The sequence below is a fragment of the Cherax quadricarinatus genome, chromosome 10 (genome assembly GCF_038502225.1).
Source record: "Cherax quadricarinatus isolate ZL_2023a chromosome 10, ASM3850222v1, whole genome shotgun sequence".
Classification (NCBI taxonomy): Eukaryota; Metazoa; Arthropoda; class Malacostraca; order Decapoda; family Parastacidae; genus Cherax; species Cherax quadricarinatus.
In genome coordinates this window covers 42,907,778-42,968,843 of record NC_091301.1, presented here as the reverse complement: position 1 = coordinate 42,968,843, position 61,066 = coordinate 42,907,778, and the positions used below count along the sequence as shown (strand labels likewise).

The following is a 61,066-nucleotide window of genomic DNA, read 5'->3' as shown; positions in this document are numbered from 1 at the left end:
CCTTGAAACAAGGCACCATGCACAGAGGCACCTTACATTCCTCACACATAAACCGAGTGTCTTTGCGTCTTTGTTGCCGTCGTTTTGTTTGTGCACAGACGATGCATCTCTTCTAAGCAAATTTCTTCTGAGTTGAAGGAAGTTGTATTATGAAATGATCACCTTCCCTCCTCAAACGCTTGGGTATATCCTGAGGAATTCGAGGACCGTGTCATATAGCAGGTGTTCTTACCTGGTACAGGAAGGCCCCATTTATACGGCTGGTTAGGTTCCAGGCTACCGCCGTAAAGCGGAAACCGCCGTAAAGTGGAACACCCTTTTTTTCCACTTACAAATGCATACAAACACTAGATAACAAGTTTACACTAACATATATTAAGTTAGCAATAGAACCAGGCATCAAAAAACAATAAAAAGTACAATACACACATAGTGCACTCATTACTTACCTTAAAATATTTATAGTCTTAATCTAGGGTGAGACAAGTAGTATTTATTGTAAGAAATCAAGTGTGGTATGTATGGTAGTCAGCCAGGCTACCATACCAGGCCACCCCACCCACACATACAATTCTATGATATTTAAGCATCCGAGAGCGATAAAACGTATATACAGTTCACTCATTACTTACCTTAAAATATAGGGGGAGATGAGTAGTATTTATTGTAAAAAATCAAGTGTGGTATGTATGGTAGTCAGCCAGGCTACCATACCAGGCCAACCCACCCACACATATATTCCATGATATTTAAGCATCCCAGAGCGATAAAATGTATATACAGTTCACTCATTACTTACCTTAAAATATTTGTAGTCTTAATGTAGGGTCAGGAGTAAGTAAATGAGATAAAACGAATAAATGAGAGAGAGAAAGAATGAGTGCATGAGAGAGGACAGGCGCAGAGTTATGTAAACAAACCAGGCGAAGGTAAGTTTTGTAAACGAAGTGTACACGTCTGGTTTGTGTACAAGTTACATTGTGTACAGGTTGTCTCTACATTGATACGGTAGAATAAATAAAGAAGAACACTCCCATTCTCATGTAACATCATTTTAAGAAGAAATGATGCTCTGAGTGAAGGCAATGGAAATAAGTCACTCTGACTTTTTTGGGTTATCCTAGGTTCTCTACACATATGTTGTTATGTATGATAATCTATGTAACTGTATTTTTGTATACCTGAATAAACTTACTTACATACATACGAAAGGAATAATTTTCTACAGTTACCCCCAGTAACACATTTTCTCTTATGTTAGATTAGAGAAAATGTTATTCTTGGCATCACTTGTACAAGTTATCTGGCTACGACATCTCATATTTATGTTTATTTATTCTATTGTAGGGTGTATTTATCATCTTTTTATGTTATGTATCGTGTTTATTATATAATTTTGAAAAAATATCATGGATGGATTAATGAAAATGTGTATATTAACGTAATATACAACATTAATAAGACTCGGTGATTATTATTATTATTATCATTTCTAATATGGCGTCACTTGTGCAAGTCGTCTGCTACCACATCTCATATTTATGTTTATTTATTCTATTGTGGGGTGTATTTATCATCTTTTTATGTTATGTATCGTGTTTATTATATAATTTTGAAAAAATATCATAGATGGATTAATGAAAATGTGTATTTAACGTAATATACGACATTTAAATGAGACGATGATTATTATTATCATTACTAATATGACGTCTGGAGACATAAGACACTCTTACTGATTTTAATGTGTACCTGCATGCCAGCACAGTACGTAAGTTTATTTAAGTACAGGTATACATAAGTATAATTATCAGAGCATATATAAAATATGAAATAACTTTTAAAAACATTTGAAATTTTGGAGTTTCCAGACAAAATGGAGAGACTTAGTGCTTACTGAGCTCACGAAGAATGTAAACAAACAAGGTGGGGCGCGGTGACCGTATTAGAAAGTCAGGTGGGGGGAGCCGTAAAGCGAGTTTTGGTCATAATTTGAAATGACCGTATTAGCGGAATGCCGTAAAGTGAAACGCCGTAAAGCGGGGCCTTCCTGTACTTCATTATGAGTTGTCTGACAACAGACAAACAAAATTCACCATACGGTGGTCTGTTGCCAGTCTTTATTTGGTACATATTATATGCATTGAGCATTGAAATGTCCATGAGATGGAAGAAAAGTTTCATGTACCACTTGTAACTCTTATGAACACAGTCAACAAAACCAATCTGCATGTCACATTTGTCAACCAAGCGCATGTTTTGTGTATAATCAATCACTGTCACTGGTTTTCGAATACGTTCATTAGTCACTCGATCAACTTTGCCAGTCTTGCATTTCATTACGGTGAATGGTTGTCAACAATGTGACATCTCGTTTGTCATGCCACCATAATGCCATGATGTCATTGGCAGTAAACACCTGCACGTCATCACCACGAGCACCTGCATTGAGCCTGGGCATATGTTTACGATTAGAATGCACTGTGCCACACACATCTGTCTTGTTCACTCGCATGAAATCACTGAGTAATGGGCTTGTGTACCAGTTATCGGTATATAATGAATGCCCCTTACCAAGATAAGGTGCCATCATGTTTCTCACTACGTCACCTGAGATACCCAATAACATCTTGGTATCTTTCAATGTTTTACTACCCGTGTATACAACAATATCCAACACCAGGCCACTGTCACAATCACAGAGTACAAACAGTTTTATACCAAAGCGTTTCCTCTTGCTCGGTATATACTGCTTGAATGACAGTCTACCTTTGAACAAAATCAAAGACTCGTCAATTACAAGATTCTTGAATGGATAAAAGTATATGCTGAACTTTTGTTTGAGATACATGAAAACATTTCTAATCTTGTATAACCTGTCACTTCTGTCAGGCCTGGTTTTGTCAGAGAAGTGCAACATACGTAAGAGTAAGATAAACCTGTTCACTGGTATGATTTCACTGAAGACCGGGGTAGAAATTAGCCGATCTGTGGACCAGTATGCTTTTATATTATGCTTATAGACGTGAGGCATAAGCATTATTGTTGCAAAAAGCAAATACATTTCTGCAACAGTCGTCTCTTTCCACCTGTGTAGTCTTGACTGTGGTGATAAGATCGTATTTGCCATGGTGTACTCAAAATACTGTACTTATTACTTTCTCCGACAATAATTTCCATCAATGGCTGGTCAAAGAATAATTCAAAGAATTCCAGTTCATTGGCCGTGGTTCCAAGGGGACAAGTAGGTAGAATTCCACTTTGAGAGTCATCAAAGTGGTGAGGCTTGGGAACAAAATTGGGATTTTGCTGCCAATCCCACATACGGTTTGCTGGTGGATACTGGACATCATAGGCTGGTTGTGCGGGTGGTTGTGGTTGTGGTAGGCTGGTGGCTGGCGCTCCGCTTTGTCCTTGAACTGACGAGTCAGCAGCATGGGTCCCAGCGTGGCCTGGTGAGTCACGCATGGCGGTACCACTACCATCACCACTAACACCATCCACTGATGCCTGTGGTCTATCCATGCCAAGGGTAGCCACATCATCCTCACTATCACTACCTAAAACTGGTGTAGGGCCACGGGATGTACTCTGGGATGTACTCCGTCCCCTGGGCACAGCATAGGGTACACTACCTGAGCACATGCGGCGGTGAACATACCGACGCTTCACTGGTGAATATGATTCCTCACTATCACTACTCGAATGATCGTCGAGCGCAATAAAATCACAATCCACGTCACTATCATCATCATTACTGAAGTCAGAGGCCTGGCCACGCGAAAATATTAGTTTTCTCTTGCATTGAGGAACAACCGACCGTGAGTCACGAGTGCCCACACCAGAGGTAGAAGGTTGAGGATCGTCAGGGTTTTCTGCACTATTATCGATGTCCTGGTCATTCTTTTCAGTCACTAACTGATCAAAGCCGTAGAATTCGTCTTCATTTCCACTTCCATCAGTGTCAGAACTATCAGATAGGAAGAGGTGAGTCCCAGTTTTCCTGGGAGTGAGAGCTGACTTGCGACGAGGCATGGTGAACAAGGGTAACTGAGCCGGCGTTCCCACAATGCTATGCGGGCGCCTAGATTTTTTGTTTATGGCGCACACCCACCACGCAGACCCGTTCTCTCACATGTAGGCCTATGAGCGTTTTCGTGCTAAATTTGATGGCGCTAGAATTTTGGCATAGATCTACGGTTTGGACACTCAACGTGAAGCCGTAGATCTACGGGACGGACCCTGAAAGGGTTAAGGGGAAAATTAATTCGACCAACGGCTAATTCGATTAAAGCTGTTGGTTGAGGATCCACCGTACGTATGTATAGTGAAAATGTGTGATCAGTTAATTGCTGACCTTGAACAACGTGCATTTATCAGTGAGCAAGAGATTATGACAATTTACTCAGTTAAAGAGAGATTATTCAGACAGAAACCTATGTTTTAATAAGACAGATGACACTTGAAGAAGTCTTTAAAAATGCCGTCTGTCAATTGTCTTGAAAATCATCTTGAGAATCATGTTCCTGGTCTATAATTATCCCATTATTTCATTTATCAACATATTACTCTATAAATAAACAGTAGTAGTATTTGTAGTCTTTATCCCACTTAGTGTGAGCATTCATATGTTTTTGCTGCAGTGTTAATGTTTGATTATGGGGTGCTTCCCTAGACCCCACCTTCATTCTGAAATTCGAAATGCTACTGGCCCCAAGAGTTTTGGATAAAGGGATGTGGACCTGTATAATGGTAGTGGGTTTGTGTCAACCATCTTTGATATTGTTTTAATGTCACCTTTGCACCATTTATAACATTTTTAGTATATTTTTAAATGTTTATACAGTAGTGTACTGTATATTGTAATAAACAATAGAGGAAATCAGCTCTAATATACATTACGTAGGTATGCAATCTGGCCAGATAGCCCATCGTAAGTCCCTGTAGTCAGTAAACTAGTACGTCGCTAAGTGAGAAGAGGCTGCATTGCTTTTATTAGAATGCAAAATCCATTACAAAAGTTAATTGCAAAATTTATTCCAGTGAGTGATTTTCTTTTCATTTCCAGATATGGAAGAAATTAGTATAACTGGAAAGAAAAGCTAATGAGCCGAATAGATTGTTTGGTCCAGTAATCGTGGCTGCTCCAGGCCTCAGGAAGAAAAAAAACAGGAAGAGCGTAAAGAGTGTGAGTATTTTTCTAATGTAATAATTGTATGCAGTACTGTACTATAAAATGTAATAGGAAAAACTCTCCATTAAAACTCAAAGGTAAATACTACTACTACATATAGCCTAGAAATGAAATTAGATTGGTTAAATTAAGTTTACTTTCAGTAAATACTAAATAACCTCAGTAAAAACATGTTTCGGTTCACTAAATGTTTTCTATTACAGCTGAAATAAGGTAAAAGGACTCACATCCAACATTTTGAAGACCTTATTTTTAGGCCAACTTTTCCATGCCAGGAGCTTTATTAAGCCTCAGGCTTGACAAAGCTCCTGGCAAGTAAAACAGCCCAAAAATAAACATTCAATCTGTTGCACTGTATATGTGTCTATTTGCCTAATTGATTTGCTGGTATTTTTATACCCTCATGAGCTATGATAATATAATAAATGATCATAACAATCCACAGTTTTACTGAAGATTTTGACTTGGGTCTGTAAAATGATAGTCTGCCATCCTAATCCCTGTACCAGCACCAGTGGTTAGGACAGTGGACTGTCATTTCGCACACCCTAGTTCAAATCTCCGAGAAGTCTGTGGATTGTTGCAAGCCTTTATTACATTTTCATAGGTTACAGATGATAAAAAAGGGACAAGAGCTTGATTCTGTCCTGGGTTGCACCACTATAGGATGCTGTGTAAAAATAGCAGTTTGGCAACAAAAGAGATCCTCTGCAGCTCACCAGTGCTATTGTATATGGTGGGGGGGTGGATAGTATTCTATTGAATCGGTGCTGGCCCAGTGGTTAGGAGAGTGGATTGGTATTTCATAGGCCTCAGTTCAGATCTCAAAAAAAAAAAAAAATGGATTCATACCCTTACTTAAAGAACTAAAATGGTCAAACATAGTGCTCATACTCTTTTCCAAATGATCAGTGATTTCGAAATAAGTTCATCAGTTATCCTAAACTTGTCTTATATTAATTCATTACCTGTAAATATAAAAGAAACACTACCTGTTTATAAATTCAAGTCTCTTCTCAAAGATCACTTACTCACCCAAAACCAAATAAATACTGAATAACTGAACCTTATAAATTGTATATCTTAAATGTTTCTCATAATTATATCACATAAATGTTAAACCTCAGACCCAATCTAACTTTGTTATTTTTTAAATACACTACCTAACAGAATACTACTCCATTCTACTGAATGTACAGCAATGCATGCAACATATGACCTGTCTTTGTAATACTCATTTGTGCTTTATTGTTATCTGTTTACAATAATGTTTTATCACTGATTACATCATTGCTTAGTTAATCTTAAGTTAATTTTAAGCCTGCCCGTAATGCTATGCATACAAGTGGCTTTGGCATGCTGCTCTTACCTGTATTTTTTTGTACCTCTGTATGTTCAAATTATTAAATAAATAAATAAATAAATAAACTCTTTCATCTATGGGCAGCTACTCTGCAAGTCTTCACAGATCATATTTCTAACTGCATTTGATAATCCTACTTGTGACTGATTTCAAGAGTTATACTTTTGCTCAACCTGAGATCAAATTTACTTGGTGACTGCCTAGTTATCCAGGCTTCTTCTGCTAGCCTCCATATCTTTCACTGCCTGGTTGATAAGACACTTGAAAGCAGATAGCTGTTCAGTTTCATATATCATATACAGTGGAACCTCAAAAATCGAACTTAATCCGTTCCAGGAGCTAGTTCTAAAGTCGAAAAGTCTGAAATTCGAAGCAATATTTCCCATAAGAAATAATGGAAATACAATTAACCCTTTCAGGGTCCGTCCCGTAGATCTACGGCTTTACGTTCAGGGTCCAAACCGTAGATCTACGCCATGAGCTCAGCTCACTCTGATAAACTTTGAGTGGTACATTTGGGCTTAGATATGAGAGAATACATCTATGTGGTATGTGTGCACCACATAAAACAGATCCTGCAGCACACTGTGTATAATGAGAGAAAAAAAATTAAATCATGATTTTTCGATTAAAACAGCAACTTTGCAGTGTTTTTTCGTATGTTTTTTATAGTTGTATTTGCGATTTCTTGGTCTCATTTGATAGAATGGAAGACATATTACAGAAATAGAGATGATTTTGATTGGTTTTAGCACTGGAAATGGCTTGAAACTGAGCTCAAAGTAGCAGAAATGTTAAATTTTTGCCGATATTCAAGAGTAAACAAACGACCTCACACGTCTAATACACGTCGGCTGGTGGGTCTAATATACATTCACAAATATGGTGATGATATTTATACAATTATTACAGTATTGCATAACAGTAAATCTTCTATTTTTTGGTGTGAATAAAAATTCATTATGTGAATAAAAAATCAAAATGGAATTTATTTGTAAAGCCTCAAAACATAACTAATGAACAGAGGAAATGTTAGTTTAGTGCCAGGAATGCCTACATTGTTCATTTTGGACCCTATTTTGAAATTGGAATATTTTGAACTTTGTGTTAAATTGGCCAAATTAACAATTTCCGATCACTTTATTTTGTAGTTGAAACAGTTGTCTTGGCGATTTCTTGTGCTCAATCGATAGAATAGAAGTAATACTAGTGAAATAGCTAAGAATTTGGTTGATTGGAATAATGTAATTGGCCTAAAATGGGAGTCAAAGTCGGCAAAATCGCCGATTCGTAAATATCGCTGACACATCAAAATTCGCGAGAGCATAATTTCGTCAATTTTCCACCAAATTTCGTACTTTTTGTTTTATTACCTTCACAAAAAGATTCTCTACGATTTCATAAGAAAAAATAAAAATTTTTTTTTTTGAAAATTCTTGGACACTGGTGCGTGACTCCAGATTTGGGCCTTGGACCCTGAAAGGGTTAATCCATTCCAGGAACCCAAAAATATTCACACAAAAAATACATTTTATAGAGATTAATTACAGTTTTACATACAAAAAAATACTATAGTTTTTAATTATGTATAGTAATACATATAAAATAACATTTTTACTTACCTTTATTGAAGATTGGTGATGGCATCTGGAAGATAGGGAGGAGGAGAGAGGGAGTTGGGGTTAGTGTTTGGAAGGAGAATCCCCCTCCATGAGGACTTCAGGTAAAGCCCTCTCTGGGGTTACTTCCCTTCTCTGTCTTTTAATGTCACTAGAACCAGCTTGAGAGTCACTGGACCCCTGTCTCACAAAATAACTGTCCACAGTCCTCTGTTTCTGGCGCCTCTTTAACATTTCCCTAAAATGGGACATGGTTCTGTCACTGAACTTGTTGCAAAGATGGCTTGTTTCAGCTTGCTCAGGGTGGTACTTCTGCACAAACATTTGGACATCATTCCACTTGGCACAAATCTCCTTAATCTTTGAAGAAGGCACCTCATCCACTCCCTATATTAACACCTTTCGCAACATCAGGTTCCTTGATTTGTTCTTTCTTTGACAGGATAGAACCGATGGTCGACTTGTTTTTCCCATACATCCTGGCAAGCTCAACAAGTCTCGCACCACTCTCATACTTCTGTATTATTTCCTTCTTCACATCTATGGTGTTTCTCACTTTCTTTATCACAGGGGTACCACTAGCAAGTTTCTTTGGGCCCATGACAGCTTATTTCACAGTCCCACAAGCACTAAACACAACGAAATAATCGTAAAATGCGTGAATGAGAGCACAGGTTAGTGTTCACTCAAGCATAAACAAAGCTAGACTGCTCACGGCGCCTGCGCGGGACGCGGACAGAGCGGGCGGCAGACAGGTCCCGTACCCGGCGGTCCGGAAATAGGGGCGCATTCGATAATGGGGACACAGTTTGTCCGAAAAAATGGTCCTATTTTCAAAACGTTCGATATGTGATACGTTCGATTTTTGAGGTTCCACTGTATCTCCATCAGACAGGAGACAGCATTTATTATACAAAACTACACGGCTCTTTCAATCTTTATTTCTAATCCAATAAAAATTTATTTATGTAGGGGGTTGCTGCATATAAAAGAAGGAGCTGGAGGATCTTATACTTGCTGAGGAGATAAAGGAAGGACATTCCTGGTGGTGAACAATACAATTTCAGATCATATAATGGATAAATGGCACCAGTACCACAAACAGAAGGAGCAAGAAAAGAGAAAGTAAGTAATACAGGGCTCCTGAGGGCCTCTAAGTTACACACATTTTCCTTTACAAACAGAGTTCTGAGGAACAATTTGAAGCTTCACATAAATGGTACATTATAATGCTGATTATTTGCCACAATTGGTACAATTATACTCTCATATATTTCCCTCTTTGCTTCCACAGACAAAGTTCTTTGTCTCCACAGACTCCTAAGTGCACCACTCACCCTTTTCCCCTCATCAATTCTATGATTCACCTCATCCTTCATAGACCCATCTGCTGACACGTCCACTCCTAAATATCTGAATACATTCACCTCCTCCATACTCTCTCCCTCCAATCTAATATCCAATCTTTTGTCACCTAATCTTTTTGTTATCCTCATAACCTTACTCTTTCCTATATTCACTTTTAATTCTTGTTTTACATACCCTACCAAATTCATCCACCAACCTTTGCAACTTCTCTTCAGAATCTTCCAAAAGCACAGTGTCATCAGCAAAGAGCAACTGTGACAACTCCCACTTTGTATTTGATTCTTTATCTTTTAACTCCACACCTCTTGCCAAGACCCTTGCATTCACTTCTCTTACAACCCCATCTATAAATATATTGAAGAACCACGGTGACATTACACATCCTTGTCTAAGGCCTACTTTTACTGGGAAATAATCTCCCTCTCGCCTACATACTCTAACCTGAGCCTCACTATCCTCGTAAAAACTCTTCACTGCTTTCAGTAACCTACCTCCTATACCATACACCTGCAACATCTGCCACATTGCCCCCCTATCCACCCTGTCATATGCCTTTTCCAAATCCATAAATGCCACAAAAACCTCTTTACCTTTATCTAAATACTGTTCACCTCTATGTTTCACTGTAAACACTTGGTCTACACACCCCCTACCTTTCCTAAAGCCTCCTTGTTCATCTGCTATCCTACTCCATCTTACTCTTAATTCTTTCAGTAATAACTCTACCATACACTTTACCAGGTATATTCAACAGACTTATTCCCCTATAATTTTTGCACTCTCTTTTATCCCTTTGCCTTTGTACAAAGGAGCTATGCATGCTCTCTGCCAGACCCTAGGTACCTTACCCTCTTCCATACATTTATTAAATAATAGCACCAACCACTCCAAAACTATATCCCCTCCTGCTTTTAACATTTCTATCTTTATCCCATCTATCCCAGGTGCCTTACCCCCTTTCATTTTACCCACTGCCTCAGGGACTTCCCCCACACTCAAAACTGGCTCTTCCTCACTCCTACAAGATGTTATTCCTCCTTGCCCTATACACAAAATCACAGCTTCCCTATCTTCATCAACATTTAACAGTTCCTCAAAATATTCCCTCCATCTTCCCGATACCTCTAACTCTCCATTTAATAACTCTCCTCTCCTATTTTTAACTGTCAAATCCATTTGTTCCCTAGGCTTCCTCACTTATTAATCTCACTCCAAAACTTGAAGAAACAGTACATAATGGGATCTTGAACATCTTTATGTTGGTGTTAATGTTTGTGGTGCTGATCTTTGCTATGCCACTCAGAGGTTGGCAAAGCAATGAACAGAGAATTTCAAGTAGGTGAGCATATAAACTTAGAATTTTAAGCAATTGATGGTTGCCTTTGGCACTTTTGTAATTGTCATAGCTTGAGTTATGTAGAGACTTACGGTGAGGCTAGTAGTGCACCCATGGACAGAGTTGAGCTGTTCAGATTAATGTTAAATGATCTAATAGACATTGAGAAGCTCCTGTTTCAAGTGTATAATGCTGATGAGACTGGTCTCTTTTGGCATTCACTGCCTTCTAACATACTAGCCTTTCAGTATGAAGAAAGAACACTAGGCCAAAAGCTCAGCAAAGACCACTTCTCAGTTTTATTTTATGCTAATGCTGATGGTTCACACTGCTCAAAATTGATGGTCACAGGCAAATCAGAAAAAGGTGCCAAAGACTACAACAGTGGCAGAGAACATTCTCATTGCAGAGATGTACTATCTGTTCTTTGTAACAATAATACTGATGCCAAATATCCACAAGAATAATATATCTAAGTATTGGAGTACAGTTAAACTTGTAGCAACACCAGCTTTTAGTGATCATACCCACTGATTGCTTTCTCTTGTTACTGTGTATGTTGCACTTCTGTGATACAAGTAATCCCCAGAGAGATTATTTGCTCTACAAGTATGGGAAGTGATTATACCTGGAGAGAGTTTCGGGGGTCAACGCCCCCGCGGCCCGGTCTGTGACCAGGCCTCCTGGTGGATCAGCGCCTGATCAACCAGGCTGTTGCTGCTGGCTGCACGCAAACCAACGTACGAGCCACAGCCCGGCTGATCAGGAACTGACTTTAGGTGCTTGTCCAGTGCCAGCTTGAAGACTGCCAGGGGTCTGTTGGTAATCCCCCTTATGTGTGCTGGGAGGCAGTTGAACAGTCTCGGGCCCCTGACACTTATTGTATGGTCTCTTAACGTGCTAGTGACACCCCTGCTTTTCATTGGGGGGGATGGTGCATCGTCTGCCAAGTCTTTTGCTTTCGTAGTGAGTGATTTTCGTGTGCAAGTTCGGTACTAGTCCCTCTAGGATTTTCCAGGTGTATATAATCATGCATCTCTCCCTCCTGCGTTCCAGGGAATACAGGTTTAGAAACCTCAAGCGCTCCCAGTAATTGAGGTGTTTTATCTCCGTTATGCGCGCCGTGAAAGTTCTCTGTACATTTTCTAGGTCGGCAATTTCACCTGCCTTGAAAGGTGCTGTTAGAGTGCAGCAATATTCCAGCCTAGATAGAACAAGTGACCTGAAGAGTGTCATCATGGGCTTGGCCTCCCTAGTTTTGAAGGTTCTCATTATCCATCCTGTCATTTTTCTAGCAGATGCGATTGATACAATGTTATGGTCCTTGAAGGTGAGATCCTCCGACATAATCACTCCCAGGTCTTTGACGTTGGTGTTTCGCTCTATTTTGTGGCCAGAATTTGTTTTGTACTCTGATGAAGATTTAATTTCCTCATGTTTACCATATCTGAGTAATTGAAATTTCTCATCGTTGAACTTCATATTGTTTTCTGCAGCCCACTGAAAGATTTGGTTGATGTCCGCCTGGAGCCTTGCAGTGTCTGCAATGGAAGACACTGTCATGCAGATTCGGGTGTCATCTGCAAAGGAAGACACGGTGCTGTGGCTGACATCCTTGTCTATGTCGGATATGAGGATGAGGAACAAGATGGGAGCTAGTACTGTGCCTTGTGGAACAGAGCTTTTCACCGTAGCTGCCTCGGACTTTACTCTGTTGACGACTACTCTCTGTGTTCTGTAAGTGAGGAAATTATAGATCCATCGACCGACTTTTCCTGTTATTCCTTTAGCGCGCATTTTGTGCGCTATTACGCCATGGTCACACTTGTCGAAGGCTTTTGCAAAGTCTGTATATATTACATCTGCATTCTTTTTGTCTTCTAGTGCATTTAGGACCTTGTCGTAGTGATCCAGTAGTTGAGACAGACAGGAGCGACCTGTTCTAAACCCATGTTGCCCTGGGTTGTGTAACTGATGGGTTTCTAGATGGGTGGTGATCTTGCTTCTTAGGACCCTTTCAAAGATTTTTATGATATGGGATGTTAGTGCTATTGGTCTGTAGTTCTTTGCTGTTGCTTTACTGCCCCCTTTGTGGAGTGGGGCTATGTCTGTTGTTTTTAGTAACTGAGGGACGACCCCCGTGTCCATGCTCCCTCTCCATAGGATGGAAAAGGCTCGTGATAGGGGCTTCTTGCAGTTCTTGATGAACACAGAGTTCCATGAGTCTGGCCCTGGGGCAGAGTGCATGGGCATGTCATTTATCACCTGTTCGAAGTCATTTGGCGTCAGGATAACATCGGATAGGCTTGTGTTAATCAAATTTTGTGGCTCTCTCATAAAAAATTCATTTTGATCTTCGACTCTCAGTCTGGTTAGCGGCTTGCTAAAAACTGAGTCATATTGGGACTTGAGTAGCTCACTCATTTCCTTGCTGTCATCTGTGTAGGACCCATCTTGTTTAAGTAGGGGCCCAATACTGGACGTTGTTCTCGTTTTTGATTTGGCATAGGAGAAGAAATACTTTGGGTTTCTTTCGATTTCATTTATGGCTTTTAGTTCTTCCCACGATTCCTGACTCCTAAAGGATTCTTTTAGCTTAAGTTCGATGCTTGCTATTTCTCTGACCAGTGTCTCCCTGCGCATTTCAGATATATTGACCTCTTTTAGCCGCTCTGTTATTCTTTTCAATCGCCTGTAAAGGGAGTGCCTGTCTCTTTCTATTTTACATCTACTCCTCCTTTTTCTTAGAGGAATAAGCCTTGTGCATACATCGAGTGCCACCGAGTTAATCTGTTCTAGGCATAAGTTTGGGTCTGTGTTGCTTAGTATATCTTCCCAGCTTATATCGGTTAGGACTTGGTTTACTTGGTCCCACTTTATGTTTTTGTTATTGAAGTTGAATTTGGTGAATGCTCCCTCGTGACTAGTCTCATTTTGTCGGTCTGGGGCTCCACGCATACATGTCTGAACCTCAATTATGTTGTGATCTGAGTATATTGTTTTTGATATGGTGACATTTCTTATCAGATCATCATTGTTAGTGAAGATGAGGTCTAGTGTATTCTCCAGTCTAGTAGGCTCTATTATTTGCTGGTTTAAATTGAATTTTGTGCAGAGATTTAAAAGCTCGTGTGAGTGAGAGTTTTCATCAGAGCTGCCTCCTGGTGTTATTACTGCAACAATATTATTTGCTATATTCCTCCATTTTAGGTGCCTTAAGTTGAAATCCCCCAGGAGCAAGATGTTGGGTGCAGGAGCTGGAAGATTTTCCAGACAGTGGTCAATTTTTAACAGCTGTTCCTGGAATTGCTGGGATGTTGCATCCGGAGGGTTGTAGACTACCACAATGACTAGGTTTTGGTTCTCGACCTTTACTGCTAAAACTTCCACTACATCATTTGAGGCATTAAGCAGTTCTGTGCAAACAAGTGACTCTGCAATGTACAGGCCAACCCCCCCCCTTTTGCCTGTTCACTCTGTCACATCTGTATAGGTTGTAACCTGGGATCCATATTTCGTTGTCCAAGTGATCCTTTATGTGGGTCTCAGTGAAAGCCGCGAACATTGCCTTTGCCTCTGCAAGCAGTCCACGGATGAAAGGTATTTTGTTGTTTGTTGCTGGCTTTAGACCCTGTATATTTGCAAAGAAGAATGTTATCGGACTGGTGGTATTGTTGGTACTGGGGGGGGGATTTTTTTTCCAGCATTATTATCTGTATCTGTTGGTTTGGAGTGGAGGCCATCGACTGTGGTTCCACTCCAGGAATGACTGGATTTGGTGTACGATTTCTGCCATTTCGTGCCAGTTTTTTTTCCTTCCTGGCACTAAAAAACCTCTCCCTCTTGAGTGGCTGTGGCTACCCAGGTTTTCCCATGGCCTGGATGTTTTGTATCTTTTTGTCCCCTTTAGATGGTATGCCTGGCAATTTAAGTTATAGCACAGTCTTTCCTGTACTGAAGAGGTACACATTTCAGGGTGAAAAAGCTTACAGGAAGGGAGTTTGCATTTTCCTGTTGTCATATGGGCATGGCATTTTCTAGGGTGGTCATAGTTGCATGTCCCATCTGTTTTTCCAGATTTCCCATGCCAGCAGATACCAAGTGCATAGTATGTGCACAGGCTTGGTTTCCGCTTGCCTTGGGTTTCTGTGACTGTATTCCCTGTTGGTGCATGTTTCCCTGTCTTACTTCTATCCTCCCTAGCACCAACAATGGAGCTCCCACCAGTTGTTTTTGGTAATTTATCCTCACTATTGCTATTGGAGTCCTCTTGTTTGCTATTTCCTGCGGTATTTCTAGTTTGCAATATTGGTTTTATCTTATCTTTGACTACACTTGTTTCCCTACTATGGCTCCTGTCCCCTATGAGGTCATTTATATGTATTCCTTCCTGCGTATAATTCCCGACTACCTGGACAAAAACTCCAGCTTCACCATTACTGTCTCCCAGGACAGTATCTCCAGCTTCACCATTTCTGTCTCCCAGGACAGCACCTCCAGCTTCACCATTACTGTCTCCCAGGACAGCACTATCAGCCCCACATTTACTGACTACCAGGACATCACCTCCAGCCTTACAGTTTGTGACTACATGGCCAGTATCAAGGGCAGTACCATTCAGCCCAGACTTTTTATGTTCCCATCTGTTGTAGAAAGCTTCCAGGTTTTCTATGAAAGCAGCTTTGATGTTGTCCTCTTTTAATACCCTTGTGATTTTAGTCCACAGATTTTCCTCATTTGGGCATACCCAAAAACACTTCTCTGTTTTAATACTGCTTGTAGCTAGTTCTGGGATATCTGCACAAGGAGCGTGACACCAATTTCCACAAAAATGACAATTTATCCATGTGGAAGCCCGTTTGTTTGACTGACCACAGACTACACACAGCTTCATAATGATTTGAATGGTTGATTTACTGCAATTCTACTAGCAACCTCTTGAATATTATATTAATAACCTTAAATGAAGCTCTAGCTATTTGTATTTCTGTTTCTAACTCTTTTTGTATATTGGACAGCTTACCGTCACGTTCCTGATTTTTAATGTTTGTGTTTATAAGGGCGCCTACAACCCCATCCGTTTACAGTCTGCTTTATTGTCCAACAAAACTGTTTGAAACCAGTCCCGGGTTCGGACCAGTCAAGGGTTCGGACCAGTCGATCTGCTCTGATCAGTGGGTCACTTATTTAAAACATACTGGTCGGTGATTTGAGCTAACACATGAAGGATCTACTGGAAATTATCTACCCGAGTAATATGTGATTTGACTGATACAAAAGTATAACTTGCGTGTTGAAGAGCCGGTGATATCTGGCAGCTCCTACAATGACGAACAGTTGACCTCAACCCTTGTTTATCAATCGCTGTATCTGGCTTTTCTATTTTTTTTTTTTCCGTCTCCACCACAATAAATGCTATATTATCACTATAGTTGACTGGTGCAAATTTTGGAGGAAGGACGCTTTTTCTGTAGTAATAATTGCTTCTCGTTATGTATATTGCGACCGCTGGTAACTACAGGTTATATGAAATTCACAGTAACGTCTCGTATTTCAAGAAAAAGAAACTAATGAAAGTCACTCCACTCCACTAAGTAACATTATAATACTGGTTAGTTGCTACTACAACACTGTATTCTGCTATTCACTGGTATCACTAGATTATATGCGAGTACACTAGCAAGCCAGGAAGATTATTAAAAACAGCTGACCTGTGGTAAGTTTCTGGCGACTTCTGGCACCTGCCTCTATAGGCTTATCACTTCATTTACAAATTCACCTGTTTTCAAATGACACTTTAGCCTTTATCATCAATATACTAGGGAGCCACTGTAGTATACACTATACACTATGTATACTCGATGTTATCAGGGAGACTTTCTTTCCTCTGACACGAAAAGTTCAATTATTATTTTTTTCCACACGGGACACAGGCCTATGATTCCCCTCTGGCAGTAAACTCTGCTAGGTAGTGCACACTAATTCTCCTTTTTTGACTCAGTATATAATGTTTTCCGCCCAAGATTGGTTCCAGGCGCTAGAGGGATGTATCGTATAGGATTGATGACACAAATTAAAGTTCTAGCACGTAAGAGCGACCGTGAAAACACGAGATAACCCGGAGCACAATGAGGCACGCTGATACAAGTGATACAAAGGAAGAATACATGTGACATGTTAGGATTCTGGTGCAGTTGTGAAGAATATAATGGAGCCATATCTTAGTAAGTGGCATACCCTATTAACCCTTTCAGGGTCGGTAGGCCCTCTCCTAAACTTGTTCTTAGGGTCGGAAATTTTTCGAAAAAAAAAATTATTTTTTCTTATGAAATGATAGAGAATCTTTTTCTGATCATAATGACACCAAAAGAAAGAAATTTGATGGAAAACTTATGGAATTATGCTCTCGTGAAGTTAGCGGTCTTGACGATGTTTATGCATCGGTGATTTTGCCCACTTTGAGCCCTATTTTCGACCAATTCCAATGTACCAGTCGACAAACATCATAACTCTTTCACTAGAACTCCATTTTTTCTATTGAATGAGTACAAGAAACCACTCATTTACCGATTTCAACTATACAATAAAGTGGTCAGAAATTGGCAATTTTTCCAATTTCACACAAATTTCAAAAGATGCCAATTTCCAAATAGGGTCCAGAATAAACAAGACAGACATTCCTGGCACTAAAATAACATTTCCTCTGTTAATTAGTCATGTCCCCAGGCCTCTGTTACATTTCTTTTGCTTTCCACTTTGAATTTTTATTCTCACAAAAAATAGAAGATTTACTGTTATGCTGTCTACTGCATTAGTGTAGAAATGGTGTAGAAATGGTATAAATATTATCAGCGCACTTGTGAAAGAATATTAGACTCACCAGTTGTTGTGTATTGGACACATGGAATTATTTGTTTACTTTTGAACTTTGGCAAAAATCGAACATTTCTGCTACTTTGCGCTCAATTTCAAGGTTCTTTTCTTCATGAAACCAATCAAAATCATCTCAGTTTCTGTAATATGTCTTCCATTCTATAAAATGAGACCAGGAAAACTAGAATACAACCATAAATAGCATACGAAAATACACTGCAAAATCGCTGTTTTAAACCAAAACACGGTCGGAGTTTTTTTTCTCTCATTATGCACTGTGCTGCAGGATTTTTTTTATACTGCGCACACTGACCACATAGACCCATTCTTTCATATGTAGGCCTACCAGCTTTCTCTCACTAGATTTGAAGGCACTAGAATTTATGCGTACTAGTACAGCACCAACCCTGGCGTGCAAGCTGTACTAGTACGGCACCAACCCTAAAAGGGTTAATAATAATAATAATAATAATAATAATAATATCATCTTCATTTACTACAAGTACATGTACGAGGTATACAGACCTAGTTGACATCAATGACATACTTCTTTATAGAAAGCCGCTTGTTATGCAGAGCATTTCGGGCAAATTAGGTCAGTTTTGTCTCAGGGTGCGACCCACACTAATCGACTAACACCCAGGTACCCATTTTAAACTGATGGGTGAACAGGGACAGGGACAGCAGGTGTGTCTTATGGAAACACGTCCCTAATGTTTTCCTCGTACCAGAGGAGATTCGAACTCCGGACCTCAGTGTGTGAACTGAGTGCACTAGTGATACAGCTACGGGATACCTATTCAAAGGTAATTGATACACAAGCCTCTCTGTTTGTGATTCCTCAAGGTAAATAATACAGATGTGTGGGACAGTGAGAGGAAATAAAAAACATATGCCATCATTCACAAGAGCCCTGTATAGCATTAAGTCCAGGTATTTTATAACAGTAACAAGATGGCATTTCAAAAGCATGCCAGAATAAATTTAACAATGTTGATGACTGTACACAAGTATCATATAAAAGAAACTAAAATGTTTGACTGGCAAACAGATGAACATATTGTGAAACCACTTGCAGTCATTGATGACATTACCAACATGCATTTGATAGACAAATCAGACATGCAAATTGGCTTTGTGGAATATGTCAAAATTTGCTGCAAATGGTATATGAAATTGTTTTTCCATCTGTTGGATATTGCAGTGCTAAATGCATATGTTGCACATGAAAACAGGATGCAAGCCCAAATTGGCTGATTTCCATCTGTCTGCAACAAGACAAATAATAGACAAGTTCTAGGTAGTAGGTTGGTAGACAGCAACCGCCCAGGGAGGTACTACCGTCCTGCCAAGTGAGTGTAAAACGAAAGCCTGTAATTGTTTTACATGATGGTAGGATTGCTGGTGTCTTTTTTTCTGTCTCATAAACATGCAAGATTTCAGGTACGTCTTGCTACTTCTACTTACACTTAGGTCACACTACACATACATGTACAAGCATATATATGTATATATACACATCCCTCTGGGTTTTCTTCTATTTTCTTTCTAGTTCTTGTTCTTGTTTATTTCCTCTTATCTCCATGGGGAAGTGGAACAGAATTCTTCCTCCGTAAGCCATGCGTGTTGTAGGAGGCGACTAAAATGCCGGGAGCAAGGGGCTAGTAACCCCTTCTCCCGTATAAATTACTAAATTTAAAAAGAGAAACTTTCGTTTTTCTTTTTGGGCCACCCTGCCTTGGTGGGATACGGCTGGTTTGTTTCGGCAAGCATGTGTAAACATGTTAGATAGGAGCTAGTGGAGACAAATGATTTTTATGACAACGTGCTGTTGGAGTTTGAGCAAAGTAACAGTTATGAAGGGATTCAGGGAAACCGACAAGCTGGACTTGAGTCCTGGAGGTGGGAAGTATAGTGCCTGTGCTCTGAAAAAAGAGGTGTTGATATGTTGCAGTGTTTTAATTGTAGTGTAGGCACACCTCTGGCAGTACAGTGATGGAGTGAATAATGATGAAAGTCTCTTCTTTTTTGGGTCTCCCTGCCTTAGTGGGAAATGCCCATTGTGTTAATAAAAAAAGAAAATTATTATTATTATTATTATTACAGTAGATCGTCATTTAGCATGAGTTTATTTGGCACAATTTGGGTATAGCACGATTGAAGAATTGCAGCACAATTTTATGTAACACGTCGTAAAATTAATTTAACACGGTTCAGTTTGCTGGAAGGAAAAAACTTCCCTTTTCTTCAAGCAGCTGCCTTGTTGAGGATCAGCGGAGAAGACCTCCCTCTGTCCCCAGCCACCCTTCGACACCACCCCACCATCCCTGCATTCGTATTTCATACGTGTCCAGTCCAACTTCTCTGCTACAAGCTTGTAATTGTAATTTGTGTTTTGATCTTTTAATTACCGTATCTTGTATCTGCCAAGCAATCATGACACCCAGTAGGCATACCAGTGTTGCTCAAAGTGGTCGGTGGTCACATGTGGTCATACCTGTCCTAAACTCTCTGGGAGTTAGCGTGGGGTGTTACCAAGCACCATGTCTTGTTGTAGTGTTTTAGAATCTCAGGTTCAGGCATTGTAGAAGGAGGTTCTACTTCTTCAGGAGGAAAATAGGAGGCTGAAGCTTCACCTAGATGAGTCTGGGAGTGAGTGTGAGATGGATTTAGCTGGTAAGGAGGAAATGGTCACCGGCAACGAGAGTGGCAGCCACTTTAATTGGCGGTCGGATTTTTTTTTTCTCATTATGCACTGCATGCTGCAGGATTCTTTTTATATGGTGCACAATGACCACACAGACCCAGTCTCTCACATGTGGGCCTACCAGCTTTCTCCTGCTTGATTTGAAGCCGCTAGAATTTATGAGTATATATACGTCAAACACAGTGGCTCGTAAGACATATATATACGACCGAAACAGTTAAAGGGTTAACAGAGAAGACGTGAAGGGAGGAAATTGATTCTCTGTTCTCCAGGATGAGTGTACTTCAGTGGTTAGTGAGGTTGAAGGTACCACCGATTCCCCTGCTAATCTCAGGCAAGATATATGGACCGTGCTTTTTGTAACAGAGATAGAAAGGTCAGACAGAGGGTGTACCTTTCAGGAGCTGGTGTTGGTGACATAGTCAGCAGGTTGGATAATATTATGGCAGGTAATGGGAACAAGCCCATTATCTGTCTTAGTGCTGGGGGTAATGACATTGGGAAGGGCAGGAGACAGGAGCTGCTGGATAAGTACAGGTCAGCCATAGAAGTAGTCAGGTCTAAGGGAGGGATCCCAGTCATATGTAGCATCTTGCCTAGAAAGGGAGTGAGCAATGAATGGATGTCTAGGGCAGTTGGTATGAATTGCTGGGTAGACAGGTACTGCAAGGAACTTGCAATCCCATTCATTGATAACTGTGACATATTTTATGGCAAACATGATATGTATGCAAGGGATGGGGTTCATCTCTCTGAGGCTGGAATGGTTGCATTAGCCAATTCAATTGAGGGGGTAATTGATGACTTGTCTAGGAATTTAAACTGATAGATTATAGAGATACGGGTGTTTGTGGGAAACAATCAGGCTGCAGTATTAGGGTTGAAAACAGCAGATATTACCGGGATACCTCAGGGATATGTTTAAAAGACAATATTCATAATAAAGTTGTTAGTAAAGACAAATCAATTGATCAAACAGAGAGAGATAGTAGAGGGAAACGAGTGACTAGCTCCCTTATGGTTTACTATACAAACAGTAGGAGTCTAAGAAATAAAATAGATGAGCTAAGATTACTTGCACGTGCAGGTAATGTATGTAGATATTATTGGTATAACAGAGACCTGGTTCAACCTGAAAGATAGAGAAATGCCTTCTGAATGCAACATACAGGGTTATAAACGATTCCACACTGATAGGGTCAACAGGAAGGGTGGTGGAGTGGCAATGTATGACAGAGATAATTTAAATTGTTGTCTTAGACATGATATAAGATTAGAAACATCAGACACAGGATCTGTTTGGCTACAGTTTCTCGAGGGTCATGACAGATTAATTTTGGGTGTGATTTATAGGCCCCCAAACCTTGATAGGGAGTGCAGTAAGCTGTTATGGGATGAAATTCATAAGGCATCTAGATGTGAAAATGTTGTCTTAATGGGAGATTTTAACTTCAGACAAAATTGATTGGAACAATATGATAGGAAATCTTGAGTCTAGCGACTTTCTTGATGCGGTTCAGGATTGCTTTTGAGAACAGTTTGTGACAGAACCAATTAGAGGAAACAGTCTGCTTGACTTGGTTCTTGCCAACAAAGAATCACTAATTAATAATCTTGACGTTAATGATGAGCTTGGGGAAAGTGATCACAAATCACTTAGTGTCAATTTATCATGGAGTTACCCGGATAACTGCAATCAAATCTCTGTCCCAGATTTCTGCTTGGCCGACTTCATGGGTATGAGAAATTACCTAGGTGGGCTAAATTGGGATGACCTGACTATGTGTCAGGTAGGTAGGGTTGGTTGCCAATATAATGATGCCAAATATTGATGTAAATGTGCCTAAACACCAGCTCAGTGTGTAAATTTATTTAGGTATAGGTACACATAAGTACAATTATCAGTACTTTCTCAGCCATAGATATACCTTGCTCACTGAGTTTAATAATTTCTGACTTTGCACTTAAAGTAAGAGCCTTACAACTCCTCTTTTTATTACAGTTACCCTTAGATACCATTGTAACACAATGGTATCTAAGGTTAAGTTGGAAAGTTTCCAGACAGAAATGAGAGAAACACGGAGCTCACAAAGGATGTAAACAAACAGAGAGAAAGAAAATGACGCACTGACGCCCAGCTAGGAGCTCAGGCCATGATAGCGAATCCGGAGTCGTATAAACAAATTTTTGGGTATAATTTGAAATGGTTGTATTAGCGAAGTACCAAGAAGCAACATGCCATAAACCAGGGCCCTACTGTACATAAAAAATAGAATAATGAATATTTGGAATAAAATCCAAAAGCAGGTAATGTGTGCTACTCCACTAAAAGCTTAAATTTATAATGATATTTATAATAAATGGGACACCTCAGATCCTGTAACTACAAGTAGCTAATGATCTAAACTGCTGAGCTACTATCTAAAACAGTAAAATTATATATTAATATGGGAATAATAAGGCATACAGAAGAATACCATAAATTGGAATGATGAGGATGTGAGGTGGTTTGTAAATAATAGAACTCCCATTGAGAGCTACAAAAACTTCTGTGGGGAAGGGATGGGGTAATTGTGGTACATCACTTACCATTAACCAGTTGTCCTCCTCCAAATACAGTACATACAGTTATACAGTATATACTGTATATCATTTGGGGTACTGTAGTGGCAGGTGTGGGAAGTGTACCATTGCAGCACAATACAAGAATTGTTGCTGATTATATCCTGGTTATCAGTGTCTATTATGTGTATTTTTTTCTGGCGTGGCAGTATCTATTCTTTAAGCAACACTGTGGCTTGACAATCTATATTCATTATTGTGTGCCATACCAAGCACCAGTATGTAGACTAGGTAGAATACTACAGTTAGGAGATGAAATATTAGTTACCATATGTGGCATGCAAGAGAATGTTACAATTTATTTAGCGTATGTCACACTCCCATATAGTCTGCCTCCCAACCAGTGAACTGGGTGCTAAGGGTTTAATGATCAGTAGGGTACCCATCGTTAAATCAGTACCTTGGTTCATTGGCCAATCACAGGCAAGGCTGCCAAAGCTGAAGCAACGTGATTCACTTCTGGTAAGCATTGGGAGACTTGCCTAGCTGCTAGTTGGGTATGGTGCACTCTCTCTGGCTTCTGCTTTGCCATCTGTCACCATGGTGTACATTTAATGTTTTATTTGTACATATTGCACATACTTCGCTTAGGTTAGATAAGGTTTGTCAGGAAACAGGACAAATGTTTCCTGACACGGGTCTTAGTCAGATGATGACCCGCCTTTGGAGCTTTGATCATCTGACCGAGGCCTACCATTGGCTTACCGGTCCACCCCTTTAAAAATTATGGTCATTTATAACCATGTACGTTGTAGCATTTTGTACATAGTGTACATACATGTGTATACCATCTGGTAAAGGCAAATATACTTAATAGTCTACTGCTGAGTTTTGTTTACTCCACATTCCCATTATGGTCTCGCAGGCCATAAATACTAGAATTTCTTCAGAAATATGAAAGATTTTGACATAAAATCAGTGAAGCTTATTCAGTTTATCACATCACTCTTATGTGCCTTATAAGCACCAGTATGAAAAAGCTAGTGGAATATTCAGATTTAGGTTGGTAGACAGCAACCCCCCAGGGAGGTACTACCGTCCTGTCAAGTGAGTGTAAAAGGGAAACCTGTAATTGTTTTACATGATGGTAGGATTTCTGGTGTTTTTTTTTCTGTCTCATAAACCTGCAAGATTTCAGGTACGTCTTGCTACTTCTACTTACACTTAGGTCACACTACACACACATGTACATACATATATATACACACCCCTCTGGGTTTTCTTCTATTTTCTTTCTAGTTCGTGTTCTTGTTTATTTCCTCTTATCTCCATGGGGAAGTGGGACAGAATTCTTCCTTCGTAAGCCATGCGCGTTGTAAGAGGCGACTAAAATGCTGGGAGCAAGGGCCTAGTAACCCCTTTTCCTGTATACATTACTATAGTTAAAAAGAGGAACTTTTGTTTTTCTTTTTGGGCCACCCTGCTTCAGTGGGATACGGCCGGTTTGTTGAAAGAAAGAATGAGCATTATGCTGTACGCATTCTTTGCAAAATATGCAAGATCAATACTACATTGTCTACCAGCAAGCTGGTAGTATTCCTGTAATAACTGACTTACTGTATACTCCATAGTGATATGACAGTGATGTGACTCCATAGTGATAAGACAATTGTAATCTCCCATAGTTAAACTTTATTTGGCTCTTTCAAGCCCTGTGATTATTACCATTGTGTATATGAAGTGCTTATTTTGCAGTGGCTATTTATTGTCTCCTTGAGACACCAAAACATATTTTAATTTTTATCTAAGGTTCCTCAGCTTGGCTTAGTTTCTCCAAGTATTTCTCATCTCCATGGTTGGTCTCTGTTCCCATGTAAAGGAACTTCTAAAAATTTTTTTTATTTCTTCACAGTCCCATATTCTCCAGTGACCACTTGATTTATTATTTTTTTTTATCCTCTCTCCATATGGATATAAATAAACACTTAAAAATTAATTTTTTGTCTCCTTCCTTCTTTTTGTATACTCTTCTGTAGCTCTCTTGCTCAAATTCTCCTGTTAGTCTGTTTAAATGCTTTTCATCATTAATTGAACCACTGGCTCTCCTTGTCCTTTATATTTTTTGCTTTTCTATTCTCAATGTAATTCTTACATGAGGAATTATTCTGGCATTTCCCTATAAATTTAGATTATAATGATATCTCCCTCATCCATCCTCCTAAGCAAACTTCAGTTTTTTGCTGTGACTTTGAACAGTTTGTAAATAAATTCTTGGTAGTTCCCATTTGCTGTTTGTGCATCAAATTATAGTCTCGCCTTTATGTACTTATTGGTTAAATTTGACACTAATTTGAATAATGTGTGTGTGTGATTTAATTATATTTAAGTATATAACTTTGAAAACATTGGTATTTAGAGGGCAGGTTTGCTGTATCTTACTTATTATTGTCACCTAGGGTATTTTTAAATCTGATGTTTTACTCATATGTGTTGTATATTCTTATCAACCTCTTTAGACTCCCTCAAGAGGAACTAGGTCATTGCTATGGGATCATGACCAGAAAACTCTGAAGAATGTGCCAGAGCATTTGTTCTGTAAATACAATGGAACAAATCTCTCTGGTGAAGTTTCAACTTACTCTCATTTCTCTGTAAGTAGAAGTGAACGTTTGAAATGTCAGTGTTGTGCGATTTGTAACCTCTCATCTTAAAATCTCACACTGCTCTGCATTGCATCACCAAATTGGTTGTTATATTTTCTTCAATTTAAATTGAGTGAAAGACACCAAACTTTCATAAATTAATTAACCCTTTCAGGGTCCAGAGGCCAAATTTCAAAGTGTGCACCCGGGTCCAAGAATTTTAAAAAAATAATTTTGTTATTTTTTCTCATGAAATGGTAGAGAATCTTTTTCCGAGGTAATAAAACAAAAAGTATGAAATTTGATGGAAAATTGACAAAATTATGCTCTCGTGAATTTTGATGTGTAGGCGATATTTACGCATCAGCGATTTTGCCAACTTTGACTCCCATTTTAGGCCAATTACAGTATTCCAGTCAACCAAATTCTTAGCTATTTTACTAGTATTACTTCTATTCTATCGAAATCGCCCTATTTCAAAATAGGGCCCAGAATAAACAATACAGGCATTCTTGGCACTAAACTAACATATCCTCTGTTCATTAGTTACATTTTCAGGCTTTACAAATGAATTCCCTTTTGATTTTTTATTCGTATAATGAACTTTTATTCAAACAAAAAAATAGAAGATTTACTGTTATGCAATACTGTAATAATTGTATAAATAATATCACCACATTTGTGAATGTATATTAGACCCACCAGCTGTCACGCATTAGACTTGTGAGGTCATTTGTTTACTCTTGAACATCGGCAAAAATTTAACATTTCTGCTACTTTGAGCTCAGTTTCAAGCCATTTCCAGTATTAAAACCAATCAAAATCATCTCTATTTCTGTAGTATATCTTCTATTCTATCAAATGAGACCAAGAAATTGCAAATACAACTGTAAAAACCATATGAAAAAACACTGCAAAGTCGCTGTTTTAATCGAAAATTATGGTCTCAGTTTTTTTTCTCTCATTATGCACTGTGTGCTGCAGGATTTGTTTTATGTGGTGCACACATACCACATAGATGAATTCTCTCATATCTAGGCCAAAATTTACTGCTCACAACTTATCAGAGTGAGCTGAGCTCATGGCGTAGATCTATGGCACGGACCCTGAAAGGGTTAAAGTAAGTACAGTGGACCCCCGCATAACGATCACCTCCGAATGCGACCAATTATGTAAGTGTATTTATGTAAGTGTGTTTGTACGTGTATGTTTGAGGGTCTGAAATGGACTAATCTACTTCACAATATTCCTTATGGGAACAAATTCGGTCAGTACTGGCACCTGAACATACTTCTGGAGTGAAAAAATATCGTTAACCGGGGGTCCACTGTACTAATGATTCAATAGAGTAGTAAAAATAAGATTTTCTGTACAGTAATGTATTCTTAATTGAGTCACAAGACTTGGTTGTTGAGTGTCTCACTTTTACTAGGCTCAAGCAAATAGGCTAATAAGAAATGTGGCTTTACTGATCTGTTATAATACACAATTTAATTGATGTTTTAGGCTTAGCTCGTCTACAGTACTATACAGTACACCAGCTACTCTGTATCCCATTAGTGATCTTTTGTGAGAAACCATTATGTTACAGCAGTTCCTTTTCCAGCTTCTTTTCATATCTACTTTACTTAAATATATCTAACCATTTTGTTTAGTAGATCTGTTAAATTTTAAGTATAGTAGACAACTACTTTTCATGCCAGTTAGGTTCCAGGAAAACGAAGCTGTACGTGAAAATGCAGTGGATGAAGTAAACAACTGAAAAGAAAAATTGGATTGCATGGCATGACACCTCAAAAAATGCCATACAAATTTTTTCATCACTTAAATCATCAATATTAATAATGTTTTTGACAATTTACATTGTAGATGTTGCTTCTTGTTGATCTGGAAATGTGTGGAGAGGAGTTCATGTTGCCATACTAGGCCTAGTTGGATGTGGTGAGGTTTAGACCTTTAAACATGTGTACAGTGCTTGACTTAAATTGGTTATCCAAGATTAAATTTGCATAATGTACTTTTTATGTACCCATAACATGTGCATGCCATCAAGGCTATTGTAAAAGAAATTGTACAATATATACTCAGGACTTAAATAAAAAAACTTAAGTAAGGCTCTTGAGGGAAGTGTGTGTCTGACACAGTTACTGTGTATTTCATAGAAAATGAGCAGGTGCTCCTTGCAAAGAAAATGGACATACCAAATACAATGCCTGGCACTATTATTTCTTAACACTTTTTTTTTTTGTAATGCTGAGACTTTTTCTCTTAGCACATCCAGTATTACTGGTATTCCTTGTTTTAAGCCATGGTTAATATCCAGGGACAAGATAGGGCAGAAAAATTAGTCAACACTAAAGTAGGTGGGTGCAGAGTGAGGTGGCAGTGTGGGGCTGAGTTAGTGAGTCATCCAGCTGCACTAGCAACCCCAATTCAGACTCACTCACCTCAGTCTCTCTCCAGACGGCAAGCAGTGAACTATATGTACAGTACAGTAGGGCCCCACTTATACAGCAGGTTAGGTTCCAGGCTACCTCCATAAAGCAGAAATTGCCGTAAACTGGAACACCCTTTCTTTCCACACATATAAATGCATATAAATGTTAGATAACAGGTTTAAACTAATATATATATATTAAGTTAGCAATAGAATTAAGCATTAAAAAACAATAAAAAGTAAAATACACACACACAGTACACTTGTTACTTACCTTAAAATATTAATATGAATGTGTGAAAGATGAGTGGCAGTGTAAAAGTTTTTCCATGTCAGCAGTAAGTCACTTTGTCTGACTTTTTTGAGTTATCCTAGGTTCTCTACACATATGCTGCTATATGTAACTGTATTTGATGGCTATCTCAGGAATCTATATACCTTGTAAGTATGTTTATTCAGGTATACACAAATAGAGTTACATAGATTATCATACATAGCAGCATGTGTGTAGAGAACCTAGGATAACCCAAAAAAGTCAGTTCAATAAGTTCAATCATTTCTAACTTGGCACTTAAAGTAAGAGGCTTATGACTCTTCACAACTATCACAACTAAGCTTAGACGCCATTGTCAACGAGAGCCAACTAGTTAACGAAAAAGTAAATGAGAGAGAACGAGATACACGGAGTTCAGATAATGTAAAAACACAAACTGAACAGGTGGCCAGCAATCACTCAGTCAGGCGAAATAAACGTGTATTAATACGTGTCCAATTTTAGTTCATTCATTAGTTCATTACGTTGGTTTGCGTGCAGCCAGCAGCAACAGCCTGGTTGATCAGGCTCTGATCCACCAGGAGGCCTGGTCACAGACCGGGCCGCGGGGGCGTTGACCCCCGGAACTCTCTCCAGGTAAACTCCAGGTAATACGGTGGTCCCCCGTTTTTCATAGTTCCCGGCAATCGTAAAATTCGCCAATCATAGGAGTATTTTCATATAAACATGGACTCGCTTTTCATAGGTTGACTCGCGAGTCGTAGTTCGTCCGGGACGCGTACGCACGGCGTGAGCCAGGGTGGCAGCCAGTCTGGCATTGTTTACCAGTGAGTGAAGGTCCCCTCGCGTGCTCCAGCGAAATATTTCATAATATTCCATTTATTTTAGTGCTTGCAAGTACTAAATAAGCTACCATGGCTCCAAAGAAAGCTCCTAGTGCCAAGCCTGTGGTAAAGAAGGTGAGAAATACGATTGAATTTAAGAAAACCATCATTGAACAATATGAAAGTGGTACAAGTGTGGCCGAACTGTCCAGGATGTATAAGAAACCATACACAACCTTATGTTCCATATTGGCCAAGAAAAATGAAATAAACGATGCTGTTGTTGCAAAAGGAGTAACTATGCTGACAAAAATGAGATCACCAGTACTGGAAGAGGTTGAGAAGTTATTATTGGTGTGGATAAATGAGAAACAATTAGCAGGAGATACTCTTATGACTTCGTTTATTTGTGAAAAGGCTAGGCAGTTGCATGAAGATTTGGTAAAGAAATTGCCTGCAAATAGTGGTGAAGTGAGTGAATTTAAGGCCAGCAAAGGTTGGTTTGAGAGATTTAAGAACCGTACTGGCATACACAGTGTGGTAAGGCATGGTGAGGCTGCCAGTTCGGACCACAAGGCGGCTGAAAAATATGTGCATGAATTCCAGGAGTACATAAACAGTGAAGGACTGAAACCTGAACAAGTGTTCAATTGTGACGAAACAGGCCTCTTTTGGAAGAAAATGCCAAAGAGGACCTTCATTACACAAGAGGAAAAGGCAATGCCAGGACATAAGCCTATGAAAGACAGGCTGACGCTAATGTTCTGCGCTAATGCTAGTGGGGATTTCAAAGTGAAGCCATTACTAGTGTACCATTCTGAAAATCCCAGAGTGTTCAGGAAAAACAATGTTATGAAGAGTAAATTGTGTGTGTTTTGGAAATCTAATAGTAAGGCATGGGTCATGAGGGAAATTTTCGTCGAGTGGTTCAATGAAGTGTTTGGCCCTAGTGTGAAGGAGTATCTCCTGGAAAAGAAATTGGATCTCAAGTGCGTGCTAGTAATGGACAATGCACCTGCTCATCCTCCAAACTTGGATGACCTAATTTTCGAGGAGTTTGGGTTCATCACAGTAAAGTTCTTGCCCCCGAATACCACTCCTCTCCTCCAACCCATGGACCAGCAGGTTATTGCAAACTTTAAAAAACTCTACACAAAAGCAATGTTTCACAGGTGCTTGACTGTGACCACAGACACTCACTTGACCCTAAGGGAATTTTGGAGAGAACACTTCAGCATCCTCCACTGCATAACCCTTATAGGTATGGCTTGGGAGGGAGTGACTACCAGGACTTTGAACTCTGCCTGGAGAAAATTGTGGCCAGAATGTGTCGACAAGAGGGATTTTGAAGGATTTGGGACTGACCCTAATGAGCTTATGTCTGTTGTAAAATCAATTGTGGCACTGGGGAGTTCCATGGGGTTGGATGTGAGTTTGGAGGATGTGGAAGAATTGGTGGAAGACCACAATGAAGAGCTCACCACTGAGGAGCTGCAAGAGCTTCAGCAGGAAGAGCAACACATCGCAGCTCAGAATCTTGCTGCAGAGGAGGAGGAAGAGAGATGGAAGAAGGTGCCTTCTTCAGAAATTAAAGAGATTTTTACTATGTGGGGTAAGATGGAAAGCTTTATGGAGAAACATCACCCTAACAAGGTTGTTGCAAGCCAGGTTGGCAACATGTACAGTGACAAAGTCTTGGGCCATTTTAGGGAAGTGTTAAAGAGATGCCAGAAACAGAGCTCTCTCCACAGTTATTTTGTGAGACAGGACTCCAGTGACTCTCAAGGTGGTCCTAGTGGCATTAAGAAACAGAGAAGAGAAGCAACCCCAGAAAAGCAAATGGTACCTGAGGTGTTGATGGAAGGGGATTCCCCTTCCAAACTATAAACAATCCACTCTCCTCCTCCAGTCTCCCATACACTAAGAAGAATCTCCAATAAAGGTAAATGTTATGCTGTTAATGTTTCATTCATCATTTCCCATTGTATTGTTTATGTACTACATGTATATTTCATGTTAAAAATTTTTTTGTTTTAATACTTCTGGGTGTCAGGAACAGATTAATTGTATTTACATTATTTCTTATGGGGAAAATTGATTCGTAAATCGTAAATTTTGTTTATAGTAACAGCTCCAGGAACGGATTAATTATGAACAACAAGGGACCACTGTAATTGCCTCACAGTACAAATACTCATACATTGTGTACAAGTTATACAAGTAGTACAGATGAATAAATAAACAGTAGCACTCCCATTCTCATGCAACACACCATTTTTAGAGTGAATGATGATATTATTATTATGATAATTATAATTAAAAAGATTAGGTAGTAGGTTGGTAGACAGCAACCACCCAGGGAGGTACTACCGTCCTGCCAAGTGAGTGTGAAATGAAAGCCTGTAATTGTTTTACATGATGGTAGGATTGCTGGTGTCTTTTGTCTGTCTCATAAATATGCAAGATTACAGGTACGTCTTGCTACTTCTACTTACATTTAGGTCACACTACACACACGTGTACAAGCATATATATACACACCCCTCTGGGTTTTCTGCTATTTTCTTTCTAGTTCTTGTTCTTGTTTATTTCCTCTTATCTCCATGGGGAAGTGGAACAGAATTCTTCCTCCGTAAGCCATGCTTGTTGTAAGAGGCAACTAAGATGCTGGGGGCAAGGGGCTAGTAACCCCTTCTCCTGTATATATTACTAAATGTAAAAGGAGAAACTTTCGTTTTTCCTTTTGGGCCACCCCGCCTCGGTGGGATACGGCCGGTGTGTTGAAAGAAAAGAAAGAAGTTAAAAAGAAGCGCTAAACCCACAAGGGTCATGAATAGCCGTAGATAGAGTGAAGGCATATGAAAGAAATATTTTTCTACAGTTATCCCCCAGTAACTGGTGTTGGACTAGAGAAAACATAATTCTACCGACACTCCAAGTCACTTGGTAAACATGTCTCATATTTGTCAGTTTTTATACTGTGGGTGTATGTATCATGTTTATGTGTTACATAATGTGCTTCTTATATAATTTTGAAAAAAATATCATAGGTGGATTAATGGAAATGTCTATATTAACGTAATATATGACATTTAATCCGCCCAAGAGATTGTTATTATTATTATTATTATTATTATTATTATTATTATTTATTATTTTTTATTATCACACTGGCCGATTCCCACCAAGGCAGGGTGGCCCGAAAAAGAAAAACTTTCACCATCATTCACTCCATCACTGTCTTGCCAGAAGGGTGCTTTACACTAGTTTTTAAACTGCAACATTAACACCCCTCCTTCAGAGTGCAGGCACTGTACTTCCCATCTCCAGGACTCAAGTCCGGCCTGCCGGTTTCCCTGAATCCCTTCATAAATGTTACTTTGCTCACACTCCAACAGCACGTCAAGTATTAAAAACCATTTGTCTCCATTCACTCCTATCAAACACGCTCACGCATGCCTGCTGGAAGTCCAAGCCCCTCGCACACAAAACCTCCTTTACCCCCTCCCTCCAACCTTTCCTAGGCCGACCCCTACCCCGCCTTCCTTCCACTACAGACTGATACACTCTTGAAGTCATTCTGTTTCGCTCCATTCTCTCTACATGTCCGAACCACCTCAACAACCCTTCCTCAGCCCTGTGGACAACAGTTTTGGTAATCCCGCACCTCCTCCTAACTTCCAAACTACGAATTCTCTGCATTATATTCACACCACACATTGCCCTCAGACATGACATCTCCACTGCCTCCAGCCTTCTCCTCGCTGCAACATTCATCACCCATGCTTCACACCCATATAAGAGCGTTGGTAAAACCATACTCTCATACATTCCCCTCTTTGCCTCCAAGGACAAAGTTCTTTGTCTCCACAGACTCCTAAGTGCACCACTCACTCTTTTTCCCTCATCAATTCTATGATTCACCTCATCTTTCATAGACCCATCTGCTGACACGTCCACTCCCAAATATCTGAATACGTTCACCTCCTCCATACTCTCTCCCTCCAATCTGATATTCAATCTTTCATCACCTAATCTTTTTGTTATCCTCATAACCTTACTCTTTCCTGTATTCACCTTTAATTTTCTTCTTTTGCACACCCTACCAAATTCATCCACCAATCTCTGCAACTTCTCTTCAGAATCTCCCAAGAGCACAGTGTCATCAGCAAAGAGCAGCTGTGACAACTCCCACTTTGTGTGTGATTCTTTATCTTTTAACTCCACGCCTCTTGCCAAGACCCTCGCATTTACTTTTCTTACAACCCCATCTATAAATATATTAAACAACCACGGTGACATCACACATCCTTGTCTAAGGCCTACTTTTACTGGGAAAAAATTTCCCTCTTTCCTACATACTCTAACTTGAGCCTCACTATCCTCGTAAAAACTCTTCACTGCTTTCAGTAACCTACCTCCTACACCATACACTTGCAACATCTGCCACATTGCCCCCCTATCCACCCTGTCATACGCCTTTTCCAAATCCATAAATGCCACAAAGACCTCTTTAGCCTTATCTAAATACTGTTCACTTATATGTTTCACTGTAAACACCTGGTCCACACACCCCCTACCTTTCCTAAAGCCTCCTTGTTCATCTGCTATCCTATTTTCCGTCTTACTCTTAATTCTTTCAATTATAACTCTACCATACACTTTACCAGGTATACTCAACAGACTTATCCCCCTATAATTTTTGCACTCTCTTTTATCCCCTTTGCCTTTATACAAAGGAACTATGCATGCTCTCTGCCAATCCCTAGGTACCTTACCCCCTTCCATACATTTATTAAATAATTGCACCAACCACTCCAAAACTATATCCCCACCTGCTTTTAACATTTCTATCTTTATCCCATCAATCCCAGCTGCCTTACCCCCTTTCATTTTACCTACTGCCTCACAAACTTCCCCCACACTCACAACTGGCTCTTCCTCACTCCTACAAGATGTTATTCCTCCTTGCCCTATACACGAAATCACAGCTTCCCTATCTTCATCAACATTTAACAATTCCTCAAAATATTCCCTCCATCTTCCCAATACCTCTAACTCTCCATTTAATAACTCTCCTCTCCTATTTTTAACTGACAAATCCATTTGTTCTCTAGGCTTTCTTAACTTGTTTATCTCACTCCAAAACTTTTTCTTATTTTCAACAAAATTTGTTGATAACATCTCACCCACTCTCTCATTTGCTCTCTTTTTACATTGCTTCACCACTCTCTTAACCTCTCTCTTTTTCTCCATATACTCTTCCCTCCTTGCATCACTTCTACTTTGTAAAAACTTAACTTCTCATATGCTAACTTTTTCTCCCTTACTACTCTCTTTACATCATCATTCCACCAATTGCTCCTCTTCCCTCCTGCACCCACTTTCCTGTAACCACAAACTTCTGCTGAACACTCTAACACTACATTTTTAAACCTACCCCATACCTCTTCGACCCCAATTGCCTATGCTCTCATTAGCCCATCTATCCTCCAATAGCTGTTTATATCTTACCCTAACTGCCTCCTCTTTTAGTTTATAAACCTTCACCTCTCTCTTCCCTGATGCTTCTATTCTCCTTGTATCCCATCTACCTTTTACTCTCAGTGTAGCTACAACTAGAAAGTGATCTGATATATCTGTGGCCCCTCTATAAACATGTACATCCTGAAGTCTACTCAACAGTCTTTTATCTACCAATACATAATCCAACAAACTACTGTCATTTCGCCCTACATCATATCTTGTATACTTATTTATCCTCTTTTTCTTAAAATATGTATTACCTATAACTAAACCCCTTTCTATACAAAGTTCAATCAAAGGGCTCCCATTATCATTTACACCTGGCACCCCAAACTTACCTACCACACCCTCTCTAAAAGTTTCTCCTACTTTAGCATTCAGGTCCCCTACCACAATTACTCTCTCACTTGGTTCAAAGGCTCCTATACATTCACTTAACATCTCCCAAAATCTCTCTCTCTCCTCTACATTCCTCTCTTCTCCAGGTGCATACACGCTTATTATGACCCACTTCTCGCATCCAACCTTTACTTTAATCCACATAATTCTTGAATTTACACATTCATATTCTCTTTTCTCCTTCCATAACTGATCATTTAACTTTACTGCTACCCCTTCCTTTGCTCTAACTCTCTCAGATACTCCAGATTTAATCCCATTTATTTCCCCCCACTGAAACTCTCCTACCCCCTTCAGCTTTGTTTCGCTTAGGGCCAGGACATCCAACTTCTTTTCATTCATAACATCAGCAATCATCTGTTTCTTGTCATCCGCACTACATCCACGCACATTTAAGCATCCCAGTTTTATTAAGTTTTTCTTCTTCTCTTTTTTAGTAAATGTCTACAGGAGAAGGGGTTACTAGCCCATTGCTCCCGGCACTTTAGTCGCCTCATACGACACGCATGGCTTACGGAGGAAAGATTCTTTTCCACTTCCCCATGGACAATAGAAGAAATAAAGAAGAACAAGAGCTATTTAGAAAAAGGAGAAAAACCTAGATGTATGTATATATATATGCATGTGCGTGTCTGTGAAGTGTGACCAAAGCGTAAGTAGGAGTAGCAAGATATCCCTGTTATCTAGCGTGTTTATGAGACAGAAAAAGAAACCAGCAATCCTACCATCATGCAAAACAGTTACAGGTTTTTGTTTCACAGTCATCTGGCAGGATGGTAGTACTTCCCTGGGTGGTTGCTGTCTACCAACCTACTACCTATTATTTTTTTTTTTTTTTTCAACAAGTCGGCCGTCTCCCACCGAGGCAGGGTGACCCAAAAAAGAAAGAAAATCCCCAAAAAGAAAATACTTTCATCATCATTCAACACTTTCACCACACTCGCACATTATCACTGTTTTTGCAGAGGTGCTCAGAATACAACAGTCTAGAAGCATACACATATAAAGATACACAACATATCCCTCCAAACTGCCAATATCCCAAACCCCTCCTTTAAAGTGCAGGCATTGTACTTCCCATTTCCAGGACTCAAGTCCGACTATATGAAAATAACCGGTTTCCCTGAATCCCTTCACTAAATATTACCCTGCTCACACTCCAACAGATCGTCAGGTCCCAAGTACCATTCGTCTCCATTCACTCCTATCTAACACGCTCACGCACGCTTGCTGGAAGTCCAAGCCCCTTACCCACAAAACCTCCTTTACCCCCTCTCTCCAACCCTTTCGAGGACGACCCCTACCCCGCCTTCCTTCCCCTATAGATTTATATGCTTTCCATGTCATTCTACTTTGATCCATTCTCTCTAAATGACCAAACCACCTCAACAACCCCTCTTCTGCCCTCTGACTAATACTTTTATTAACTCCACACCTTCTCCTAATTTCCACACTCCGAATTTTCTGCATAATATTTACACCACACATTGCCCTTAAACAGGACATCTCCACTGCCTCCAACCGTCTCCTCGCTGCTGCATTTACCACCCAAGCTTCACACCCATATAAGAGTGTTGGTAGTACTATACTTTCATACATTCCCTTCTTTGCCTCCATAGATAACGTTTTTTGACTCCACATATACCTCAACGCACCACTCACCTTTTTTCCCTCATCAATTCTATGATTAACCTCATCCTTCATAAATCCATCCGCCGACACGTCAACTCCCAAGTATCTGAAAACATTCACTTCTTCCATACTCCTCCTCCCCAATTTGATATCCAATTTTTCTTTATCTAAATCATTTGACACCCTCATCACCTTACTCTTTTCTATGTTCACTTTCAACTTTCTACCTTTACACACATTCCCAAACTCATCCACTAACCTTTGCAATTTTTCTTTAGAATCTCCCATAAGCACAGTATCATCAGCAAAAAGTAACTGTGTCAATTCCCATTTTGAATTTGATTCCCCATAATTTAATCCCACCCCTCTCCCAAACACCCTAGCATTTACTTCCTTAACAACCCCATCTATAAATATATTAAACAACCATGGTGACATTACACATCCCTGTCTAAGACCTACTTTTACCGGGAAATAGTCTCCCTCTCTTCTACACACCCTAACCTGAGCCTCACTATCTTCATAAAAACTCTTTACAGCATTTAATAACTTACCACCTATTCCATATACTTGCAACATCTGCCACATTGCTCCTCTATCCACTCTGTCATATGCCTTTTCTAAATCCATAAATGCAATAAAAACTTCCCTACCTTTATCTAAATACTGTTCACATATATGCTTCAATGTAAACACTTGATCTACACATCCCCTACCCACTCTGAAACCTCCTTGCTCATCCGCAATCCTACATTCTGTCTTACCTCTAATTCTTTCAATTATAACCCTACCGTACACTTTTCCTGGTATACTCAGTAAGCTTATTCCTCTATAATTTTTACAGTCTCTTTTGTCCCCTTTCCCTTTATATAAAGGGACTATACATGCTCTCCGCCAATCCCTAGGTACCTTCCCCTCTTTCATACATTTATTGAACAAAAGTACCAACCACTCCAACACTATATCCCCCCCTGCTTTTAACATTTCTGTCATGATCCCATCAGTACCAGCTGCTTTACCCCCTTTCATTTTACGTAATGCCTCACGTACCTCCCCCACACTTACATTCTGCTCTTCTTCACTCCTAAAAGATGGTATACCTCCCTACAGTGCATGAAATTACTGCCTCTGTTTCTTCCTTAACATTTAAAAGTTCCTCAAAATATTCTCGCCATCTACCTAATTATTATTATTATTATTATTATGGCATCTTCAAGGGTAGACAGCTACCTTTTTTTTTTTTTTATTATTATTATTATTATTATGGCATCTTCAAGGGTAGACAAACTCTTATTTTATTTATTTATTTATTTTATGTCTTTGCAAACAGTACATTGAGATTTTATATTTACAATAGTGGGTTGCAATGCAAAGAGAGCCTCTATTATGCCTAGGCATTATGGGGCAACTTAACATTATTGGCTTACAGACTACTTAACACTAAGAATTATATCATAGTTGTATAGTAGGACAGTAATTATTTCATAGTTGAACAGTAGATTATTAATTATAAGTGAATTAAATTTGTGTAAGACAAAGGATATATTCATATAGTCTAAAATGCTTTTTGTGAAAACAATGGTTCACTTATATTCCTGTCAACAATGGATAAAAGGTTCAAAGTGATTGTTGAAGTTATGTGGGAGTACATAGGTGAGTATGTGTGTACTGAGTATTTAGCATTTAGTCTAGGGTGATTAAGTGGCTTTTGAGAAGAGTCTTAAACTGATTTTCAGACTGGGTTACTTTAATATCTTCTGCTAATGAATTCCATATTTTAGGGCCCTTTATGTGCATAGAGTTTTTACACAGTGTGATATAGACACGAGGTATATCAAAAAGAGATCTGTGTCTTGTGTTGTGGTCATGTGTCCTGTTTAAGTTGGTGAGGAGAAGTTTGAGTGGAGGGTTTATATTTGCATGTATTGTTCTATGTATGTAGTAGGCACATGAATAAGTATGGATGTTCTTAATGGTGAGCAGATTCAGACTTTTGAAAATTGGTGGAGTATGCTGGCGGGAGTGGGAATTCGTTATCATTCTTACTGCTGCCTTTTGCTGGGTTATGAGGGGTTTTAGGTGATTGGATGTTGTTGATCCCCATGCACAAATTCCATATGTAAGATAAAGGCATATGATTGTGGAACGTAGTACCTTATCTTTGATAGTATGCCTACAGTCTTGGAGATTTTCTTGGTGATTTGTTGTATGTGTGTCTGGAACTTAAGGCTACTGTCAAGGTGGATACCTAGGAATTTTCCCTCTGTGAGTCTTGTGACTGATGATCCATTTAGCGTTATGTTAATCCTATCATTTGCAGCTTTGTTTCCAAACTGAATGAAATAGGTTTTATCAGTATTCAGGGTAAGTTTATTAGTCATCATCCAGGCAGATGTTTTCTGCAATTCGGCATTGACTGTGTTTGCTAGTATGACTGTGTTTGAGTGGGTAAAGACATATGTAGTGTCATCTGCAAATAATATGGGTTTGAGTAGCTGTGATGCATTCAATAGATCACTGATGTAGATGAGAAAGAGGAGTGGTCCAAGGACGCTTCCTTGTGGGACTCCTACTGTGACTGGTTGAGTGGAAGAGTTTGCATCATTTGCATACACATATTGAGTTCTGTTACTAAGGTATGATTTTAGGTAGTTGAGGGAGTGGCCTCTGATACCATAGCGTGTTAATTTGGAGTACAGCAGTTCATGGTCGACTGTATCAAAAGCTTTACGTAAATCAATGAAAATGCCCAGCGGGACTTCTTTCTTTTCAAGTGCGGTATATATTAGTTCTAGCATGTGTATGATAGCATCATGAGGTAGTCTGATGTACGGGTGTTTACGCTTGGTATTTTGTTCGCTAGATTTTTACCTATGGTGGAGAAGAAAACATTGAGTCTGTTTGCTGTTTCAGTAGGTGTGAGTAGGGGGTTCATCTGATTTTGTTAGTTTGATTGTTTTGTTTTTGGATAAATTTTTATTTCCAAGAATTTCAGATAGAGTTTTCCAGGTTTTTTCCATATCACCTTTGATGTTATATAATCTATTTTCATAATACAATTTTTTAGATCTTCTTATCAGGCTGGTAAGTGCTGACGAGTAACGTTTAGACTGTTCTCTAGTTATTTGACCCATTCTATACTGTTTTTCATATTTGTGCTTTGTGTTAATGGATTTGAGGATGCTTGGTGTTAGTCAGGGATTATTCAGTCTCTTTGCTGTGATCTGTTTAGTTTTTTTGCTATGAAGTTGTTAACTGCTGTCTTGTTATGTAGTCTGAAGGTTACTTTAGTAATGTCTTGTGGCAGTTTGCCCAGATTAGTTATGAGAAAGGTTGGGTAGTGGTCTGTAGTGTTGTCTGTGATTATGCCTGATTTTAAAGGGGATATGGTGTTTGTCCAGGTGTGGTCTATTAAGGAGATTCTTGTCTCAGTGATTCTTGTAGGTTTAGATATTGTTGATAGCAACAGGCAGTTACTCATTGTGTTTGTGAATTTGGTTACTTGTGGGTCCTGGTCATGTAGTATGTTTATGTTGAAATCTCCTGTTAGTAGTAGGTGGTCTTTATTCATGTATGCATCAGTAATCATGTTTCCTAGTTTTTCACTAAAGTGGTAAATGTTTGACTGTGGTACTCTGTATATGTTTATAACTGTGAGGGGTTTTTGCAGGTCTTTTGATTTAAATTTGGCTATGATATATTCTCCATGATCGTCCCTTGTGCAAGATTTGATACATTCGAGTTGATTTGAGTAGTATATAGCCGTTCCTCCCCCTTGCTGGTCTGTCCTACAGTTGTGTATGGCCATGTAGCCAGGAATGGTATAGACATCTGTAATATCAACCTTAAGCCAGGTTTCTGTGAGTGTGATGATTGATATTTTGGAATAAAGGGAATTGAGTAATGCTGTGAGGTCATAATGTTCGCTCAAGGATCTGATATTGTAGTTAACTCTTTCAGGGTTTCGGCCGTACTAGTACGGCTTACGAGCCAGGGTTTTTGACATACTAGTACGCCTAAATTCTAGCGCCTCCAAATCTAGTGAGAGAAAGCTGGTAGGCCTACATATGAAAGAATGGGTCTATGTGGTCAGTGTGCACAATATAAAGAAAATCCTGCAGCACACAGTGCGTAATGAGGAAAAGAAAAACTTTGACCGTGTGTTTGGATTAAAACAGCGACTTTGCACTGTATTTTCGTATGGTACTTATTGTTGTATTCTAGTTTTCCTGGTCTCATTTTATAGAATGGAAGACATATTACAGAAATTGAGATGATTTTGACTGGTTTTACAAAGAAAAGTACCTTGAAATTGAGCTCAAAGTAGCAGAAATGTTCGATTTTTACCAAAGTTCAAAAGTAAACAAATCATGCTATGCGTCCAATACACGTCAACTGGTGAGTCTAATATTCTTTCACAAGTGTGCTGATATTATTTATACCATTTCTACACCAATGCAGTAGTCTGCATAACAGTAAATCTTCTATTTTTTTGTGAGAATAAAAATTCAAAGTGGAAAGCAAAAGAATGTAAGAGGGGCCTGGGGATGTGACTAATGAACAGAAGAAATGTTATTTTAGTGCCAGAAATGTCTTTCTTGTTTATTCTGGACCCTATTCAGAAATTGGCATCTTTTGAAATTTGTGTGAAATTGGCAAAATTGCTAAATTCTGACCACTGTATTGGATAGTTGAAATCGGTAAATGGGTGGTTTCTTGTACTCATTCGATAGAAAAAATGAAGTTCTGGTGAAATAGTTCTGATTTTTGTCGACAAGTACACTGGAATTGGCCGAAAATAGGGCTCAAAGTGGGCAAAATCGCTGATGCGTAAACATCGTCGAGACCGCTAACTTCGCGAGAACATAATTCCGTAAGTTTTCCATCAAACTTCATACTTTTGGTGTCATTGTGATCAGGAAAAGATTCTCTATCTTTTCATAAGAAATTTTTTTTTTTTTTTTTTTTGAAATTTGGCCGACTCTAAGAACAAATCTCTGAGAGGGCCTGTCGACCCTGAAAGGGTTAAAGATGGTTATGTTATTGTTTGCACTGAGTTATGTCTTTGCTTGGTCTGCTGTATAGTAATTACAGTTACTGTTTGATTCGTGTATTTCATTTAGTAAAAAGTTTACATCAGGATCTATGCCTGTAATCATAGGATGAGAGTAAATTTACAAAGTAGATTTTCTGAGTAAAATAATGTTAGAGTTATATTGAATCTACAACTAGACTTATGAATAAGACTCTGTAATTATTCTAAAACTTGTAAAAATTTAAAAGAGAAAGGGATTATTACAGTACAGATAATTCAGTTATACAGTTAACCCTTTCAGGGTCCACAGGCCCTCTCAGAGACTTGTTCTCAGGGTCGCCCAAATTTAAAAAAAAAAAAAAAAATTTCTTATGAAAAGATAGAGAATCTTTTCCTGATCATAATGACACCAAAAGTATGAAATTTGATGGAAAACTTACGGAATTATGCTCTCGTGAAGTTAGCAGTCTCGACGATGTTTATGCATCGGCGATTTTGCCCACTTTGAGCCCTATTTTCAGCCAATTCCAATGTACTAGTCGACAAAACTCATAACTAATTTGCTAGAACTCCGTTTTTTCTATCGAATGAGTACAAGAAACCACCTATTTATCGATTTCAACTATCTAGTACAGTGCTTAGAATTTAGCAATTTTGCCAATTTCACACAAATTTCAAAAGATGCCAATTTCCAAATAGGGTCCATAATAAACAAGAAAGACATTCCTGGCACTAAAATAACATTTCTTCTGTTCATTAGTCACGTCCCCACGCCTCTCGTACATTCTTTTGCTTTCAATTTTGAATTTTTATTCTCACAAACAATAGAAGATTTATTGTTATGCAGACTACTGCAATAGTGTAGAAATGGTATAAATAATATCGGCGTACTTGTGAAAGAATATTAGACTCACCAGGTGACATGTATTGGATGCTTAGCATGATTTGTTTACTTTTGAACTTTGGTAAAAATTGAACATTTCTGCTACTTTGAGCTCAATTTCAAGGTACTTTTCATTGTAAAACCAGTCAAAATCATCACAATTTCTGTAATATGTCTTCCATTCTATACAATGAGACCAGGAAACTAGAATACAACAATAAATACCATACAAAAATACAGTGCAAAGTCGCTGTTTTAATCCAAAAACACGGTCAAACTTTTTTTTTTCTCATTACGCACTGTGTGCTGCAAGATTTTTTTTATACTGTGCACACTGACCTCATAGACCCATTCTTTCATATGTAGGCCTACCAGCTTTCTCTCACTAGATTTGAAGGCACTAGAATTTACGAGTACTAGTATGTCAAAAACCCTGGTGCGTAAGCCGTACTAGTACGGCCTAAACCCTGAAAGGGTTAAGCATCTAATAGCACCTTAATTACTTTAACAAATGTGAGTTTATGAACTACGGTAGATATTTACAGCTAGAATAAAGGAGCTAGTGAATATAATAATAAATGAATGTATTAAAAACAAAATCAGTAGCACCTGAGGTAGTCAATAGCACCTAGACTTATGAATAAGACTCTGTAATTATTCTAAAACTTGTAAAAATTTGAAAGAAACTGGGACTATTACAGAACAGATAATTTAGTTATACACTTAAGCATATAATAGCACCTTAATTATTTCAACAAATGTGAGTTTATGAACTACAGTAGATATTTACAGCTAGAATAAAGGCGCTAGTGAATATAATAATAAAAGAATGTATTAAAAACAAGAATGTATTAAAACAATATCAGTAGCACCTGAGGTAGTCAATAACACCTGAGGTAGTCAGTAGCACCTGAGGTAGTCAAAGGGGCGTTCCTGCCTTACGAATTTATTAACTTTTTTCACTAAGGTATTTGAGGAGGTAGATCATGGTAATGAATATGATATTGTGTATATGGACTTCAGTAAGGCTTTTGACAGGGTCCCACATCAGAGACTATTGAGGAAAATTAAAGCACATGGAATAGGAGGAGAAATTTTTTCCTGGATAGAGGCATGGTTGACAAATAGGCAGCAGAGAGTTTGCATAAATGGGGAGAAATCAGAGTGGGGAAGTGTCACGAGCGGTGTTCCACAGGGGTCAGTGTTGGGCCCCCTGCTGTTCACAATCTACATAAACGACATAGATGAGGGCATAAAGAGCGACATCGGCAAGTTTGCCGATGACACCAAAATAGGCCGTCGAATTCATTCTGACGAGGACATTCGAGCACTCCAGGAAGATTTGAATAGACTGATGCAGTGGTCGGAGAAGTGGCAGATGCAGTTTAATATAGACAAATGCAAAGTTCTAAATGTTGGACAGGACAATAACCATGCCACATATAAACTAAATAATGTAGATCTTAATATTACGGATTGCGAAAAAGATTTAGGAGTTCTGGTTAGCAGTAATCTGAAACCAAGACAACAGTGCATAAGTGTTCGCAATAAAGCTAATAGAATCCTTGGCTTCATATCAAGAAGCATAAATAATAGGAGTCCTCAGGTTGTTCTTCAACTCTATACATCCTTGGTTAGGCCTCATTTAGATTATGCTGCACAGTTTTGGTCACCTTATTACAGAATGGATATAAATTCTCTGGAAAATGTACAAAGGAGGATGACAAAGTTGATCCCATGTATCAGAAACCTTCCCTATGAGGATAGACTAAGGGCCCTGAATCTGCACTCTCTAGAAAGACGTAGAATTAGGGGGGATATGATTGAGGTGTATAAATGGAAGACAGGAATAAATAAAGGGGATGTAAATAGTGTGCTGAAAATATCTAACCTAGACAGGACTCGCAGCAATGGTTTTAAGTTGGAAAAATTCAGATTCAGGAAGGATATAGGAAAGTACTGGTTTGGTAATAGAGTTGTGGATGAGTGGAACAAACTCCCAAGTACCGTTATAGAGGCCAGAACGTTGTGTAGCTTTAAAAATAGGTTGGATAAATACATGACTGGATGTGGGTGGGTGTGAGTTAGACCTGATAGCTTGTGCTACCAGGTCGGTTGCCGTGTTCCTCCCTTAAGTCAATGTGACCTGACCTGACTAGGTTGGGTGCATTGGCTTGGGCCGGTAGGAGACTTGGACCTGCCTCGCATGGGCCAGTAGGCCTTCTGCAGTGTTCCTTCGTTCTTATGTTCTTATAACACCTGAGGTAGTCAGTAGCACCTGAGGTAGTCAATAACACCTGAGGTAGTCAGTAGCACCTGAGGTAGTCAATAACACCTGAGGTAGTCAATAACACCTGAGGTAGTCAATAACACCTGAGGTAGTCAGTAGCACCTGAGGTAGTCAATAACACCTGAGGTAGTCAGTAGCACCTGAGGTAGTCAATAACACCTGAGGTAGTCAATAACACCTGAGGTAGTCAGTAACACCTGAGGTAGTCAGTAGCACCTGAGGTAGTCAATAACACCTGGAGTATTTTAATAAATGTGACTATATGGACAAGAGGGAAAAAATTATTAAGTCTCCTGAAAGTTGCTCTTTAATTGTTGTTATAACTAGGAGTATAGCAATTACTGAATAAAGGGCAGTACAGTGTATTGGCATATAGAGAATTATTTCAGGAGAAATGTAGAAAGCGACTAAATTAAGTAGTGGTAAAAAACAACCTTTAAATAGATTGACATTATGTTATGAAATTAATCTAAGAGTAAGATTTGCCTTATAACATAAAGTTTGAGCAATTGATATCACTGAAGAAATATTATTTGAGGTAGTTGATACTTGCTAGTGGAAGATGGTACAAGGAATTGCACTGTAGTGTAGTAGGAGCATACATTAGTTTGTTATTTTGTAGTTTAGGAACAAAGGGAAAATTAGGTAAGATTATAGAAGAATTATAACAGTGCTTAAGTAGGAATAAATGGTAATACAGATATTATTAAAGAGTAAGTATCTTATTAACAAGTAATAAATTGTGAAAGGGAAATCTGGGAAGATAACACAAATTGGGTCACACAAGGAACTGCATGGGACACATGGGATAATGAGGTAGTAAATACTATCCAGGAGGTGATAGTACAGGAATTAGTTCATTGATGGCATAATAACATACACTAATGTAGTACAATGATTTGGTCACTAATATCAGTCAGACTCTGCAATGTTTGTATCATGAAGGAGGTTCGCTAGTTCATTTTCATTTGTAATATAGTACACACGGTCTACATTTGTTTTTCTTACTAGAATTTGTCCATCACGTACAAAGCACTGGTTTGTTCATTGATTTTAATGTGTACTTGCATGCCAGCACAGTGTGCATATTTAGGTACAGGTACACATAAGTATAATTATCAGAGTACACATATAAAATATGCAATAACCTTAAAACACTTGAAATTTTGGAAAGTTTCCAGACATAATAGAGAGATGTGCTCATGGAGAATGTAAACAAACCAGGTGGGGTGTGGTGACCGTATTAGAAAGACAGGTGGGGGAACTGTATAGCGAGTTTTGGGCATAATTTTAAATGTTCTGATTAGTGGAACACCGTAAAGCGAAACACCCTAAAGCAGGGCCATACTGTATATGGAGGGATCATTCACGAAGTTAAGTTTATTTAGGCACAAGTACACATGAGTGCAGTTATTATGCATAGTGTAAATTACCTAGGATAACCCCCAAAAAAGTCAGACAAAGTAACTTATTTCCGCTGGAATATGAATGCAGTTGGTTAAAAACTGAGGAAAAATAATGTTAATACAGTGGACCCACAGTTTTCGGTCAGTGCAAAAATCATACAGTTCAGAAATCGAGCACTCTTTTCGGCAAAATTTTCCCCTAGATTTCGTGCATCCCCTCGGAAATCGTTGGTATGAGATGCGTCCACTGGCCGGCAATGCCACTTCTCACGCATATTACACTCAGTCCGTGCATCTCTCTCGTTGAGTTAGGAAAAATCTGTGCATTCATCCATTGTTTTTGGTGCTTGTTTATTGATTGTGACTGAACTAAGCCACCATGGGGCCAAAGAAAGTTCAGAGTGCCAGCCCTTTGGAAAAGAAGGTGAGAAACACAATAGAATTCAAGAAAGAAGTTATAGCAAGATACGAGAGTGGCGTACGTGTGGCTAAGCTGGCCAGAATGTATGGCAAATGGACATCAACAATCATTTCCATCCTGGTGAAGAAAGCAGAAATCAAGGAAGCTGATGTTGCAAAAGGGGTAAATATGCTAAGGAAACATGATCTCAAATAATCGAGGATGTGGAGAAGTTGTTGTTGGTTTGGATAAACGAGAAACAGTTAGAGGGAGATAGTGTTTTATAACCAGTTTGTTTGGTAGGACTGAAAGCGGGTGGTTAATGATATATTTCTTCGGAGGCTTCTTACTTTATTGTTAAGTAGTGGTGGGTACACAGGCTTGTGTGTTGTGCCCATGGCCCGGGCAGGGCCATCCCACGAGAGAGAGCTACTAGGCCTTGTGTCTTCCTGCTAGGCCACTGTGAGAGTGAGAGAGTGTGGGACCAGCTTCCCACAGACCTGGACAGGCCCAGAGGGCAGCACTTTAGTGGCGCGAAATATGAACTGAGCTGGCAGACAGCAAGGCTGTCTGCGCAGACAGTACAGCCTGTCTACATACGCTCGGCCACCTACCGCGCATCGTCCCGACGCGACAATACTGTTGGTAAAAGAAACTCGGTCTCTCTCTCGTAGGAACAGGGCACAGAACACAAAATAAAAACATATATATACATATGAACATGGAAAAAAAAACTTCCTACAGGGAGGGAAGAAAAAAACACGTGGGGTGTGCTAAACATCGTGGTCTTTGGCAGTGAACGTCGAAGGGCATCACTGCATGCCTTCCTGCGTCTGGACAGATACTGCAACACAGTAGACATCACTGTGGCTGAGCTGTGACGTAACAGGGTACGGTCTCCTCTGGAATGGTGAAGCAGTCATCGTAGGAGTCGCTGCAGGTTTCACTCAACCTGGGGCACGACATGTTGGTGCCCTCGAGTGAGGCGTCGACAAAACTCGGCAGCTGAGCAGGACTTCTGGCAAGCGACTCAGGAGGACACTTCTCGACTGGTAATGTCGCTGGGCTGTCACTGCCGGCAAGCGTGGAGCGAGTTGTGGAGCGAGTCGTGGCAGAGACGACTGGGCGAAACATCTGGGAGTCGTAACATCATACACCAGACTGCAGTGAGAGAGCTAGCAGTCAAAGTGACATCATCTTTGTGCAGGCTGCTCACTGAAGCTTGTGACACGAGGCTGACACAGCGCCTGCCAACAGGGCTAACTGCGGCTTGACGAGTGTCATTCTCTCGGCAGTTGGAGTTATAGCAGAGGTTAGTCTAAGCGTCCCCAGACTTGTTTCTCTACATATAACTGCATTCTGAAGGTCTGGAGGTGAAGTGAAACAAATCTCGATGGGAATCGTAGCAGGTACGATTCTGCAGAACATCTATGAGCGACGAGCATAAGAGCTTTCTGTACAAAGGGGGCTCGGGGCTCAAGAGCTGACTGATAACAACTGGCAAACGCACTGGTCACACGGGTGACTTAACACAGTGGTGCTACTCAGGTCTGGCTCAGACCTCACTGGACACACGGAAACTACACACACCCGCGGTACACTAACATGTGAGAACACTGAGAGGAATTAATTAACACACGACATATATCTTCTCTCAAACTTCTAGACAATACTGAAATAATTACTAGAAACACTCGATGTGACATCATGTGATGTCAGGCGTGATGTCGCGAGGTGACGTCAGCAGCACTGTGACATCAGCAGACATCTCGAGGTGACGTCAGGCAGACATCGTGACGTCATGAAATTGGGCAGCATCGTCGGTGACGTTAATGTGATGCAAGCAGTAGACCGCAGCATGTGGCCTGGGACATCTGGTAACTCACGTAGCTCGTAGGTCCACGTGACATCGCCCACACCCAACGTGGCGTCGTGATCCACGTGGTGTCGTGATCTACGTGGCATGCTGATCCACGTAGCTTTGAGTGACCTCGGGCACTCGGATACACAGCTCTGGCAATGAATTCACATGGAAAACAGCAGAAAACACAGTAGAGGGAGTGGGCAGTGGTGAGTGTATGGTAGACAGGTGAGCGTGAGTAGGGCGAGCATGGGCAAGGTGAGGCCACTTCCTCTCCTCCTCCCCCACCCACAAACACGTGGAGAAGCTCACACTGGACGCAGAAATCACAACAAAACTCACCTCTGGCTTGCTGAAACAGCTGTGCTGAGCTGAACAACAACAGCAACATACAAGTGACACTGAACACGTGACTTGAGAAACAGCGTGGGACGCTGTAGTGTGGGACGCTGTAGCGTGGGGTCGCTGGGACGCCACTTACAATTCTCGAAGAAATTCGGCGAATTTCGGCTGGATCCTGCATGTACCTGTGTCTGGATGCTGAAACGTGCAGACACGACATCAGGATAACTCGTAGAAAGACGGATGCTTCTTGCATGGGATGATGAAGTGAAGATGACTTCATCCCTCTTCCTTCCTCTCTCCGGGCAAACAACTGCTGTGACCACCGCTGCTACCAATGTTTAATGGTTTGTTTGGTAGGGCTGAAAGCGGGTGGTTAATGATATATTTCTTCGGAGGCTTCTTACTTTATTGTTAAGTAGTGGTGGGTACACAGGCTTGTGTGTTGTGCCCATGGCCCGGGCAGGGCCATCCCACGAGAGAGAGCTACTAGGCCTTGTGTCTTCCTGCTAGGCCGCTGTGAGAGTGAGAGGGTGTGGGACCAGCTTCCCACAGACCTGGACAGGCCCAGAGGGCAGCACTTTAGTGGCGCGAAATATGAACTGAGCTGGCAGACAGCAAGGCTGTCTGTGCAGACAGTACAGCCTGTCTACAGTTTTGGAGGGGATAATTTGCGAGAAGGCAAGGCAGTTGCATGTGGATCTCGTAAAGAAAATGCCAGGGACGAGTACTGCTGTTAGTGAATTTAAGGCCAGCAAAGGCTGGTTTGACAGATTCAAGAAGTGAAGTGGCATACGCAGTATGGTAAGGCATGGTGAGGCTGCAAGTTCTGACAAACATGTGGCCGAAGCATTTGTTGATGAATTCAAGAGGTACATGGTGGCTGAAGGATTTCTTCCCGAACAAGTGTTCACTTGTGACGAAACAGGCCTCTTTTGGAAGAAAATGCCAAAGAGGACCTACATCACACAGGAGGAAAAGGCATTGCCAGGACACAAGCCTGTGAAGGATAGGCTAACTCTTTTGTTCTGTGGTAACACTACTGGGGATTTCAGAGTGAAGCCTTTACTCGTGTATCACTCTGAAAATCCCTGAGTGTTCAAGAAAAACAGTGTCATGAAGAGTAAATTGTGTGTTATGTGGAAGGCTAACGGTAAGGCATAGGTCACAAGGCTAATTTTCATTGAGTGGGTCAATGAAGTGTTTGGCCCGAGTGTGAAGATATACCTCCTGGAAAATAATTTGCCACTTAAGTGCCTCCTGGTAATGGACAGTGATCCTGCTCATCCTCCAGACTTGGAAGACCTATTTTTTGAGGAGTGTAATTTAATCACAGTGAAGTTCTTGCCCCCTAATACCACTCCTCTCATCCAGCCTATGGACCAGCAGGTCATTTCAAACTTCAAAAAACTGTGCACCAAAACAATGTTTCAAGGGTGCTTTGAAGTGACCTCGGACACTGAATTGACCCTATGAGAGTTCTGGAGGAATCACTTCAATATTTTCAATTGCCTAAGCCTCATAGATAAGGCTTGGCAGGGAGTGACTTCCAGGACTTTGAACTCTGCTTGGAGAAAATTTTGGCCAGAATGTATCCTTGATAAAGATTTTGAAGGGTTTGGGGCTGACCCTGATGACCCTACGCCTGTTGTGGAATCTATTGTGTCCTTGGGGAAGTTCATGGGGCTGAATGTGAGTGACGAGGATGTGGAAGAGTTGGTGGAGGACCACAGGGAAGAGCTAACCACTGAAGAGCTGCAACACCTTCAACTGGAACAGCAACAGATAGCAGATGAGGATATTGCTTCAGAGGAGGAGGAGAGGAGGGAAGAATGTGCCTTCTTCAGTGATTAAGGACATTTGTGCAAAGTAGAGTGAGGTGCAAAGTTTTGCGGAGAATTATCACCCTAACAAAACTGTTGCAAACAATAGCACACTGAGTGTGAATGGTGCAGGAGACTGGCTTTGTGTGCGCGCTGACGGTGGACACGTACCAGATGGTCGCCAAATCACAAGTCCAATCACGAACCGCGAAGCTAAATTTTGGCGAAAAAACTTGCCGAAAGTCGGACAGTGGATGCGGGGATCCACTGTATTTCTTTTTGGAAATATTGCTTCAGTTTGCATCGAATTTGGTTGTCGTCAGACTTTCTGGAATGAATTAATGATGAAAACTGAGGTTCCACTGTAATTGTTTGCAAAGTAGAAAAATCTGATGCAGCTGTACCTTTTTCTTTTATTTCATCTGCGTGTTTTATAATAATATTTACCATAGATTCATGTATTCCAATCTCTTTGCCTATTTTAGAGTTGCTATTGCCATGTGCAATAGCAACATTTTTTTGTTCTAATAACATGCCTCTTGTTTTTTGTGTTTCCATTATTTGCACTAGAAATATTCTACCATTTTTCCATATTTGCTAAGGGCAGTTTATCAAAATTTAAAATATAATATAGTACAGGCAGGCCTATACTTATTTTTCATTTATTCAGGCTTCCTACAATAAATATACAGTAATTCCCCCATATCCACAGGGGATATGTTCCAAGACCTATTGTGCATACCTGAAACCGTGGATAGTAGCAAACCCTATATAGAGTCATTTTTCCTTTACATACATACCTATGATAACGTTTAATTGACAAATTAAGTAAAATAAGTCTAGAATTAGCACTTTTTCACTGATGGGAAGCATTTCACGGCTTCTTCTTAGGCTTTGGAGAACTACAAGGATCACTACTTTTATGCTTTGGGGTCATTGTTAAGCAGAATTAAGGGTTATTTTTCAGCCACAATAAACCGTGGATAACTGAAACCACGGATACTGAATCTGATACAGGGATCCTACTGTATTCACCACTCACTAGAAGCTAAGGACAAAAATATTTTAAGGTAAGTACAGCCTCTCCTCACTTAGTGATGTACTTGTTTACTGATGACTCAGACTTATGATGGGCTCTCTGACCAGTGTATGTACCTCATTTCCCCTATTCTGTTTATTACAATACACAGTATACAGCCTCTCCTCACTTAACAATGGAGTTCCATTCCTAAGACCACATTGGTAAACGAATTTGTTGATAAGTGAGGCACATACTATGATGGTAGTGGGTTTGTGTCAACTATCTCTGATATTGTTTTAATGTCACCTTTGCACCATTTGTAACATTTCTGGTGTACTTTTATATGTTTATACAGCAGTGTACTGTATATTATAATAAACAGAATAGAGGAAATCAGCTTTAACATACATTATTTAGGTATGCATACCGGTCAGAGAGCCTGTCGTAAGTCTGAGTCATCGGTAAACAAGTACGTTGCTAAGTGAGGATAGTTTGTAATACTGTATAAACATTTAAAAATATACCAGAAATGTTATAAATGGTGCAAAGGTGACATTAAAAAATATCAAAGATGGTTGACACAAGCACACTACCATTATAGTATGTTCCTCACTTAGTGACAGATTTGTTTACTGGCATGCTCTTAGGAACAGAACTCCATTGTAAAGTGAGGAATGTATGTTCTCCATGGGAAAGTGAAGCAGAATTCTTCCTCCATAAGCCATGTGTGTTATAAGAAGTGACTAAATGCTGGGAGCAAGGGGCTAGTAACCCCTTCTCCTATATACATTACTAAATTTAAAAAGAGAAGCTTTTGTTTTTATTTTTAGGTCACTCTTCCTCGTTGGGATATGGCTAGTTTGATGAAAAAAAATGTAATGTGTGTACTGTATGTGCATTTTTTAGGCCTAGCTTTATTGCTTAATAGTTGATAGTGTAAACATGTTAACCAGCTTTTATATGCATTTGAAAGTGAAAAAAGACTTTGATTGTCTTTACAGTGATTTTCACTTTACAGCAGTAGCCCGGAATTTAATCTACCGTATAAGTAGGGCCCTCCTGTACCATAAAAGTGTACAAGATAGCAAGGTGAGGCATGTCTTCCCACAACAACATGCAGAACCATACTGATGACTGGGCAGGCAGAATAGGAGTAGGTGCAAGTGGGGCGGACAGCAGACTTCTGCTGACTGAATTGTGACTCATATTAAGTAAGGCCTGGCATCATTTTACAATTCGTACAAAATCAAATTTTGTACTGTTCAATTCGAGACTTTCCTGTATTCCCTAGATTTCACTCATGCTGCTTGTTGTTATATGCTGGTATATTTAATTTGTCATTTTTCCTCTTATTTTGCATTTCTGGTTTGTGAATCATTTGCTGCCTTGGTTATGAACTATTCTTTGTGTATCCCTTTCTTTTTTTCAGGGGATTTTATTCCTTGCTTAAAACTTCTTATTTAATTCTTCAGCTTTTCTCATATATACACACAATTTCTTTCTGTTCAATTTTTATCTGCACTTTGAAAAGGAGTTTTGACATTTCTGTCCTTCCTGGAGTATTACTAAGTCACAAAAGAGAATTATTCAGGATGGACAGAAATGCCGTGTAAAGTTTCTTCTCTGAATTGTGAATTAATAGTGAATTGTTCCAGCCATGTTAGCTTTTTAATTGATTTACTTTTTCCTATGTTCATGATTGTCTTAATAAACAGGCTTTAAAGTTTTTTCCCTGCCCTTTGTTTCCAGTATGCTTTGGCTTCCATGCGCAGCTTGAGCAGTACCACTACAAATATGGATCTCATTCAAAAAGGAGTGTTTCAAACTTTCATTATCTAATAGCACGGTGGATTTGTGGCCAGAGTTAGTATACACATCTCTTGTTTCAAAACTGTGTATGTATAGTTGTGCATTTTTATTGTTATCACTTGAGGGAAGTTAGTTAAAACTAATAGAAATTATTACTGGGATATAGGTGTCAAAAGTACCTGAACCAAAAAATGAAATGAAACTGAGAAAAATACATGTATATCAATGCACAAACTGAATGTGGGTGAGTGGGTTAATGTGAGAGGTGGGTATGAGAGTATGTTTGTGTGAGTGTGGGTGTGTGGAGACAAGTGATTGAATGTGTCTTGAAAACAAAATTCTCTTCCTGGCTCTTACACGCCCACCCACCTCATGCCTTTCCAACAATACCTGCTGCACCAGAACTCTCCCACAACCCAACAATTAACATAACATAATTTATAATTCTACAGTACAAATCCCTGACAATCTATGCACACAAAAAGGAGCTCCTTTTACATGCAGGGAAGGAGGCAGTGAATCAATGAGGGATGGAGTGTCCTCCCTCCTTGGCTCTCAGCCAACACCTCCCATCCCCCTCCTTTTCCTTTTCCCTCTGCCAAGGTTGGGTCTCTCATTGTCTCATGGCTGTCCATCCACCCACCCACCCTCCTTTCCTCTTCCCTGCCTGACAACCATTCAGAGTTAACACAGTATGAATACTAAATCAGTAGCTCTTTACCAAATAAATGTAAGCTCTTTATACATCCATACATACAAGGTACATGCACAAAGTATGAATACACTTGGTAAAAAAATAACCAAGATAAAAAATATAAATCTTTGTTAATAAAAACATGCTGATGGACAAAAATTTGGAATTACAAACTTTTGTTCAGTTTGTCCGATAATTAGAGAGTTTGTCCAACAAAATTTTTTTTTGTCTGAAATTGACAAAATCTGTTAATGAGAGGTTTTACTGTACTTCAATTTTTAGCCAGGCATAGCTAAGACATTCAGTTTACCACTATTCTTTCTTTCCATATATTTGAATCAGGCTCTTTATTTCAGTTGATATATTGCAGCATTTGTGTTGTGTATATATCTGTCTCAGATGTGCTACACTAGTGCTTAAATGAAAATTATTAAATTTTTCCCTTTCCTTATGTAAACATTGTCACATATTGTTGAACATTAGAAAGTAAGAAGCTACATTAATTTGCTTTGAGTTTACTTTCATTTGGGAGCTTCTATAGTATATATAACACACACATTATAGTTTAAATCATATACATATATATAACTTTGCACTGTTGAAAAAAAGGTTCTTTGTACAAGATTAGCTATGGGAAGATGAATGTATAACAGTCAGATTATCCATTTATAAATGTGGCTTAAATTTATTGCATCATGCCATATTGGCATCACATGTCATTCACAGAATTGCCTCTTCAAGAAACAAGCTTACTGATTGTAATACGTTGTAATAATCTTTTCAGAAGTTCTTGGTACAGTGGAACCTCTGGTCACGAACGCTTCCGAACACAAATCAGTTCATAGCCAAAAATTCTCCAAATTTTTGCATCTGGTCACAGACACATAATTGGATGCCGAACTAACACAGCCACGCCATTTTTCACATTCCATGCTATTTTTTTTGCACATGCCAGTTTTCCCCACTTCCTGTAATTACACCATGATAAATTTGGATTAGCAATGTTTTATCAGCAGGTAGTGCCGAAGCAGCTTCTCGCAGTGCCAGTACCCGGCTGGGGCTTGCCATATATGATTTTTGGTTAATGTTTTTTTTGTCAGTTGTTTGAAACTTGGGCAATGTATGATGGAAAGATGCTTCTTAACGTACACCAAAAATGAAAGCAATCGGACAATAAATAACGGAGTTCACTGCTTAGCCATTAAAACTTGTTGGACTAGTGCAATGTTAGTTTTCTCTGTTGTTCAAGGTTTTCTCAGTGTTATTCAAGGTTTTTACATTTAGTTTACTATTACACTTTACATTCTGTGATATAATTAACTAATTTTGTGCTTAAAAATCTTAAAAAACAATATTTACATACAATTCATAGGGGTCTGGAAAAGATTAATTGTATTGACATACACTCCAGTGGGGAAATTAGGTTCGGGTTGAGACCAGAGTTTTGGAATGAATTATGGTCGTGACCAGTGGTTTCACTATATTTGCATATAATGTTTATTGAATGAACTGCAGTTAATTTTATTAAATATTCATATACAGTAGCTCATTTTATGGTAGTGTATTCATAGATGATATAGTGTCATTAAATCTATGTAATAATTTTGCATTATTGTGAGAGATCCAAAACATTGTGTATTTGTACATACGCCTGTCCAAGTGAGTTTTACAAAACTTGCATACACATGTGTGTAAATGTAAATCACCCTTAACTTTTGCAATACATTAAATATGAACATGTTCTTTTTTTGTCATGTTTTTAAGTTTTTTTTTTTTTAACCCCTTTTGCCTGAAAGCATAATATGGTTCTAGCTAAATGCAGATTGTTTTAGTATCCTAAATGTACAGTGGCAGCAGGATATTACTTCCTTCATTGGACCAATCCTGATTACTTGCCATCCTCAAGGTGCTCCGTGACTCTTTAGGGGACTTTCAGTGAGGTCCTCGTTGAAAGTTCCACCTTTAATGCAGACTGGTTTTTAATAGAAATTTAAACCATTGCACCAGTAGTTTAAAGTCAGCTAGGGGAATGCCTCCTATATTGTCTAAACTTTCAGTGGCAATGTGATTTTTCTCAAATAAACCTTCACCTTGAGTTTATTTGTGCAAGTTTTAATGTACCAATGTTAATAATCAGTTGGTTTCTGTGAAATAATTGGAGAATATCCATAGCAAAGAGGAGACCAGAGGTAGTGGAGATGTCATGTTTGAGAACAATTTGTGGTGTTTGATTTATGCACACAATGAGGAACATATGGGTTTGTCAGTTAAAAACAGAGTAGGGGAGTTAGTTGATGGGGAACTGGAGGTATTGGGTAGATGGCAAGAATATTTTGAGGAACTTTTAAATATCGATGAAGAAAGGGAGGCGGTAATTTCATGCACTGGCCAGGGAGTTATAACATCTTCTAGGAGTGAAGAAGAGTAGGATGAGTGTGGGGGAGGTGCATGAGACATTAGGTAGAATGAAAGGGGGTCAAGCAGCTGGAACTGACAGGATCATGACAGAAATGTTAAAAGCAGGGGGAAGATATAGTGTTGGGGTGGTTGGTGTTTTTATTTAATAAATGTATGAAAGAGGGAAAGGTACCTAGGGATTGGCAAAGAGCATTCATAGTTAATTTATATAAAGGGAAGGGGGACAAAAGAGATTGTAAAAATTATAGGGAAATAAGTTTACCGAGTATACCAGTTAAAGTGTACAGTAGGGTTATTATTGAAAGAAATAGAGGTAAGACAGAGAGTAGGATTCTAGATGAGCAAGGAGGCTGTCAATTGGGTAGGGGATGTGTAGATCAAGTGTTTACATTGAAGCATATATGTGAGCAGTATTTAGATAAAGGTTGGGAAGTTTTCATTGCATTTATGGATTTAGAAAAGGCATATGATAGAGTGGATAAGGGAGCAATGTGGCAGATGTTGCAAGTATATGGAATAGGAATCTGGAATTCATTACCTGTGAATATAAAAGAAACACTGTCTGTTTATAAATTCAAGCCTCTTCTTAAAAATCACTTACTCACCCACAACTAAATAAATACTGAATATTTTTATCTAATAAATGTTGAACCTGTGACCCAATCAAACTTTGTTATTTTTAATTACATTACCTAACAGAATACTCCATTCTACTGAATGCACAGCAACACAGTAAATGACCATATGACCTGTCTTTGAAATGCTCATTTGTGCTTAATTGTAAACTGTTTACAACAATGTTTACCACTGAATATATCATTGCTTAGTTAATCTTCAGTTAATTTTAAGCCTGCCCATGATGCTCTGCATACAAGGGGCTTTGGCATGTTACACTTAACCACTGTATTTCCTTGTACTTCTATGTATCATGTTCAAATTAATAAATAAATAAATAAATAGGTAGTAAGCTGCTAAATGCTGTAAAGAGTTTTTATGAGGATAGTGAGGCTCAGGTTAGGGTGTATAGGAGAGAGGGAGATTACATCCCGGTAAAAGTAGGTCTTAGACAGGGATGTGTAATGTCACCATGGCTGTTTAATGTATTTATAGATGGAGTTGTAAAGGAAGTAAATGCTGGGATGTTGGGGAGAGGGGTGGAATTAAATTAAGGGGAATCAAATACAAAATAGGAGTTGACACAGTTGCTTTTTGCCGATGATACTGTGCTTTCAGGAGATTCTAAAGAAAAGTTGCAGAGGTTAGTGGATGAGTTTCAGAGGGTGTGTAAAGGTAGAAAGTTGAAAGTGAACATATATAAGAATAAGGTGATGAGGGTATCAAATGATTTAGATAAAGAAAAATTGAATATCACATTGGAGAGAGGGAGTATGGAAGAAGTGAATGTTTTCAGATATTTGGGAGTTGACTTGGCAGCAGATGGGTTTATGAGAGATGAGGTTATTAACCATAGAGTTGATGAAAGAAAGAAGGTGATTGGTGCGCTAAGGTATCTGTGGAGACAAAAAACGTTACCCATTGAGGCAAAGAAAGGAATGTATGAAAGTACCAACACTGTTATATGGGTGTGAAGCTTGGGTTGTAAATGCTGCGTTGAGGAGGCAGCTGGAAGCAGTGGAGATGTCGTGTCTAAGGGCAATGTGTGGTGTAAATATTATGCAGAGAATTCGGAGTGTGGAAATTAGGAGAAGGTGTGGAGTTACTAAAAGTATTAGTCAGAGGGCTGAAGAAAGGTTGTTGAGGTGGTTTGGTCATTTAGAAAGAATGGAACAAAGTAGAATGACTTGGAGAGTGTATAAAACTGTGGGGGAAGGAAGGCTGGGTAGGGGTCGTCCTCAAAAAGGTTGGAGGGAGGGGGTAAAGGAGGTTTTGTGGGCAAGGGGCTTGGACTTCCAGCAAGCATGCATGAGCATGTTAGATAGGAGTAAATGGAGACAAATGGTTTTTGGGACATGACGAACTGTTGGAGTGTAAGCAGGGTAATATTTTGTGAAGGAATTCAGGGAAACCGATTAACTGGACTTGAGTCCTGGAAATGGGAAGTACAATGCCTGCACTTTAAAGGAGGGGTTTGGGATATTGGCAGTTTGGAGGAACTTCTAAACTGCTGTATCTGAGTACCTCTGCAAAGACAGTGATTATGTATGAGTGATGGTGATAGTCAGGGCCGGATAACCGCATAGGCAAACTAGGCATTTGCCTAGGGCCCCGCACATTTGGGGGCCCCGCAGTCCAAGGGGTTCAGGGGCTCATCCAAGACTGCGCACATGGTGCAAGTGCAAAGGGGTCCCTACCTAAAAAGTTCAAGTGTTTGGAGAGTAAAATTTATTTTTAAAAACTAATCAAAACAAAAATAAATAATGAAATAAAATAAAATAAAAATAAATAAACCTAACCATAGATGGCAATGCTCAACACACCTTTGTTTACATCAGAACAGCTGTGTTTTCCCACTAATGGGTGAGTATGGGAGATTCCTCTCCAATTTTCTGTAGTAATTACACGTTATCTAGACTTGTACTGTGACAAATTAACTGAAGTGTTGTTGATAGACATTGATGTGTATGGATAAATGTTTGTTTTCGCCTCTAAATGTTAAGGGAGGTACCTGATAGGGTTACTTGACCAGTAAAGACGCATGGATCAGTAAAGACGCATTTTTGGTAAAAATACTATAAAGAAAAACCTAAAAATGCAAACTGACTTCCGTTTGTAGGTTTTAAAAGCACTTTGTCCTGTTGTGCAAAGAAAGGTATAAAATACCGACAATATGAAAGTTAAGACACATGTGCAACATCTGGATATCTTTATTGTAGTAGACGTTTCGCCATCCAGTGGCTTTATCAATACAGATTCTAGGACATAATAGGAAGACAGTAGAACTATATACAAAAGATGAGGTAATCAGTCCCTCGGCCTTGGAGTTAGTGTTCACAGCATCGTGGTGGAGGAGAGTCTGGAGCAAAGGCAAGAAGACTGGCGCTTTTTATAGGCGTCAGTGAATGGGACGGGCAGCAGACGAGGTCAGTCACTGGTAGGCGGGATTCCCCAGTGGAAGTAGGTCCTTCCCAAAGAGATGGGTTAGTTGCAGCAGCCGTGAAGAAGGTCTTGTAGATGTCCTCTGAACCAAGATTCCATGATGTTGCAGTGTCTGACAAGTTGTGCAAAGAAAGGTATAAAATACCGACAATATGAAAGTTAAGACACATGTGCAACATCTGGATATCTTTATTGTAGTAGACGTTTCGCCATCCAGTGGCTTTATCAATACAGATTCTAGGACATAATAGGAAGACAGTAGAACTATATACAAAAGATGAGGTAATCAGTCCCTCGGCCTTGGAGTTAGTGTTCACAGCATCGTGGTGGAGGAGAGTCTGGAGCAAAGGCAAGAAGACTGGCGCTTTTTATAGGCGTCAGTGAATGGGACGGGCAGCAGACGAGGTCAGTCACTGGTAGGCGGGATTCCCCAGTGGAAGTAGGTCCTTCCCAAAGAGATGGGTTAGTTGCAGCAGCCGTGAAGAAGGTCTTGTAGATGTCCTCTGAACCAAGATTCCATGATGTTGCAGTGTCTGACAAGTTGTGCAAAGAAAGGTATAAAATACCGACAATATGAAAGTTAAGACACATGTGCAACATCTGGATATCTTTATTGTAGTAGACGTTTCGCCATCCAGTGGCTTTATCAATACAGATTCTAGGACATAATAGGAAGACAGTAGAACTATATACAAAAGATGAGGTAATCAGTCCCTCGGCCTTGGAGTTAGTGTTCACAGCATCGTGGTGGAGGAGAGTCTGGAGCAAAGGCAAGAAGACTGGCGCTTTTTATAGGCGTCAGTGAATGGGACGGGCAGCAGACGAGGTCAGTCACTGGTAGGCGGGATTCCCCAGTGGAAGTAGGTCCTTCCCAAAGAGATGGGTTAGTTGCAGCAGCCGTGAAGAAGGTCTTGTAGATGTCCTCTGAACCAAGATTCCATGATGTTGCAGTGTCTGACAAGTTGTGCAAAGAAAGGTATAAAATACCGACAATATGAAAGTTAAGACACATGTGCAACATCTGGATATCTTTATTGTAGTAGACGTTTCGCCATCCAGTGGCTTTATCAATACAGATTCTAGGACATAATAGGAAGACAGTAGAACTATATACAAAAGATGAGGTAATCAGTCCCTCGGCCTTGGAGTTAGTGTTCACAGCATCGTGGTGGAGGAGAGTCTGGAGCAAAGGCAAGAAGACTGGCGCTTTTTATAGGCGTCAGTGAATGGGACGGGCAGCAGACGAGGTCAGTCACTGGTAGGCGGGATTC

General features: G+C 39.5%; 1 long non-coding RNA gene across 1 annotated transcript; it reads left to right on the top strand.

The window, feature by feature from the left end:
• Positions 1 to 4,765: 4,765 nt before the first annotated feature.
• Positions 4,766 to 56,137, top strand: LOC128687809 (uncharacterized). Its single transcript, XR_011391848.1, has 3 exons — positions 4,766 to 5,188; positions 9,149 to 9,301; positions 53,567 to 56,137. It is a non-coding gene; the product is annotated as an uncharacterized lncRNA (long non-coding RNA).
• The last annotated feature ends 4,929 nt before the right edge of the window (positions 56,138 to 61,066 follow it).